Source organism: Amphiura filiformis, chromosome 2 (assembly GCF_039555335.1).
Source record: "Amphiura filiformis chromosome 2, Afil_fr2py, whole genome shotgun sequence".
In the NCBI taxonomy this organism is placed as follows: domain Eukaryota; kingdom Metazoa; phylum Echinodermata; class Ophiuroidea; order Amphilepidida; family Amphiuridae; genus Amphiura; species Amphiura filiformis.
In genome coordinates this window covers 47,678,305-47,750,393 of record NC_092629.1, presented here as the reverse complement: position 1 = coordinate 47,750,393, position 72,089 = coordinate 47,678,305, and the positions used below count along the sequence as shown (strand labels likewise).

Below are 72,089 nucleotides of genomic sequence, written 5' to 3'. Positions count from 1 at the left end.
TAAGTAAGCATACAAACAGTTACTAGGACCTATGTAGTTAAATCTGGCCTAGCCTAAAATGCACCACAATTAGCAGGTTAGGTAAGCTTAGGTGATTAGGGCCAAGGATCGGACCTAGCCTAAAATACACTACAATAAGGTATTCTTCAAAACAGTGACCATTAGCATTACCATGACATCATGTCCACCAGTACATCAATTTATCAGTTTATGTCTATCTTCTTGGACACTAAATATTTAGAGAATAAATAGGAATTTTTGTTTTACTATTCTCTACCGTGTGATAGAAGACAGGCAGACTTAGAGATGTCGAATTTAGAAAGAACATCAGTCCTGCGTGACTGGAGACCCCGGAGGGACTGATAAAAGCCCAACATAGGATGATTTTACGTGTTTAATTTGTATAAACACCCAGGGTGTGTACCTAAAGCAGGCCTGGATACGCCGGTGTGGGGTGCCTTGTTACAAAAAACTGGAAGATCCTTTTATTCTCCACTCAGTTTGTTAGTAAGAAATCAATGCATGCCCTAATAAAGCAACAGTGCGGCGTGAAAATTTGCTACGTGTGAGATATCGCCCGTATTAAAATTATGAAATTCTATGGACGATTTCTATCACACAGTTAATGCATGGATTCACCAGCGAAGTGGTTACATAACTCCTTGGTAACTGGATCACGCGCCATTTGGAATTGGTAGTACATGCCATAGACTTTATACTATTGGTAAATTGTGTTTTCAATAATTTACTAACGACTTTGTGTTGCGATCATTTTGATTGTGGTGCAGAACTCAAAAGCGTGATCCAGTTGACATAGTGATATTATCAGATTACACGTAACACTTCGCTGGCGAATTATTTTTATTATTATTTATTAATTAATCTATTCATTAGCAAACATGAAGTTTGAAATTATTTATTTATTTATTTATTTATTTTGGCCACTTAATTATTAATTTGCAGTAATACATACTATAAAGTAGGATTTAGCAATTATAATAAAACAAAGATTCAGATAGTAAACTTACCAGTTAATCTTTCATTCTGCTCGACCTTTTCGGTTTTGTCCCAGTTTCAGAGTTTTAGATTTTGTACCGTAAACACGACAACAGGAAATGAGGTTTCCACATAAAGTCCAACTCCTTAGCTAAGAATTTGAATTTCTGCCCCCGCTTTTTTCTCGTTTCTAAATCCCTCTTGGGAAATTACCATTATAGAGTATTTGCGACAACGTTTTGGATTTGATCACCCTCTGATATTGGGCATAAAACAAAAGTTCAGCATCCAATTGAAGCAAATTGAATAAGCAAAACCAATGAAATAAGTAGCGTATCGGAATTTTATTTCAGGATTTCGTCAGACAAGCAACATGTCCAGACCAATTCTAGATGTGTAATGGGAGCCAGCATCAACCCCGCTAATGGGAGTGTGCTTGGTATAATTATCCTGATCATAAAGGAAAAATCTGAATAGTAGAAAACACTTAGTGCAAGATGAAATCGTATTCATCCGTTTGTTCGATATTCAACTTGTTCGACGCGCAGTCAACAACAAAGACCAGAGTACTTATGACTATCATAGGATTAGAGTTAGGAAAGTAAGCGTAGGGTCTACCGTAGACTATGCCATAGTCGATTTTTGATAAATAAAAATGTTATTAATCATGATGAACGCATTCAGTTGAACTCGAAATTATACTGATATTTAGTAGGCCTACATCAAAATACTAGTATAAAATGGTTATGAAAAAGTTTAGGTTATATAATTATATTTGTGACAGTAAAAGTAAAGTATAGGCCCTACGTAGGCTTATATTATTTAATGCAACATATCATAATGGCATAAATTATAATGACACTTCAATACTGAACAATTCTAATTTTAGAATCTGCCAGTTTATTATCCGAAAAACCGACTATGGACTTTCACTTTTAAGCAGAACTTTACCCCGGGACTCACACACTGTCAATCATACTTGTTTATCAATAAAATCTAACCACAAGACTAAGCATGGTGGTACAATACGCGCTAGATGCATACGTTCATCCACCAGCACAAAAGCGCCGCATTCCCTAGATAGTTGTGTACCATGTATAGTTATAATGGTACCAGTACGCGTCGGGAGGATTTAAACAATAACGAGATCTGGGCGACCAATCACAAGCCAGATTCATTTTTAAAGATGCATTACATCATCACCAATTTTAGTTAGGCCAGAAATTGGCCTAACTCTCAATGCAAAGTCAGTAGTCCACTTGGGAAGCTAACAAACAGAGGGCGTACGGTGACTGAAAAGATCAGTTGTGAAAATCTATCAATTGTGCACTCATTAATTAAATCAGAGTTTTAAGCTTAAATGTAATAGCCAGAGTAGTGCACAATTGGCAAGTGGACTACGGAGAAGTCTAGGTCTACCGTGTCGAATACTTTAAGTGTCGAAAAATTGGAGGGCGTCTATGTACGAGGTACGCAGTAGAGCAATAGAAATCTGTGTTACTGACGTAGTCAAAATGCATAATGGGGGAGAAAAGAGGTTTGGGCTCTCTACATTTTTCTATGTTAAAAGAAAAAATATAGACTTTCAACAAGCCTCGAGTGTGAGCCCTGGATAGCAGCGCCCTCTCTCTTATTGTGTTAATAAGGCTTTGCGTGTTCGCCGGTCACCGTCTTAGGTATGGATCGCTAGTGTCTTCGACAAAGACTAGGAAAATCAGCACATCATGCAGTTATTGTTAACTACATGTATGCACACAACACAGGGGCACTCACAATAGGCAATTGAACCCTACTGGTAGTGCTGTGTTGTAGCTATAGGGGATGAACTAGTTATGATTATAAATGCTATGATTTTAGTACTTGCTCTATGTTTCAATTACTCATTCTTTTCCAAATATCTGAATCTTCAACCCGGTACAAGCTTTAATAACGGGGGAACATACATTTTTATTAAAAAGAAATCTTACCATCTATCCAAGCTCGTCGTGTTATTCCAATGCACATTTTGTTTCACCGGGCAGCCCTTTTGTTTGGTCGTATTTGGAAGATTGGTGTCATAAAATCGTCATAGGTACAAATTTAGTACTTTCTGTCAATCAATTATGGCTTATTCTCTACATGTCAATCTTTAAATAATTGGCATTGTCCTTATAATAACGGTGGTCCGCCTTGATGAGTAAATGACAGCAAACAGCTGCAAACCAGTGAAAAATACCTCAAAACTCGGTCAGTGGAGCTCCGCTCATACATGTCAATTGCGTCATTATCGATTGGATTAGTCGTCCGTAGCAGACAATTCGGTCGCTCATTGGATCAATATTATCAGGTGGTAATAAATTTGCATTGGACAATAGATTACTATATAATGGTTTAGTACTTCATATATCGGTTTAATCTTCAATAAGCGGGTTTATGGCTGGAAAGGTCACGGTGAATTTGCCGTGGACGACACAGCACTATGATTGCAATTTGTACTGTATTCTAGACAAGAATTGTCTTTAAAAAGCCCCTGTATATCTATTTAGAAATTAAAGTGTATTTATATTTCTTATATAATATCCCTATAGTTTCTCCAAAAGGATGTGCGCTTGTAATATTTAATGTATCGAAGTGATCACATATGCAGTGCATGTGAAATGTGACCCTAGAACTACTTGTTCATCCCCACACGACCTAAGCTCGTAAGCTAATCGCAGATCCATCATTTGCGCTCATTTTAGTAATAGAGTTTTACCCCAGCACCTTACCCGGGGGCTAGGACCAAACATGAAGGATGACCATAGGGGTGTTGGTGAGGCCCACCATTTGTTTCAACAATATTTTGTTCTTGCAAAATTATACCAAGAGCTACTGACTTTTTACTTGTTAGTTATGTTGAAATAGTCATTACCTTTAATAATATTTAGGAGCAAATTCGAAAATCACCATTTTTGTAAAATTTTTAGCCGAAAATCAAATTTGCCAATATTTTTTTACATAGCCAGATTTCACATTTCGCAAGTCATTTCACAATGTTGGCAATGCCATTTCCGGCTGAGGAAGGACCCATGTTTCAAACAACCAAGCGCAGGTTTCGATCACACTCAATGAGGATAGGAGTAGGTATGTCACAGTGGCTGCACAATAATTCTGCTACACTGTGCATGCAAGCATTACAGTGAATTGAAAAGCGCGCGCTTCAAAGTTGGCCAATTTTAGAAAACATCCATGTCGATAAATGAATTTCTTCATATGCTTCATTTATCCAAATTGTTTGAATTTTTAATATATGGTGTGTGAAGCCTCCCGAGGCTACCATCGGGTCCCCAAAATTAAAAATTGTTTTGTTTAAGAGCTACTGCCTGTTTTTATGGATTTTTGAAGATCGCTCATAAATCAGTAAATATAGGCCTATTGAAATAAAGGGACCTACCACCATTTAGCTGAAATACTAATCTTTCCGTCGACAACGAATGAAACACTTCGAGAAAACTAGTTGAAACAAAACATTATATCAAAGATATTTTTAGGGAGTAATTTTCCAAACCTCAATAGCTCTAAGCCATTGTGTGTGTCCAAGGCCATACTATTTTTGTATACGCGGTACAGTCGGAATGGCTTTTCCGTTTACCATTTGTCATCCCATGTTAATCCAGATAACAAAATGTTCATTTAAAGTCTCATTGCAAATGAATTATGATTTTTACTTTTCGGATTTGGCTTTGAGCAATGGTGACACATACCATGTTTACAGAAAAAATTAAAATTCTATTCCAGACATCGTCAAAATGTCAAACTTTGTATGTTTTGTATTATATTGTAATTAAATGCAGTTTCTTTATTCAACATCATAACAGGTTCATACTTTAAATATTTATGGTGAATGAATAGACTTTCATTAAATATTGAAAAAACCCACAATTTAATTGAATTAAACCCCCTAATTTACATAAAAATATCATGAATACATAATTACCTGTAATTAGCTAATTTGCATAATTAATTACTTTTTGTGTATTTTTTGTTATCAATTGAAATAACTTTGTATACATATGTGTGCAAAAAAAAACGCACCCTGATATCATGTACGGTTTTCTATTGGCATCAATTTTGCATATTAATTAGCCTTTAATTTGTCTGCAGATTGGCTGAATTTGCTAAAATAGTATATTTGGTTAATTTATTATAATTATTCAATGATAGATTTTTTAATGTATACCTAATAGGAGCGTGGAAATAATGAGCTCTCTCTCTCTATTGCTATTTTATTCGCTAACTTGTGAACACTATTGTTTACAAATATTATTTTCAAAATATTAAGAATAATTTTATTGTATGATAAATTCGTTATTGATTTTCTTGCATGCATAGCACCGGGGCATAGCATTTTCCACATTTACAGATAAAAATATGACGGTGGTGGCGTCAACATTAAATTACACGGCATTAACTTATGAAAGCCATGGGAATACTTTTATACATGATCTATTTCTCACAACATAATACCTAATTACTAATAATTACTATCCAAGGACTTAATTTGTTTAAAAGGAACACCAAACATAAAGTAAGAGTATAATTACAACAATCCCATAACATAATATTCATGATCGCGTATACTGCTTCGCTTCGCAAAATCACATTTTATGACAAAATCTAAGAATCTGATAACGTCAGCACAATTCAATACAAAATACAATGTAGATGTTTTACCATTAGTTACATTTAACATTATTTTTTTAAATATTATATTATAACATTAACATCAATCTGGTTATATACATTTATTCTTCCACATGCTATAAAGGTTCATATTCATATATATATATATAAAACCTCATTATGACGTTGTTTCGACGTCAAGTTGTGAACGTATAATTCATACGTCACAAGAACCTGTGCTTCAGAGTACAAAATTACCTTTGCTCACTCATTCACGTTTGTTTCATGTAATCCTTTATGAATGTTTCTATAAATGTTTCTAACAAAACGTTTCATTATTTCTAATTATAGCCTTTTTTACTCTACCAACAGCTTCTTTAGTTTATCAAATGTTTATCCTTTTCTGCCTGTCTGCTATTCTATACAGATTGTATTTGTGTGCGAATTTAGGGCGCTTTTTACATATATTTCAAATTTAATTTAGCCCAATAATATGAGTTATTGCTTTCATTTCATGATAAGAAGTAGTTTGAAAATTCCCTTGCTATATGTTTACTCATTTTTATGATGTCTTAATTACATTATAAAAGCGTCTACCCTTTGTAAAGATATAATCAAGATTTAATATAAATAGCGCCATCAGTGTTCATCGGTGTTGCTTAAAAACGAATACAGTTCTATATACATACCATCAAAAAACCGTGTATGTGATAATACAATTACTTCAGAGTTTAAACTATAATTCTTGCTACCAAAAACGAGGTTCTCCTTAAAATGCATGCGCAAAAGGTGCATTTTTGTTTTACACGCATCTTTAGCAATGCTCCCGATAGCTTTAGAAAAGCAAACGCGTTAGTTAACACATGCGTATGTAAGGCGTAAGCGCAAATAACACGCGCTTTGCGGATATAACCTTGTGTTTTGATGACCGTTCAAAGGCTCAATAAACTACAGCAATATAAACATAGTGCGACATATATCTTAGAGTACAATTGTATAATGAAGCACATTTGTTTTAAGAATATAAAGTGATATAATAACTCAATCATATACCATTGAATAAAGGTGAGATTAGCGGCAAGTGCATGCAAACTTCGCAAGGATAATTTAATGTAAGCTGCTACAAAAACCTGTTATGAAAAAGTAAAATATTTCACAATTTCTAAGCTATCCAATGTAATCAGAGCATGGCTCAGAGTATCTTCACTGGACACCACAAGTTAAATAATTATATTAATATATGAATTATATGAATTATATGAATAATTCATATGAAGATGACAATTGACAATAATGTATACAGAACATCAGTTTATATACATTCATAAATACTTAAATTATTCTATTCCAACTGTTATCATTATGAGATAAACGATCCTGAAAAACTAAATAAACTCAGTGTTTGCTTAAAGCCATAATGTACGATTTTATAATAATTATGAAATTAGTTCATTTCTTTCAAACCTGATTCGTTGGCATATTTGTAATGTTTACACATGTCCCAACTTACACCTAAATGGAATCGGTCAAATTTGTTGTATTAGGTCAACGGAGCAATTTTGACACAGAATCATAATTATGACTTAATGTCTGCTATAGAACTTCATGTGAAACGACCAAAATATTAAGTGGGGTATCTTACACTTCCCCTTGTTATTTAAGCTTAACATGGACAGTAAGCCTTCCCAACAGTTATTACTAATTTTATTTCAGCATTTTGGGTAAATAATAACAAAATTAAAATTTGACGGAAATCGTACATTATGGCTTTAATAGAAATCAACCATTGTTAAACCTCCACAGAGATAAAGGACTACACAATCTAGAATAACTTGCTAACCAAAACCTTGGTATAAGAGGAGGTCTCTGCTAAAATGGCCAAAATCTGAATGGACTAGAGCATGAGCAACATTTTTGATAGATATGCGGCCCATAAACGTTCGATTTGATTGATCAATATCAATAGCAGGATTGGATACAAAACAATTTTTCCTTCAATATTAGTGAAGAGGTCTCATCTAAATTTAGTTTGATTTTATTGACGGTTGGACAATAAAATCATTATTGATGTTCGTGTGGATAGTGCACAATGACAGATTTTGTATCCAGATTTTGTATTTAGGGTCTTTAATATTGATCAATCATATTTATCGTGGATAGGCCGCATAATTTCTATGTATGTCTTCAACAAACAAAGCGTTGCTAACGATGTACCTGCTCTTTACGATCAATTTGATTGATCAATATCAATATAAGACCCCGGATACAAGAGTGGATACAAAATTTACCATTGTGCACTGTACACACGAACATAATAGTGATTTTATTGTCCAACCGTCAATAAAATCAAACTAGATTAGATTTCTTCAATAATATTTAAGAGAAATATTATTCTATATCCAGTCCTGCATCTAGGGTCCCCAATATTGATCAATCAAATTGATCATGTATGGGCCGCATTAGACTCAGCCACATTTGATGTACCGGGATGTTTGTTCTTACTAGACATGTCCGTGCTGCATATTAGTGGTTTCAAGCTTACAAATGCCACTTTCATACTTAAACACCTGTCTGTGTGTGGTTTCTTTCTACATTAACTTTCAAGCGATAAGATTTGACACTGTTTACAACAGTGACACTCGTAATGGCGTAAAGATATTGTTTGATCGCAGAATAATGGGTAAATGGGGAGGGACTATGTTTTTGGCAATGAAGGAATATTGCTTGGGTCCAGTTGTTTTATTTATCCCTATGTATTGTAGTGTATAATACGTAACGTACATTAGGGCTTACTGTCATAAGTTATGCTTGTATGTAGTCCTGCAGTCCATGATATTGACGAAACGTGTATACACGTTAGATTTGTTATTATAGTTACATGTTTGTCTCCATATGTGTCTCCATTTGGACATTTCTGTCATCTATACTATTTGTTGGCTGATTGCCAGAGACGGACGGTAATTGACTCCCTTGAGTATTATGAGACTGCTTTTGCGTTGTCCCTTTGCAATTTACAGCAGGCTCGAGGTTTGCCTGTTTACGTCGATTACGAATAATATCCACGATTGTGTAAAGATATGGATTAATTGCTGAATTTATGGGTAGAATAACTGTCACGGTCCACGCGAATACAGAAGGGGGTAAGGTCAGTACACCAACTTGCACCAAAATCCCAAATACAATAATCGGCGCCCAACAAAAGAAATCTGTCAGAACTATGGCTGCAACTTTGGTGTTCATTCTGTTATTCTCTTCTTTGGCATTTTTGTTCCGTCCAACGCGTTTCGATGACTTGTAGACCGATCTAACAATTTCCACATAGCAGAGCAATATGACAAAGTAACAGATACCATTAAGACCAAGAAACATGACTGATGAATAATATAAACCGGGAACGTGACCGAGAGATTTGGACTTGACCACAAACTTCACATAGCCGAAACCACTGTCTTCCAGAATAACAGCTTCCGCTGAAATGTTTTTATAGAACAACTCGTGTCGAGCCAGAGGAAAGCCAATGCACACGTGAGAGATATCATAAAATTTATAACTTGCTTCCGCTAATACAGACGGTATAATTGCTAATGACAGAGACACCAGCCATATTAATGTAACTATTACAGCCGATGCTTTTTTTGTCAACTTGCATCGAGAAAATGGGAATCGAATGTTAACGAATCTGTCAATGCTTATCATTGTAACAAAGAACACCGAAGCTTCACTCGATAGTATGGACATTGCACCAGCAATTCTGCATGTCATACCAGATCTCCAGGTCTCAGCTTGCATCGGAAAATGTTCACCAAAGTAAATATCAGCAGATCCAATGATCAGCATATAAATGCCCATGAGTAAATCAGACATTGCCAGATTGCTCATCAGGAAGGGTTGAACTTTGTTCTTTTCAGATTTTGATTTCAAAACAAACAGGTTCCCACCCAAAGCATTCAAACCTATAATCCAAATCATGACCAATAACACCTTATCTGACATTAACCTATCGCATGTCAAATACTTAGATCTCACATCTAGAGCACTACAATTAGGCCTAATATCACTCGGTATATAACATTCACAGATTTCTGTTTGGCTTACAACTATTTCAATCTGCTTTGGGAGGCCAATAAATGTACGCTTATCTATCATAGTCAGTCTGTTTTCTCGTAAATCGATAAATGCAAGTTCATTTAGGTTGTTGATATTTGGAATGTTTGTTAATTTGTTTCCAGACAAGTCTAGAAAACGGAGGTTTGTCGTGTCTTTAAATATGTGTAGATTTAACGCATGAAGTTGATTAAAATCCAGATGTATCGATTGCAAGTTCTTCAGTCCTTCAAATATTCTGCGACTTAACTGTTTAAAATAGTTCAAACCTAAGTTCCGAAATGTTAAATTCCTCGTTTTCCAAAATAAATCATGACTTATAGTTGCCAACTTATTTACGCTCATATCTAGTGCCTGTAAATCGGTGAGTGTGCGAAATAATTGACTCGGTAGATGCTGCAACAAATTCTCAGACAGAAAAAGATGGGTCAGTTTACTGGTTTCTGTTAACAAATTCAAATCCAATGCGGTAAGCTGGTTCTTTTGCAGATACAGGTAGGTCAGCATACTGGTTTCCTTCAACAAATTCGCATCGAAAGAGGTAAGCTGGTTGTTTTGCAGATACAGAGTAGTAAGCTGACTGGTTTCCTTCAATAAATTTGTATCTAATGATATAAGCTGGTTGTTACCCAGATTCAGGTAAGTCAGCTTACTGGTTTCCTTCAACAAATTCGCATCTAATGACGTAAGCTGGTTGTTATGCAAATTCAGGAGAGTCAATTCACTGGTTGTGTTCAATAAATTCGCATCTAATGACGTAAGCTGGTTGTTATACAGATACAGGGTAGTCAGCTTGCTGCTTTCCTTCAAGAAATTCGCATCCAATGAAGTTATCTGGTTGTTAGCCAGACTGAGGTAAGTCAGCTCAGTGGTTTCCTTCAACAAATTAGCATCTAATGAAGTAAGCTGGTTATCATCCAGACGGAGGTAAGTCAGCTTCCTGGTTTGTTTAAACAGATTTGCATCTAGTGAAGTAAGCTGGTTTCTACCTAGATGCAGGCGAGACAGCTTACTTGTTTCCTTAAACAAATTCACATTCAATGAAGTAAGCTGGTTGTTGTACAGATACAGAAGCGTCAGCTCACTTGTTTCTTTCAACAAATTCGCATATATTGAGGTAAGCTGGTTGTTACCCAGATACAGGGTAGTCAGCTTACTGGTTTCCTTCAACAAATTCGCATCTAATGAAGTAAACTGATTGTAACTCAGATCCAGGTGCCACAGCTCACTGGTTTCCTTCAACAAATTCGCATCTAATGACGTAAGCTGGTTGTTTCCTAGATCCAGGATAGTCAGCTTACTAGTTGAATTCAAGAAATGCGCATCTATTGACGTGATCAGGTTGGTACGGAGACCCAGACCAGTTAACTCACTGGTTTCTTTCAACAAATTCGTATCTAATAAAGTTATCTGGTTTCCATCAAGCTTCAATGTTTTAAGGTTTCCAAAACTACTAAACAAGTCATTTGGCAAAATTGCCAACTTATTGAAACGAAGATCTAAGTAATGTAAACCAGCTAAATCCTGAAACACGTGAGGAACAAGTGTTTTTAACTGATTACCATACAAGTACAATACTTTTAGATTTTTCAAACCTGTAAACGCATTAGAATGTAATATAGACAACATGTTATCATGAATATCAAGCTCATCTAAAAGTTCCAGACTAACAAAGGCATCCTCAGCTATCTCTACTATGTTCTGCCGTGAGAGATCCAACGTAATAATATCATTGGGATAGATTATCAGAGATGTATGGCTTGATTGGAAAGTGTCATCATGACATTTGAAATCTACATATCCTTTCCCAATGATGGCATTACAGCTGCTTGGAAACTGCTCAAATGAACAGATGTGATCAGGTAATAGGTTACAGGAAATAGTGTGATTGAATTCATTCGTACGACAACGGTTTATCTCACTTACTTCGGAAACTGATTGTGGTTGTTCGTCATGTGAATTTCCTTGGCATTTGGACAGAGCCTGGTTTGATGATGTACCGCTCATAAAGATACTAATATTGCCTTGGAGAAATAGCTGGAGCTTTGCGTGTGAGAACACAATGAAGCAAAATCCGTCTGATTCAATAACCACATATCTATTTTGACAAGGCAGAAGATCACCTTGTTTATCTATGTACAGAAATACACTAGTAGCCATTGCTTCGGGTATTTGTATCATTATATCGAACCCGGGAGATGTTTTTAATTGGACACTGCAAGTCTCACCACCGGGATTACCGGTTAGAGTGAACGAGTTATTGTGCCCATCTCTGCCGCCGATATTAGCAAGAAGGCATGATTCTGAGCTGTTTTGAGTAGTATTAGCATTCCAATGAGGAACAACTTCTAACTCTGCATTGACATGCAATTCCAGATTACGTGAGATGAATGAAAATACCGAAACAATAGCGACAAGCTTGTAAATACGTTCCATATTTTCTATATATCTTGGCCTTTTGTTTTTAAGAATATTAATGTTTTGTGTAGAAACTATTTTTCTCTATATTACAATTATTACAACAATTACTCACTTGATCTATAAATACTTAAACCATATAAGATATTTATATATACATATATTTTAGCATCGGGCAAACATGCGTGATTGTGGTATTCGAGTCCATCTTTTGTTCATATAATGTCAACCTGAACACTATAGAAGGAAGTGAGTAAGCGGTCCCGTGTACCATAAATAATGAAACACATACAAAGCCATTTAATGAATGTACTCGCTCACATACTGGAGTTTAACATCTTTATACTGACAGATGAAGATGTCGTAGATGGGAGTAAATTCTCGTCCTACTCATATGTTGGTCAATGACAAAAGGCGATGTTGATTACAACAAAGTTCACACGTCCCTGATACCGTCTGTCGAGAAAAAAAATGCAAGAAAAAATAACACAAATTAGTGAGAAACACCGTATTGTCGTATTTAAATTGTGACAAAATGGATGACGAAGAAGCAGTTAATGATAAAGAACAAAGTCATTCCCGGTCAGGGTAACGCATAGCTGTTCATACATCTTGTCCTGGGTATCGTATGAGAACAGTACACGAGACTGAATATTAATTAGATAGTGACTAAAATTGTTTAATCCCTTTAGTCAAAGAATTGATTTTGATCGAAAGTAATTTTGTGATTTATTTTAAAATGGTTTATGTTCCCCGCTCATGTTTTCCAAAGATAAAATAATAAACAATCTTTATCAGTATGAATATGATCATACTGCAGTTACTGTCCGTTTTCCTATACACAATACACAGTGCTCTCACCATTGACGCGTGACCCCTACAAATGATGTATGTTGGGAGAATGGACACTTGCCTAGTTAACATCACTGTGTGAAAAATAACCAGCCAATATTTTATTTATTCTCCAAAACTTCTAGCAAATATATTTCTCTAACATGACCTAAAATTACAGCTAGGTTAGATGTTCAGAAATGGTCGCACTTTTGTAAAATATGAGTGAGGGCAAGGCATAGGTAGCCAACTCCCCGTGTTATTTGAATGGAGATTTGACCGAAAATATTGGTATCGGACCGCTCACTTCTGGAGGATGCCACACAAAAACCGGTAAAAGCTACATTTAAATTATTCTAAATAGGTTCTAGAAAATAAAGTTTTGTAACATGTCCTAAATTTTTAGCTAATTTAGGTGTTTGGAGAGGGTCGTACTTTTGTGTTTTAGGAAGGACATGTAAACGACAGATAACACCAAAAATATGAAGAAATTATTTCTAAACCGTGTTAAGTCAAAAATCATTATGTTGCTCATTTTCAAGAATGCTGGTTTACAAAAAGCACGACATTGTCGGATTTCGTGAACAAAGCCACACATAACATTGTTTCCTTTCGTTTCCTTTATAATCGGTTACCCAACTGAAGCTATGAATACCAGCTTTATTGCGATATCGCACATGAAAACAGTCACTTGTGCACAACCAGAGAAGATCCGATTTAATCAGTGGAGCTGTTTCAATGAGTGTTATCTTGGTTTAATAGCTTTTAATGGGGTTAAGTCCTGCAAAGGTCGAGATGAATTCTACTGTAGACATGACTGCATCATGTACCGAAGAGAAAAAGAGAGGTAGATGGATATTTGGTATAAAACAAATTCATTAAAAAGAAATTTTATAGAAAAGACAGAAGTTATCAAATATAAAATACAAAAACGTTATTAAAACTGACATTTATATTACCTTAAAAGCAATGTTGATTAAAAACGGGTCAAGAGGGAAAGGGGCAAACAGTCTAGTAGGAAATAACCAATAACGTTTTATAGATAGAATAAAAAAATATTCGTGTCATTTAACCGTAAAAAATACATTTAAAAATATATAATTGAATCAATGTGCATCACGGAACAATATTTCTGATATACGGTTTTTAATAAACTCAGACATTTTTATTATTTCATTCTGAATTTTATTTCATTTTATATTAATTCCAATATTACATTTTTTCCAAATATATTCAGTCATGGAAAGAAAACAGACATTTCTTAATAAATCGATGCAATTTTTCCCGATATTATTTATTCACCCTTTTTGTAATTGTCTGTTAGGTTTCAACTCCGTATTCTAAAATCAACTGAATGGCAGGGACAGTGGTGTCAAGAAAAATATCGCACTACAATGCGCACAAGCAGTTGTGAGCACAATCAGTTGTATGCGTAAAAAGGGGTGGGGGAGGTTTCACGAACACAATTTTTGTCAATTAGTCGCGGGAATGCACCCAGTCGGGGGAAATACACCCAGCCGGGTAATTATTTATGGGACTACCATATAGTGGGTGGGTCCGGGGGTTAAGAGGTACCACAGGTACTACGGAGGTAGAGGGAAGTTGAACTGCTACCATAACTAGTAGATAACATCATGGCTACTACTAGTACTACGTAAATGTGTAATAGCAATTCAACCAGAGTAGGGGTTTTTTTGGAGAAAACGTTTGTTAAGGATCAAATTGCAAACTTGCTCAAATTGTATTTAAAATCATACCAATATTTTTATAGTCATAAGGATTCAGAAAAAGTAGTATAGTTTGACCTATTTAGTATGTACCGTTCCTGACGAAAAAACAACAACAATTGAAGTCAACAATTTACCATTTAAGTCGGGAAAAATATTTCCGCTTAGATATTATAACATATCCATAAAAAATAGAATCGCATTTTTGTTTTCACAAATGTTAGTTTACACTGTCAGATGTGTCCTCTTTTAGTTTTGGCCTAAACAGAAGAGGCAATATAAAATACATCGCTATTTAATACCAGCCAATGCGAGCCACTCCGTCGAACTCAATTCCGTTCTTTTGATATGTTATGACTGCCGCATGACATGTACGTACTGTGGTAAGAACATGCATCGCGTACGCGTTCGAATAATATTTCCATCGTAATAATTAAACGTCTTTGTCAGACTTTGACAAAACTTGACCAAGGTCAAGGTAAAACAGAATTTTGACAAATATTGAGGGCATCCTGACTATCATCCTCAGCAAATGTTACAATATGGTTTCAAGTCGTTAAGAAATACTTACGTCGGTTTTTTACACTTGCGCACGCCACTGCCCTCTTTTGTGATCCAAGAAAAGTACCAAATTTGTAATTCTATACCCCTGTTAAATTTATTCCGATTCGTCATCACTCACATTTTTAGGCTTTGGAGCCTTACTTTAGGCCGTGATTTTCATTAAATTCGTTTCGAGACGTGGTGCTGTTTTACTAAAATTTAAAAAATTGTTTGGTTTGCCATCTTTTTTTTAATTTGCTATATTCTTGAATATATTTTTTCAGACTTCTTTTTGTCAAGTTTGGTATAATTTGGGGGTATGTTTTCCGAAGGTCAACCACATATAGAAAGAAGTGGTGAGAATAAGTTGATAGATTGATCAATTTATGTATTGATTGTTTTTTGATTGATTGATAGATAGATAAATAGATTGATTGATTGATTGATTGATTGATTGATTGATTGATTGAAACGGGGGAAAACAAACAATCTAGGGATTAGAATTCGAATTAGAAACAAGAATTACAAACGCGAGAAAGGAGCAAGAGAGAGGGAGAGAGGGGGATGGGGGATGGGTAGAGATGGGTAGAGAGGGGAGATACAGAGAGGAGAATGAGAAAAAGTGTAAAAAGATATTCATTTCAATATAAAAAGCGGGAATAGTACAAGACAAAAGTAATTCACGCGTAAATGATTTGTATGAATAGAATTTATTGCATCCAAGAAATGTTATGAACTGATAAAGCTAGGCGACTTTAAAAGGATGATATTAAAAGGAATGTAACCTCTTTTGATCAAGTTTAACAATACCGTTTTATAGATTATTTTATGGACATATCCTTTGTTTATGTAAGATTTATTGTTTTTCCACATAGATTGAGTTGCGTATTGGCATTGATTTTGTGCATTCATTTTGTCATTAAAATAGTACTTCGCCCCCTTAAAATCATGAATGCGCTATATAATGTACTTTTTTATTAATATAAGTGCACCATTATGTGTATTAATTGCTGTCTGTTTTGTCTGTCCTTCATTTTTGTGTTTTTAGGGTGTCTGAAATGTTATGTGAATGGATTATGAGCTGCTGTATTAAGCAGTTTTAACTTATTTTAAGTTACTTGTTATTGCACTTTCTTAGTCAGTGGGAGTGGTCTAGTTCGTAGACACATTTCTGATTGGACAATCGCATGATTTCGGGTGCCGTCTATCAGGCCGTAGACGACCCCACGTCATCATGCGTCTTGATAATGCGTAACACGCTTGTAGAGGTGCGCGTATGTATCGCGCTGGATGCGTAGACTAGTGCGGAATACGCGAACTCGCTAGCAATACGCGCAACAGAATACGTGAAGTTGTAAAAAAGTTTTGTTCATTTTATAATGAGGGGAATTTTTATGACGGTAACTTAGTTTTTGCTTTAAAAATTTGTTTACAATTATTAAAATAATATTTAACTGACTAAGAATGAGAATAAACGATAGCAATTTTTATTTTGCCTATCCTCTACCTATGATAGACGACAGGCAGGTCCAATATTTTTATCATTACTCAAAATATTGGACCTGCCTGTCGTCTATTACGCGGTAGAGGATTATGAATGGCCAAGTGGACCAAAAAACGTGTAAGATTATACGTGTAACCTTACACGTGTAAGATGGCATCTTACACTTGTAAGATTGGATCTTATGCGTGTAAGATCGCATCTTATACGTTTTAGAATCAAGCGGGATGCTTAAATTGACGAATCATATATGAAGAATCCATATTTAAACCCCAAACAACCTATCATCTTACGCGTATTCATCGTCGACCAATGAAATCTCGCCATAGCATTTCTTATACGCGTAAGAATTGCCTATTAGGGATGGACGGTATTCCGATTTGACGAGTACGAGTGTCGAATAATCTCAACCTCGATATCGATCTGTACCGCGGTAGTTTTCGCAAACGTGATTATTTTACCATGACCTCTTAAAATTTAATTGATATGAGTATTAATTGACTCCAGATAAATGAAAAACGTAGCCAAAAGTGAAATAAATCGTGATGTGGCTATGACGGACTAACAGTCGGAATAATTCCTGACATAGATTCGTCATAAAATAAAGGACATTGTAGCACTTATAAAAATTAAGAAAATGCCTCGTTTACGATTTTGGCGACGAGCTCTCCTTACCCTCGTTACGTCGTCGCCACAGAGGAGTAAGATAAGACAGAGCGCGTACCACCAGTCAAAGTCTCCGCCTCATCCGATAATGAGGGCCTATTGTTCCATGAATTGCGACAGGCGAGACTGCTACGCAATTACCGCGTATTTTCATGGTCTATCGCGTAATCGCGAAAGCACGCAACGCTCTATCGCTTATACGCGAAGGCACGCAGCGCTGGCGTGATTGTTTGACACGGCACAATCGAACAATCGGCCCTCATGAATATGCGAGAACTGGTAGCATACAATACACGGGGACTTTGACTGGTGGTACGCGCTCTGTCTTATCTTACTCCCCTGTGGTCGTCGCCAATAATATCACGTATCGCCCATCACTGAAATCCAAATCTTACACGTATAAGAAGTCGTGGATGTTACTATATTGGTTGAAGTTAGCTACGCATGAGATGATTGGCTGTTTGTGATTTCTTACTCTGTGATTCGTCAATTTAAAAATCCCGCTTCATTCTTACACGTATAAGATGCAATCTTACACGTGTAAGATGCAATCTTACACGTGTAACCTTACACGTTTATCTTACGCGTTTTTTGGACCAACTTGGCCATTCATAGTATGAGGATAGGCAAAATAAAAATTCCTATCGTTTATTCTCTAAGTAGTTTGCTTTAATGGTGGGTGTATATAAAATACATTTGAAGAGTTTCTGTTAAACTCGTTTTTTGTAATTTTCCTTACCTTTTTATGCTTTGAACATAATCGATTTACTTAGGGAACAGGCCAACAGATCGAAGACGTCCTATAAACGAAACTTGTTTCGTTCGGGGGGGGTAAGTTTTCCACTATTCCTCATCAGTATGGTTTTTATTACAAAAGAAATGTTTTGCAATATTCAACATCTCCCCATGATTTGCATCAGTTGAATACATTTGACGCAAACAATTAAGGGCGCATGATATTAATTAATATATGCGACAAAGACTTCAGCTTAGTATATCACTCAAAACCTTTCACGGCATGCTCGTCGTACTCAGCTATCATGAAACCCTGTATCGGTTACTCGCCACTTGCATACTTAAATTTGAACTTGATAGCCAAGCGAAAACAATGACCCAGTTTTGGAAAGAGAAGGAACCGGAGTGTATCAAATAAAATACATAAACATGATAAAAGCCTACGCCAATAATAATTATTACCAACTCGCTCGTACTCAGTTTAGTAGAACTTCAGATTACATGTGCTGGGATTGGGCGATGTTCTTGAAGAACTTATACGTCTTCTGAATCCGTATGGTGAGAATAATAGAGTTGATCAACTTTGAAATTTCTCCCCCTGCAAAAGCGTAGATTAATGCAAATTATGCTTTTCTGATATGAATGGTGCTTAAATGAATTATGTTGCAATTAGTGGTGGGTTAAACCCCTTATTTATTCTTTTAAGATTTGTCTGTGCTACAAGTTAAAAGCAATATTGTGTTTTTCTGAGGTGAATTTTTATTTTGATTTATAATTGTTTGTTCATTTTCGTATTTAAGTGTTAAACCAGTGACAACATCAAACTATAGTCAACCTTGACCGGCCACCCGCTGGTTTTTCACTGAGAAGGAACCAAGCTTTTATCTGTACCGTAACAATAGCCAAATTAATATTCAATATGATTAAAGTTGCCTGAGATTAGCTTTGAGTCGTGCTTTGAACAGAAATTAATTTCAGATACATGTAATATAATGCAAAAATGCATACTTGCTTTTTAATAAACAGATAAAGAAGGCACCAAGCTTTTATCTGTAGCGTAACAATAGCAAAATTGCTTTTAATATTTTGGTTGCCTAAGATTAGCCTTGAGACGTGCTTTGAACTTAAATTAATTTCAGATACATGTAATACATGTATAAGGCTAAAGTGTATACTTGCTATTCTAATGAACAGATAAGAAGGACCAAATTCTAAGGCTTTTTATCTGTAGTGTAACAATAATAAAATTGATTCTTAATTTTATAGCTACATGAGATTAGCCTTGAGATATGCTCTGAGAAAATGTTAGAAAATCAGCGTATTTTTGTTTATTTACTATTTACCCACTCAAAACGGTACTAGGGATAACCATATGTCCAGTTTAATATACCCCGTTATGTTCAACATTTCAGAATTATGTTTCAGCCGAGAAACGAAACTAGTTACGTTTATATGACGTCATCGATCTTTTGGTTTGTTCCCTTAAACTACCTGATGACTGTATCATCCCGGTATACATAGTACTTTCTGTCATTTTAGTGAATTCTAGGCTGCTTTCAAAAAAAGCAGAAAATGATAAGTTTACAGGAATAAATTATTCATATTTCCTGACAGCAATCGTTATTTTTAGTCAAATCTACCTATTTGTATGTGTTATCTGCCTGCCAAATACTTTTCGGACTTCGAGGGATGTTTAAATATCAAAACATGCATTTCTTCAAACTTTGGGTGAAATGCATACTAACACTAGTTCAAACAATGCATATGTAATGAAAGTAACATGTTTATTTAAAATTTACCTGAATCTACTCGTCTGCTTCAGGACATGTCAGGAATGGTTTGCAAGTTTTGGCATTGCAAATCTGTAACGTTTTAGGAGGGGCACCACCATGAACAGAGACGACGGACAGTATCAACTCTCACACATCTTTGATGAGTTTCTAGAACTGGGTTCAAGAAAATCCCCAGATGGAAAATCAACTGGCAACACCAAGACCTACGCTGGAGATACATCTAGCGTCGGTTGCCAGTAGGAATCACTCATCATCAAGTGTTGACAAAGGCAACAGTGTTGCTGAAACGTACACAAAGTAAGTGCAATTTCTGGATCAGATATCAAGAACTTTGGTTACTGAGTTTACTCTACCGATCCTGATGAATTTATTCAACCATGTAACGTTTTAGTTCTAATCCTGTTTCAGGACTTTTCATGACATTTCATGAAAATTCATGACCTTTCTGATAATAACATATCCATCAGGATACTGGTTGTAGTAGTTAGTGTATTAAGTATTGTTTTGGTGTGGGTGTTGAAAACCTGACATTTCCTGCTTTGAAATTCAAATTGCGATTCATAAATTCATATCTACCACCTTATTCAAGAAAAATGTTTTTGTCACATAATCAAATTTGAAACTCGTGAATTGTATATAATTGCGTAATTATTATCATAACATCAATGACTGAGAGTTGATAGCCCTACTATTTTTGTACGATTCAGTAATAACATCCCAGCAAATACAAAACATTTCATTGAAAACGTTTAGAATTTTCGAGTTACTTACAGGGTACACAAAGGGTGTATGGAATAACAGTTTTAATAACATTCTTGTAAACATTTTTGAAATAAAAACTTGCTACAAAACATTCTAGCATAATTTTATTTAAGTGTTTACATTTTGACAATACATTGTTTTGTTGTTTTTTCATGACCTTTATTATATTACCGATATTTTAATAGTAAAATGTTTTGACACAAACAAAAGCACGCTTAGAACACTTTTATAATAACAATGTTTTGGAATGTTTGTTTGGATGGTATAGATATTATAGTAAACTTACCGACTAACTCTTATCCCTGCTCGTCTTCTGCCTTTGCTTACAACATCATAACAGAAAATTTTGATTTCAGTTGAAATGCACTACACATTCCTCAGCACAGTATCTGTATTTCTGTCCTCAATAGTAAAAACATTTTGTACTTGTTCAACCACCAATGGATGCAAATAAACAAAAACAATAACATATCAGGCGTATCGGATCGATACAAACAGCATAAGCAACTTGTCCAAACCAATTCGAAAATAGTAATGGGAGCAAAAAACAAACGCTATCGGCGGATGCTTGGTATAATAAGGATTGGCATAAAATAAAACATGAATATTAAGTAGAAAATAATGCAGAATGAAGTGTACGGGATAACATACATTAAAGTCATAATGTGTGGTTTGCTCCACAGCGACGCCCTCAACTTTTCTCGAATTTATACTTTTTTCATAATTGTCATGCCCAATGGTGTACTACAATACCAATGTGAAAGTGCTTTCATTACAAAAAACAAAACAAAAAAAAAGTTTTTATAATACAATTCCATTAGAGCTGCACAGTTTACCTCATAATTTTAGCTTAAAATGATCAGCATCCTTAAAGGGACCATTAACAGAAAATCATATTTGGTATCAAAATAAAGCTAATACGACGTAACATATAGAATCATAATCAACGCGATTGTCCTTCATTTTACCAGCAAATAAAGACAAAGCGCCCAATATTGCGTCTGTTCCGCCCAACTCAGTTCAGAGACACGTGGCAACAGGATATAAATCCTTACCTCTTTTCCTTACCTGACAAAATCATGTAATGTGCGAGATAAGGAAATAAATCCGTACACGCCCAAAAAAAAAGTCGAGGTACGGAAATAAATCCTTCCAAAATAATTTAATGTGCGAGGTAAGGAAATAAATCCTTACCTGACAAAATCATTTTTGTTCCAGGTAAGAAAAAACATCCTTACCTGCCAAATAATCGAGGTAAGAAATAAATCCTTACCTCATTTTTTACCTGACAAAATCATTTTTGTTCGAGGTATTAAAGAAAATGAATCTTTACTTCTTTTTCCTTATCTGACAAAATCATGGGCGATAGGGGGCGCAATGGTGGTAAGGAAACCAAATCCTTAGCTGTAATTCTTTACTTTTTGACCCTAAATCGTGACATAGCTGAATAACTGGCTTGATCACAAAACTGTTAATATGAGTATTACATCATCTAGTAGCCACCTTGATCACCAAACTGTTTATACAGGGTGTCCCAAAAAAACCAGGCCCCTCATTGCGCCCTCTTTGTCTCCTATTTCTGAAAAGTTGATCAAATGTATTTTGGTATTCAGCCATTGACAAGAAATATGAGTTTACATTTAAGCACCAGGGTTAAAGCCCCTGCTATGAAGTCTGGACCATCTCAGTCACCGTTAGACTATGCTAACATCAATGACGGTTTGATCTCAAAGCCAGTTGATACCATCCCTGGACGGACCAAACCTGATGCAGATAAGGATGGTCAAGACAAATTTGTACAAAGGAAAAAACCATTTACCATCAGCACTTTCAACATCAGAACTCTCAACTCACTAGCCAAAAAAGAAGAACTTGCTCATGAAGCCGCACATTATGGCATTGACATCATATGTCTGCAGGAACACCGGATTTGTCACAAGGACGCCCTCTTGCAGGAAGATCTGAATGGATACAGATTAGTCACCTCTTCAGCATGGAAGAACCAAAGGAATGCTGCCACTGGTGGAGTAGGCTTCTTAATCTCACCAAGAGCCATCAATTCCTGCATGTCCATTATTAGTCATAATGAACGGATTGTGGAAATTTCTCTGCTGGGCAATCCAACATCCACAGTTCTCTGCTGCTACAGTCCACATAACGAACAACCTGAAGAAGCTGTTATCTCCTTCTACCAAGAACTCTCTTCTACAGTTAATGCCATCCCAGCTCATAACTTACTTATAATTGGAGGAGACTTTAATGCTCAGCTTGGGCCATTGGATGCTCTCTTCACACCTGCTAAAGAAACCAATAGAAATGGCAACCACATGAAAGACTTCCTGCAGGAACATAACCTCATAGCCACAAACACAAGGTTTCAAAACCGCATCAACAGATTATGGACACATAGGCGTCCTAATGGCCAACTAGTTCAACTAGACTTTGTCCTGGTAAGAAAGAAGTGGATCAACTCAATCAAGAATTCACGTGCATACAGCTCCTTCGAGGGTGTGAACTCGGACCATAGGATTGTTTCATGCAAATGTCAAATCAGCTACCGGAAATGCAGAACTTCCATGAAAGACCCAATGAAACGTATTGACTGGAAGAAGGTTACCAGAGACACCATCCTGGGTGAGCAGTTTGTGGTAGCAGTCTATAACCGCTTCAGTTCTCTACACGATGAGCTACAAGAACCCAATATTAGCACCACTTATGATACCTTAGTTGCGGCTGATGAGGAAGTTGCACTGGAGATGCTCCCTAAAAAATCAAAGCAGTCCTACAACATTGCTGCATCAGACAAAGTCACTGAGGCAAGAGATGTCTTAAAGAGTGCATCTATGAAACACAATGCTAGATCCACCCGAGCCTCACAAAAGCTCCTCGAATCGGCCAAAGTTACTCTTGATAAAGCCTACACAGAAACTCTGGAGTCCTCTATTCAAAAGAAGACGGAGGAACTTGACAACCTCCATCATGAATATAAACATGCAGCTTCTTGGGAACTCCTCCGGGAGATAACTGACACCAAATCTGCTCCTGTGGTTAGAGTGAAAGGCAATACATCTGAAGAGCGTCGTGACAACTGGTTTCTACACTTTTCCAACTTACTAGGGAAACCAGAGCAAGACGTAAACCTTGAAGATACGTTCTTTAACAGCAATGTCTCTGACGATCTCCCAATACACACTGGTCCATTTACTATGGAGGAACTGCAAAAAGGTCTGAGCAAGCTCAACAAGTCAAAAACACCTGGTCCTGACAACATACCAGCCATTGTTTGGAAAAACCCACTCTTCCATCAGCAACTGCTTGATTTCTGTAATGAAACAATGAAGGGAAATAAGCCAAAAGCCTTGTCAAGATCCACAATTATACCTCTCCCGAAGAAAGGGGATCTTTCACAACCATCAAATTATAGAGGTATCACACTGTCAGCACTTGCTGCCAAGCTGTATAACACTATGCTGCTCAACAGGATTTCTCCTCATCTAGATCCTATTCTCAGACGTAACCAAAATGGTTTTCGCAAGGGTAGATCAACCACACCACAGATTCTAGCCCTTAGAAGGATAATAGAAGAGCTTAAAATCTCAAAGAAGCAGGCATATATTGTGTTTGTTGACTTCTCAAAAGCTTTCGACAGTGTTAACCGGAAGGCCATGCTGCATATTCTTCGTAATTATGGGATCCCTCAGGAGATTGTGAATGCTATTGCAATAATGTATGATAATCCTTCAAGTTTTGTACAAACAGGTGATGGACCAACTGAAGAGTTTCTCTCTACTGCTGGAATCCTGCAGGGCGACACCTTGGCCCCTTATCTCTTTGTGATAGTGGTAGACTATCTCCTCAGACAGTCGATAGACACTGACAAGTCCAAAGGGATTGACATCATGCCCAATAAGACGAGCAGAGAGAAGAACAAGTATTTAACCGATCTTGACTACGCAGACGACATCGCTTTAACAGCTACGTTATCACAAGATGCCCAAGATCTTCTGTCATCTTTAGAAGATGCTTCCGCCAAAGTTGGCCTCTTTCTCAATTCCAAGAAGACAGAATATATGTGACCGTACAGCACGAATGAGCCGTAAATGTCCTCAATTGTATTCTGAGTTACAGTGTAAAATGGGCATGAAGGTCGTATTCATAGGTACCTCAATTTGGTGCTACGTGTACCTCATTTAATGAGATACACGTAGCACCAAATTGAAATACCTATGAATATGACCTTCATGCCCATTTTACACTGTAACTCAGAATACAATTGAGGACATTTACGGCTCATTCGTGCTGTACGGTCACATATGTGTATTAATGGAGATAAGAACCCAACTCCAATCCTTTCTCGGGATGGCACACAACTCAAGGAGGTGTCGGACTTTAAATATCTTGGTTCATTTGTTGCCGACAGCAAGAAAGACTTTCTGACTCGCAAAGCTCAAGCATGGAAAGCTTGCAACAAACTGCACACCATCTGGCAGTCCAACATATCAAGAAATACCAAGCTTGCCTTCTTTAGAGCCTGCATAGAGAGTATCCTCTTATATGGAAGTGAGACCTGGACAATGAAGAAAGATCTTCAGGACCGTCTTGATGGTACCTACACCCGGCTGTTGATGAGGGTTCGAAATATATCCTGGCGTGAACATAAAACCAAAGCAGAGATCTATGATGGTGTTCCACAGGTGTCCTCCATCGTTGCTCAACGGCGAGCCAGATTTGCAGGCCACTGCTACCGTGCAAAAGACCAAATAATTTCAGATGTCATCTGTATGAGGCTTCCACGAAAATGTAGAGGAAGAAGACCATTCAACTACATCGACAGTGTGGCAAGGACCGTCAATCAAGAAATTAATGACCTCCCAAATCTGATGGCTGATAGAGATTCCTGGAAAAGAATTGTAAACTCTTTCTCGGATGCGTCCGCAAGATAGATAGATGTAAAGAAACCTTAAATCGTTAGCTTTAATAAACTAAAACAATTATTTCAATCGGCTCACAATTTTTGAAGATATATGCCCTCTTTAAGAAATGTACCCGTTTCTCACTCTGTCCACGGATGAGGTTTGGCTACCTCAAAGATTTAAACGAAACACAAGGTTAATGACATGGATGGATAATAGCATTAGGCTTGGGAAAGCATTCACTATAAGCAAGGATCACCAGCTAGCTTCAAACATCTTCGCAACCCCGTATTACTGCTGCATTCGCAAGTATCTGGCGCACAAGGATGGTACGCAACGCAATTGATGACGAGGGCTGAAACCTGTATTCGTCAAGGAGGCAACCAGATAGAGGGCAGAGCAGCACAGTAAACTCACTTCAAAAGAACCAAAGACAAACTAAACAGCCCCTTTCAGGGCTACCTCTTATTCCAAAAAGATAAATGACTTATGTTGTCAATAAAAAGAAAGCAAGAAACAATAAAGTAAGAAAGTAAGAAACAAAATAAAAAAAGGGCATAAAATAACCGAAGATAAAAAGTTATCATCGAGGAATGTTTTATATTCATTCATGGTATATGCACTTTTCAATCTTTGAAGTAGCCAAATCTCCTCCGTGGACAGAGTGAAAAATGGATACATTTCTTTAAAAGGGAATATCTTCAAAAGTTATTAGCCGATTGAAATAATTGTTTCGGTTTATTAAAGCTAACGGATAAAGGCTTCTTTACATGGCAACATATACTTTTCTGAAATAGGAGAAAAAGAGGACGCAATGAGGGGCCTCCTTTTTTGGGGACACTCTGTATATTGCGTCATCTAGTAGCCTTCCTGATCACCAAACTGTTGTTATACATGTATTTTATCATCTAATAGCCTACTTGATCACCTAACTGTTTATATATTGCATCATTTTGTAGCCTCCTTGATCACCAAACTGTTTATTTATTGCATCATTTGGCATAATTTGGTACACCTCAAGCTCAGTCGTAACGTATGTGCGTACTTCACTCGCTGCAGCATCGAATCGTGCGAGTAAAGTTAAACACGCTGAGTGTACAGTCTGTACACACACACGTACATGGGCGGTTTTCGGCAAGCTTACTATTGACGTCACCATGGTCACTAACGAACTTGAGCTGAACCAAATTATATGTTCCTTGATCACCAAACTGTTTGTATATTGCATCATAATAGCCTCCTGAATCACCCAATTGTTTACATATTGTATAATCTGCAGCCTCCTTGATCACCAAACTGTTTATATATTGCATCATCTATTAGCCCTCTTGATCATGAAACTGTTATAATATTACATCATAGTAGGCTCCTTGATTACCAAACTGTTTATAAATTACATAATCTAGTAGCCTCCTTGATCACCAAACTGTTTATAGATTGCATCATTATATGGGTTGACTTTTCCAATGATTTCCGGGTACTTCCAACTGCTTCCATACATGCCTGGCCGTCATGTAGTTAGCGTTCTGAAATAAATTAGGATATTGAAAGAAAAAATATATTAATAGGCTTATATTTGGAACTCAATTTCAATCACATGTCTTCTCATTCGGCACAGAAACATTAAACAACCAAACAAACAATGAAAACACAAATAAACCTGACCAAGGAGCATCCAGTCAGGTTTGTTTATTTATTATGTTTTTTCTTTAATCAGTATCCATCTCTTGTCACATATCTTGACATTAAGGGGGTACTATACCCCAGGCCAATTGTGTGTCCCTTTTTTTAAATTTTTCTCAAAAATTATAGTGAATTGGTGACAAATAAGATATGTAAATTATAGGGGCAAGGACTACCACTACTGCACTGAAAATTCAGCAACTCAAGGCAAGTAGTTATTGATTTATTGATCAAATATTGGTTTCCCTCATTTTTGACTGTAACTCCACAACTGTTGTCTTAAAAACTGTGCTTAAATAAAATTTCCAGTGCAGTAGTTGTAGTCCTTGCCCCTATAATATACATATCTTTTGAGAAAAATAGGCAAAACATTGGCCAGGGATGTAGTACTCCCTTAAAGCAAACAAATACACATAAACAAATACCCCTACATACAAACAAACTTACGAGGCTGGAAAATCCATCTATATATAGGAATAATCCATAATCTGGCTTCCCCTGTCTTCCCATTTACACACACACAAACACTCATATAAACAAACAAAACCAGCAAACATCCAGACAAAGCAGAGTAAAACATTCACCTACGAATAGGTTTAATACAATCCCAACTATACAACTCTCACCTCACATACATGGAAAGTACTTTAATACGAAATGCACATTGGTATAGGGCTTACACTATCACAGTAAGGGCATTTTGTGAGAGCAAAATATTTAAAAAAAATATGGGTGAGATTTTTGCCATTCAGCAGAGCATAATGTCTCTCTTGGCTTTCTGGTTAAAATCGCCTGAAAAAACAGAAATATGAGGAATGAGTAATTTTGGAGTCTTTTAGAGCTGAAATGATCAAAATCAAGGGTGTTTTGGAGCTCTATTTTGGTCAAATATAGGGGGTCTTTCACAGCTTCGAAATCCAAAAAGTTGGGAGGTCTTTCCGGGGGAACATACCCGTATGGTCATTTCACTCATTTCGTTTCACTACCTGGAGAGAATTGATCAAAAATTGAATTCCCTCCTGAGGTTCGTATCTGTCAATGAGTTGACCACATCACAAGGATGTTATTATAGCTAGAGGCAGTATAACATGGGTCAATGAGTTACATAAAAATGTCCTTGTGCGGTATTTAGTTAGAAGTGAGTTTTGCCTGGGGCAATTTGTTGTTAAATGTTGATCCCTCACTACAGGAGTTATTACCGTCGATTTGGTTGAAAAAGGAGGTGAGACATGATCAAATCTCTCCAGGTAACAAAACGTAATGCGTGTTAAGTGCCCTGGGCATAATTTAGGGAGCGGGAGAGAGCCGATAAGAGCCACAGAAGCAGCGTACATTGAATTTCAGGTTCAAAATGGCTTCAAATTGCTTTATTTCAAAATAAGAAACAAAATCAGCGATGAATGAGAGTTGCTGTTCAAATTGAAAAATAAGGGCCTTTGGGTGACAGATCGAATGGAAAAGGGGGTCTTGGGTGACAGAGCATGTGTTCAGAAAATAAAATATGGTGTCTTTTGGGTGACAGCGATACTGAAAAGGGGGGTCTTAACAATCCTACTTATGGGTCAACTCCAGAATTTGAGTGCTCAGAGGCCTTCCCTTTGCCTTCTTGACAAATAAAACAAACTGTTGTTGGGCAGGAACAACCTCCCATATACGTGTTACCCTTGAAGATATTTACAAAAAAAACTGTCAAGAAGTTACATACATGGACGTAAAAGATAACAGACCGCGTACAAACAGTCAAAGTCTCAGCATCACCCGATAACATTGAAAATCAGGATTGTTCCAAGAAATGCGACAGGCAAAACTTCTACGCACTTACCGCGTATATTTATGGTCTATCGCGTAATCGCGAAGACACGCAACATTTGCGTGATTGTTAGACATGTGACGATCAAACAATGAATATGCGAGAATTCACAGCATACACTGCACGGGGACTTAACATGGTCTGTAGTAGTATGTGGTTAAATAAGAGGTTTTATTTTGCTTTAAACATATTCAAAGGCCAACGACACATAGGAGGTTTCCCCAAGGGGTTTTCCTGCCCAATAATTTGACAAACCTCCTATGTACCTGTGGCACTTGACCATGTTTAAAAAACCTGCTATGAGGTTACATAATGTTTTAAGCATATTCGGGAGCCAATAACACGTCCCAGTAACAGATAGGATGTTTTTAATGCCCAACGAATTGAAAAACCTCATGATGTACTGCCCTTGAACATGTTTAAAATAATACTGGCTAAAAGGTTACATAGGAGGTTCCCAGCCAACACAATACGTTTTCACGACGTTCGCTGTACAACGTAGATAACTTTTATACGACGTTGTAACAAAGTAAAATTGTTGGCCGGGCTATGCTTTTAAAAGGTCAAACCAACCTGATTAGGGTGGACTCCATCAACAGGTTCAAACAACTGCCATCCTTCCCCGCCCATATCCTCCCATTCTTTGATGACTGAAGAAACAATAGCAAGAAAAATAATCATTAAAGCACTGATTCATACTGTCACTGGGATAGGACTATATTAGCACAGTGAGCTAATTCATTTATAACCCACACCTTGAAGATTTTGGAATTCCAACCGAATTCACCAGTTTTATATTATTCCAGATCTAACTATTCTCATCTCTAACCAGTTGAAACAGGTGCGAAAGTGTGTTTCGTTTTGAGCCAAATTGTCACATTTGACTGGATTTGATAAATTTCAACAAGTTCAAACTGAATTTGACATAAAATTGACACAAATGTCCAGCCGGATTGAACATAAGGCACAATGGGATTGAGATGGCAGTGAAATCTTGCACATGCGTGTGTGGATTTTTATATGGAATAGCATAACTTCTTCCCTTCTTCCTCTATTTTCCTGCCTATCCTTAACCCATACTACTTACCGTTATTCTTAGCATTTTATTATTTGTATTTGAAAATTGTTGTGAGGTTCAGGTAAATTACAGTGTATATTGGGCTATTCCAGTTGAAATCCACACTACCCCTGTGGAAGATTTTGGAGTTTTTCAAATGTAAATGGCCAGGGTTAATCAATTTGACACTCATACTCCCGATGTATTATGGCTTTACACATATCTTCCACAACTGGAGTGAGTATTTTAAATGGAAGTTACCCAATTGTCTATTCTATTCAAAACTTATACTCCGTCTGTAGAAGACTTTAGCTAAATCTTCCATAGGGGTAGTTTGGATTTTAAATGGAACAGCCCATTCTGAGCAGTAAACGTCTTCACGCAACATTATTGGTTTTTGTACTTTATATTTTACTCTAACTTGGTGGATTCAGGTTTTCAAGAGGGTTGGCCCCACTCAAGAAATTTTTCTCGTTTACTTCGATCATCCAAATTAATTGTTGTGTTATAAGTTGCAAAGACTGGATAGAATAGTTTATGTGACTGGACGCGGCGAATCAGCCGTAAAGTCGGCCCCTGTCAATTTTGTTTTATTTCGTGTTTAGAAAATATATACCATAAGCTTTAAAATGGTATATCATTTGACTTCAAACGATATCCAAAAGCGGGGTTATGATTTGTTGAACTTTGTTCCTTCGGCAAAATTGGTTTTTTTTTTATCGGCTCTTCATGTGTCTCTTTTTCTACATTTCTGGTAGTAAATATCCAACAGTCATAACTGGCGGTCATTTGAAATCATCCCCAAGTCAACGAGGTTCAGAAATATCCTCTCATTGTTCATTGTTGATTATACATACCTAGACAAAATACAATGCTTTGTTATCTACCACTTGAATAGGATTTAGCCAAAGCAAACAAAGACAAGAACTATTCAATATAAATAGGTAGAAGCTTATTATCCTCTTCAGCAGTAGTATTATTGATTGATTTAAACAGTGTTTGATAAGATACTTGTCGCAACGAATTGATACACCTATGAATACGACCTTCACATACATTTTACACTTTAACTCAGAATACAATTTGCCGAGTTTACGGCTGATTCGCCGCGTCCACTCACATATGGAGTATGTTGGGCTACCTGATCTGATATTATAGTAGTCTATTACCTACTTGTTCTCAGTATTATTCTCAGTGGACAACCTACCTGCTCTGAAGTCATAGTCTATATAATAAGGCTTGACGATAAAGTGTTATCCTCAGTGACAACCTACCTGTTCTGATGTCATAGTCTATATAATAAGGCTTGAAGTTGATGTATTATTCGCAGTGGACATCCTACCTGCGCCGAAGTCATAGTCCATATAATAAGGCTTGAAGGTCATGAATGTGTTATTCTGGACAACTTCCTGTAGTGCTTTGCTTAGGTTGGAAGCACGCTGAAAAGACAAATCAACACATGAAATATTCAAAAATCATACCAAGCACAAAACGCCTGACAGAAAATGTTGACATGTTGGGTTATAAAAAAAACAGATATACACAAGTAGACAATTGTATAGACCACTTGACATCACTTTTTATCAACAAAGGCGAGGGACTCGTCTATCGATATGCTCGAACGAGCCGCTACACTGTTCAATGGCTTTCCTGTACTATATGAAATGTGGCGGGCGAATTAAAATGCACGTGCCCTTAGCAGACTACGATGCGTACGCACACTGCAGGGCAAAGAACAATTGAAATTGCCATAATGCGCGCGCATACTGCCGGGCAATGACGTCACATGCCAAGTGGTCTATACATGATAACAATTCATATACATGCATATAAGTGATTGGTAAAAAGAATGGCTATATTTTTGCCAGCATTCATACAAGAAATGCCTTTTAAAAGGACCTCATAGTAATACTAGTTTTCACTTACCTCCCATGTAGAATTCCTTAGAGTCTCATTTGAAGACATCCATCCAATGCAAGGAGACACTTGAAGACATAATAGCAAATCATATACATGCTTGTATGTGACGTCTTGATTGTATTGGCCTAGGGGGTGAATACGATTCGCCATCAGTTCATACAAGACACGGCCGTCAGCCATGCCTGTTACGATCACAAAGCTTCCTTTAGGTAATCTAGTATCCTGTAATTTAAAAGTAAAAACAAAGCAAACAAAATATAATTTGAGGAAAAGGTCTTGATTTTAACATGGCTGTGCACTTTCAAAAATGTATTTTTAAAATTAAAATTGCTGTAACATCTTAATTATTCATACAAGATATTAAAAGTATATAGATTTGTAATGAAAATCACAAAATTTGGAGTTAAAGCACATATTTTTTGTGTGCTCTGAACTCCATAAAACAACATAATTTGAATAATTTAACAAACATGTCTGAATGTCTTTTAAGTTATCTGCTATTTCAGAGGATTCTGAGGGGATTCAAAGCTTACCAGATATTTCAATGTGCTTAGACTGTAAGCTTTCATCTGCTCTGGTGTGGTCATGTGTGCAATGGTGTCAGGATGCTGTCAAACACCTCCACTGTGTATCAAAAAGTCTGCAATCATCTATATCAAAAGTCTATCAAATTTTTAGCTGGCTGACCAGACCTCTCACCTATCAAAAGTCTATCAAACATTGTCCACTGGATAACGATCCTAAAATAAAACATTAAAGACTGCTAACAATGGGTGTTATGTGTTACAGGTACAGGTTGAAGAACCAGCAACATTCAGGAGGTCCAAATAGCTAGATTACTATATAGTGCGCAAATCCCTTACTTTGGATTCGGAGGTGGGGTTACAAGCCTATCAGTGATGATAGCTGGTCGGCCAAAGGATGTAGCCAGTGGGGTGGGGGATTGGTGTTGACAATGCGTCTCTAAAAATGTCAATCTGAAAAATACACTTTTAGATGAAATAAAGATGAAAATCAGACCTTTTCTAAGGGAAACCTCTCAAAAGGCCACTTTCTAGCTCCCTCCACTAGCCCCCACCCACCTCCAGTCACTCACCCCCCAAATAAATCCTAGCTATAGACCTGGATGTCTAACATCAGTTCACCAAATCCATGACAAAACACAGTGGCGTAGATTATGTTTTGACATGGGGATGGTGTTGAAAAAAATCAGCTTGGGATGATTGTAATGGACCACCCCCTAGCAAAATATTAGAGGGGATTTATCCTCAAACCCACCCCCAGCCCCCACATCTGTATGACAAAATAACTCACCCATTACAGACATCATTAGCATTAAGTGAATACATCACAATCGCTGGATGGTCTGTGTTTGGATCACGAGACATGCTGTCAAAAGAACAAGAACAAACACGTTTTATTGAATATATATAATGACGAAAGATGCTGGATTCACTATACTTCAAGAAATTTTTTCCAACCCCATGCATCCCCCTCGATGTCAAAAAGAAATCTACGCCACTGGTTCAAATGTGCTTCCTTTTGAAGCACAATGACGACTAACACATAGAGAATTTACAAACACTCAAGATATTCTGCAAAGAGCACACTAAAGCCTACCTTTTTATACTCCTAAAAACATGATCTAATAAAAGACCATTCTGTCATATGTGACGTGTCATGTCAAAAGCAGACACTTTTGGGCAGGATCGTAAATGGAGAAATAGCCAAATATCTGCCTGGTGGTGATTTTTTCACAATTTGGGTTTGTTGCGAATTTTCGATGTTATTAATGTTAAAAATATTGTCTGATAGTTTCAGACCAGAATATAACTGGCATCTTGTATTTTTTGAGACATTTGTCAACATTGTCAATAATATTTTTAAAGGCCGATATCTCAATTTCCAATTTGACAATACCATAACTTACGAACTCAATATCTTCGCTTAGGAATGTCCAATTTCTTTGGAGAAAACGGCATTGTGGAGCAAAATATCTGTATATTTAAGATATGTAAAAACCTCAAAATTGATAACCTGCCCAAAAGTGTCTGCTTTTGACATGACACGTCACATATTACAACACTTCCTGTGGGTTTTCCCATGATGTCATATAAACTTTATATTTTGGGGGATTTCCCATCCATAAATAGTCCTAACTTAGTTTACAGTGATTACATCACAAAGGGGTTTCCCAAATATCCAAAAATAGAAATGATTCAACTTGTTTTTGATCAACTTGATGAATGAGAGGGGAATTCCCAAAATGTCATCACTCATGAAACATATCTTAATTTTGTATACGGAGATAAATAATTAAATTACATTACTCACATGGATGTAACCCATTCGAGCTCACACCTGGATAACCAATTTGTACTTGCTGTAAAATTGGGGCAAGCGAATTTTTTCTGGTCTTCCGTGTCTTCCATGTTTTCCATAGGGGGTGTATGTATTTCAACTTGAATTGCCCAATTATGTTACAGAGTATAGACATCAGGATTTAGTCACATCACCCCAGCAAACACAAAAACGTTTTAAAAACGTCTTAAATAAGTTATAATTTGGCTTTAGGTTTAGGTAAAAACGTTTTAATAACATTAACATGTCTGGCTATATAAAGGTCATGAAAGCGTTTTAAAACGTTTTGTATGATAACACTATACAATATTTTTTAAATGTTTTCAAAATGTCATTGTAAACTATTTTTGCAAACAATTTTTGCCAAATATTTTGTCAACACTTAAATATTAAGTTAAAATATTTGCACCCAGCAAACACAAAAATGTTCTTAAGATGTTTTTTCAAAACGTTTTAATAACATTTAAATGTCGGGTTATATAAAGGTCATGAAAACGTTTTTAAAACTTTATTGCAAATATGTTGGGCAAACATTTTTAAAACGTTTTTATACCCTTTATACCGGGTGTCACAAAGTAACTTAACATTGTGAATTTGCCATAACTTGCGTTGGGTTAATAGTGTTGTTACAAAAATTGCACAGTATGTGTAACAACACTATTTTGATATGGCAAATTCACAATGTTAAGTTACTTTTGGGACACGCTGTATAACCCGACATTTAAGCGTTTTCTGTAAAAAAACATTTTGTGTTTGCTGGGCAGAAGATTATCACAAAATGTTTTTTTATGTTATGATAACGTTTTATACCCTTAATATACACTTTATATAACCCGGCATTTAAACGTTATCTGCAAACATTTTGTGTTTGCTGGGCAGAAGATTATCAAAAAATGTTTGTTTATGTTATGAATACGTTTAACACCCTTAATATACCCTTAATATAACCCGACATTTAAATGTTTTCTGACAACCTTTTATAACCTTTTGCGAATGTCGAAAACGTTTTGTGTTTGCTGGCACACTTGCTTCCTTTACAAGTTGATGATTACGATAACTCAATTTTCAAAACTGCTTCCTTTGGGCTGTGATTGCATCGGATGTGTCATGTGATTTGATGATGATGTATTGTATTTTGTGTATGCCTATAATGAACAGATACGAAATGAAAAGGGCATATTCAACATGTTCAATGATTTCTGCAAAAGATGGCTGAAAAGGACCAGTCCCTTATCCATCTAGTGATACGCTACTGACCAACCCCTTACCTGTATTGGATAGAGTCATTCATGGTAGAAACCCGAGCACCTGAAATTAAGCATGATTTGTTTGTATGTTTGTATGTTAATTGCAATAAAAGTGACCAAATGATGTTGTTTTGGCATGATTTTGGGAACCCAAAATGCACACCATTGGCAATAACACTGATGATAACTACAAGTTACAAACTTGGAAAGTTCAACTTACGGTAATTATATCCAATCAATCAAAGAAGGAACTTTTACTCATGTATGTATATTTACATTAATACATCCAACAATATGAATGGACGTTATGGATTCTCGTGCACTGTACTTACAGTATGTCCAGCACCTCCTGGGAGATACTGAAGAGATGGTGCAGCCAAATAAAATTGTTTCGCTTGTCCAAGTTCGCAATAGTTCGGGAAAGCTTGTAATTGCCTGCTCTGCAGCCGACTGATGTTGGTGATAGCAAAAGGCCTTAACCCTAAAGGAACTACTACCCTTGTTACTGAGTTCCTGATTGGTTAATTACATGATATCATCATCTGGGAGTAGCCAATGAAAATAGTTAGCGATTTTAGATTAAAGCTTGTCCCCTTCTGAAGGCTTCAGCAGAGCTGACAACGCTCACACATTCTTTCTTAAGTCCTCACGCCAAGGTAGTAAAATCACACAGATTGTCAAAATATCATTTGGGCTATGGTAGTAAAAATCAGGGGTCAACCATTAAAAATGTTATGCTGCGAACAATATTTCTGTCCCGTTACGCCCCTGTCCGACAATCTATCATACTAAAGCAATTCTGAAAAATTGATAGCGCAGGGCTTCAGCCCTACTGACTATTCTTACCCTATCTCTGATTGGCTCAATACATGATAAATGCGCTGACAGTGAACATGGGGTTAAGGTACTCCTCCGTTTCATATTTAATCTTGGTATACAGAGAAGATATTTTACACTTCCCACAATGCATTTCTTCCATTTTAATTTTCTATATTGATTTGCTATCTAATGCAGCATAGGTCGATAGTCTCAACTAAAGGAGGATTTCGTGATCCTAGCATCTACTTTTTATGACATTTGTCAGTAGATATCCACGAAAAAAAAACGTATTCCCAAAATACCAGTTGATTCCGATTTTCCGTTTGTGAGTTATGCATGATTATGTGAATTCCACTTCTCCATAGGCCACTGTTGTAATTTCGTTCTGGTATAAATTCAAATTTGACGATATTTTTGCTAAAGGAATGAATCTGCAAGAAATATTTGGTAGATAAACATTATGTAGCCAGAGGTCTCCAGTGGTTTAAAAAAAGTGTGGGGTGGGTCACGAATTGCCCTTTTAACAGAGCACATCCAGATCTGGTAAAAGATGTTTATTTTTGACTATATCTACCCATTTAGCCAGTCTATTCTCAATATGACAAAGGGAACATGTAAAAAGTAATATGCGTGTCATTTGCTGTAATGAGGTGGTGCATCATGTTGCAAAGGATTCTGGGAAGGGCAAGATATCTTACCATTAACTCCGATATTCTGGAAATCTCTGTGATTACACCTGTTTCTCTGGACCAATTTATAATATAATGAGTCTGTTAATCCGCTGAAAATAAGACAAAAGTAGGTGAGTAATTTCACTATAGTGTCTAATAAGTATTAATACTTATATATTTTCTCAGGCATGAATCCTCTGGATCCTCGCATTTAATATTTTAATGTCTCATATTGACTGATGTCCTGCTAGGGCACAGCAGATAGGCCACCCTCTCTAGTAATAATAAAAAAAGTATTAATAATGTTATAAGGAGTCTTATTTAATTCGCTGAAAATAAGACAAATGGTGAGTAATTTCACTATTTGTGTAATAAATATTTGTAATATTATAGAGAGTCTGTTACGCCCAACCAGCAATTGAGGCATATGGTAGTACCATCAACCATGTCACAGACTTCAAGTACTTAGGTTCCAAGATGGGCTCTAGTGTTGGAGACCTAAAAGGAAGTAAAACACTAGCCTAGGCAGCTTTCTGGAAACTGGAATGCCTTTGGAGAAGCCCGTCCCTGCCAATTAAAACAAAAATCAAGCTGTTTGAGACAACGTGTGCTACTGTCTTTCTGTACGGGTGTGAGTCATGGGTAATCACCAAGGACATAGAAAACAAGATCAATGCCCTTGCGACATCTTGCTATAGAGTCATGTTAAACATCAAGCGTGTGGATCGGATTCGAAATGAAACCATCTACAATCTGACCAACACCACTCCACTGTTTGCCAGAGCCAAGATTCATCAACTAAAATTTCTCGGCCATATAGACCTACTGCGTCTTGAAAACGGCAAGCCTGTGAAAGAATAATTATGCCATTTATATTTCACCACATAGGAAGAGGAAACCGGGACGGCCGCGCACAATGTACTTACAGTATGTCCAGCTCCTCCTGGGAGATACTAAAGGGATGCTGCAATCAAACTAAATTGTTTCGCTTGCCCAAGATCGCAATAGTAAGAGAAAGCTTGTAGTCGCCTGCTCCGCAGCCGACTGATGATGATGATGAGATGAGTCTGTTAACCCGTTGAAAATAAGACAAAAGGTGAGTAATTTCACTATTAGTGTCTAATAAAGATTTGTAATAATAATTATAATGAGTCCGTTAGTCCACTGAAAATAAAACAAAAGATGAGAAAGTTCCCTATTAGTGTCTAGTAAAGATTTGCAATAATATAAGACAAAATATATATTGAATTTGAACACGTTCAGAAGATATGATCAGTTAAAGAACATGAAACAAAAGAAAGTACTTCCTTTGTTTGGCTATATCTCAAAATCAATATTTCTGACTTCAGACTGATTTTGCTTGATTACATCACCTATTTTCTTTCATATTTTTTATTTATTTATTTATTTTGGACTCAAGTGCCACTCAGCTTGCATTGGTGCGCCACAAGTGAAATTCTTGAGCTAATTATTGCCATTTTATTCGGTAGATTTGCTGATACAAATATATAAATAAACTTAACCTGGTCGATCTTTTTGTAGTGTTGAGTGGCAATGACTAACTAACATGCCTCGTGAAATAATCATGTGAATAAGCTTATCATTAGCTTCGGTTTTTTTAATGAAAGGGATTTAATCATGTTACAAGGGGATCATTAGAAATGAACAGCTCAGCAACTGATGCATGCGTCTGCATATTTTTATTTCACAATGTAAAAATATGCGGACAGGTAAAGAACAGATCTGATGAACAACTGTAAAATAATTGAATCCCTGCATCTTTTCTACTTACTGTACAATATCCCAAGTAGTATTCATGTAGCCTATAATCAAAGAAAGGTTGTAAACAAAAGTAAAATTAGACATTGTTACATGCAGAAATAAGAATTTTAACATTTGAGTTACACTTTTAATTACTTTACTAGTACTCCCTATTAGTAGAATAGCAATTATACCATTTGCTTCAGTAGATAGCAACAATTTACATGTTACAATTTGCTATCTTCAGTAGATAGCAAATACTCACGCGATACCATTTGCTACCTGCAGTAGATAGGAACTACTTACATATTACAGTTCGATATTATTAGTAGATAGTAACTACTCACATGTTACACTTTGCTATCTTCAGTAGATAGTAACTACTCACCACGATACCGTTTGCTATCTTCAGTAGATAGCAACTACTCACATGTTACACTTTGCTATCTTCAGTAGATAGTAACTACTCACCACGATACCGTTTGCTATCTTCAGTAGATAGCAACTACTCAAATGTTACAATTTGCTATCCTCAGTAGATAGCAACCACTCCATGTTACAATTTGCTATCTTCAGTAGATAGCAACTATTCGTGTTACAAATTGTTGTCTCCAGTAAATAACAACTACTCACATGTTACAATGTGCTATCTTCAGTAGCCTATATGTTACAATTTGCTATCTTCAGTAGATAGCAATTATTCATATGTTACAATTTGCTATCTTGTTTCTTCTCACATATTTTGATTTGCTATCTTCACTAAATGGCAAAATGTTACAATTTGCTGTCTTCAGAAGATAGCAACTACTCACGTGTTATAATTTGCTATCATCAGTAGATAACAACTATTCATATGCTACAATTTGCTATCTTTAGCAGATAGCAACTTACATGTTACAATTCGCTATCTTCAGAAGATAGCAACTACTTAAATGTTACAATTTGCTATCTTCAGTACATAGCAACTACTCACATGTTACAATTTACTATCTTCAATAGATAACAACTACTCACATGTTACAATTTGCTATCTTCAGTAGGTAACAACTACTCACATGTTACAATTTGCTATCTTCAGTAGATAGCAACTACTCACATGTTACAATTTGCTATCTTCAGTAGGTAACAACTACTCACATGTTACAATTTGCTATCTTCAATAGATAACAACTACTCACATGTTACAATTTGCTATCTTCAGTAGATAGCAACTACTCACATGTTACAATTTACTATCTTCAGTAGATAGCAACTACTCACATGTTACAATTTACTATCTTCAATAGATAACAACTACTCACATGTTACAATTTGCTATCTTCAGTAGATAGCAACTACTCACATGTTACAATTTACTATCTTCAGTAGATAACAACTACTCACATGTTACAATTTGCTATCTTCAGTAGATAGCAACTACTCACATGTTACAATTTACTATCTTCAATAGATAACAACTACTCACATGTTACAATTTGTTATCTTCAGTAGATAGCAACTACTCACATGTTACAATTTACTATCTTCAATAGATAACAACTACTCACATGTTACAATTTGCTATCTTCAGTAGGTAACAACTACTCACATGTTACAATTTGCTATCTTCAATAGATAACAACTACTCACATGTTACAATTTGCTATCTTCAGTAGATAGCAACTACTCACATGTTACAATTTACTATCTTCAGTAGATAGCAACTACTCACATGTTACAATTTACTATCTTCAATAGATAACAACTACTCACATGTTACAATTTGCTATCTTCAGTAGATAGCAACTACTCACATGTTACAATTTACTATCTTCAGTAGATAGCAACTACTCACATGTTACAATTTACTATCTTCAATAGATAACAACTACTCACATGTTACAATTTACTATCTTCAATAGATAACAACTACTCACATGTTACAATTTGCTATCTTCAGTAGATAGCAACTACTCACATGTTACAATTAACTATCTTCAGTAGATAGCAACTACTCACATGTTACAATTTACTATCTTCAATAGATAGCAACTACTCACATGTTACAATTTACTATCTTCAATAGATAACAACTACTCACATGTTACAATTTGCTATCTTCAGTAGATAGCAACTACTCACATGTTACAATTTACTATCTTCAGTAGATAGCAACTACTCACATGTTACAATTTACTATCTTCAATAGATAGCAACTACTCACATGTTACAATTTACTATCTTCAATAGATAGCAACTACTCACATGTTACAATTTACTATCTTCAATAGATAACAACTACTCACATGTTACAATTTACTATCTTCAGTAGATAGCAACTACTCACATGTTACAATTTACTATCTTCAATAGATAGCAACTACTCACATGTTACAATTTACTATCTTCAGTAGATAGCAACTACTCACATGTTACAATTTGCTATCTTCAGTAGATAGCAACTACTCACATGTTACAATTTACTATCTTCAATAGATAACAACTACTCACATGTTACAATTTGCTATCTTCAGTAGGTAACAACTACTTGTATGTTACAATTTGCTATCTTGTTTCTTCTCACCTGTTTTGATTTGCTATCTTCACTAAATGGCAACTACTCACATGTTAGAATATTGATATCTTCAGTAGATAGCAAATACATACATGTAGGCCTAACAGGTCATGCTGCTTACCTGTTGGCCATGACAGTTCTGGCCAATCAAACTCATCTTCTACCACCATTAAAACATGCTTGAAGACATCCTGAAATATACAAAAAAATGTATACAAAATAAGACTTCAGGCTAGAAATATATATTTTTGTCTCAGAGCTTGTGAAGAAATCCACCGCAGAATGTAAGACCCTGTCCCCTCTCAAACTCGAGTGGAGATACTTGAAACTCTCAGATTGTACATTCATATTCGCATAATGTAATATTTTCTCTAAATTTTTAAATTTAAAAGTGTTAATCACACAAGAAATACTTTAAAAACATTAAGATTTAATTTAAATCTGGTCAACCAGACATACCTATGTTTGACAGTCGAACCGACGTTGTGACTGAAACCTTCAGTCTTCAGCTGGGTTGTGATACAAATGCAAATGTACCGGACCCTTCCTTTATGACTCAGCTGTTTGTCTACACCGGAAAGCCAGCGGACACCATTTCGACCCCAAGGATATCCGTATTTTAGATCGTGAGCAGCGTTGGTTTGAGCGTGGCGTGAAAGAGGCTATTTAGGTGAGGGCGGAGCAACCATCCCTCAACCGTGGACATGGTGAGGCGTCCAGGCCAAACTGTCACACGGCTGGGACCGAATCATAAAGGACATTCCTCGCCGGTTGTCAACAATACCGGAAGTGTCTGGTACTCAAGGTCATTTGCATCACAACCCAGCTGAAGACTGAAGGTTTCAGTCGCAACGTCGGTTCGTCCATCAAAAATAGGTATATCTGGTTGACCAGATTTAAATTAAATCTTAGTTTCAACATACCCAGATGAAAGAGAGTCTACACAGTTTTCTTTTAAAACATATTTGTATCAAATATTTGTATAGAACACAGAATAGAGTATTCCAGTTGAAATCCATACACCCATGTAGAAGACGTGACCGCAATCTCATTATGGAATCACCCAGTCACTTAGGTAATCCCATTTGAAATTCACACTCCCTGTGTGGCAGATTCAGCCCATGGTCTTCTATAAGGGATGTTGGATATCAACTGGAATAGCCCAACTTGAATAATCACGCCTGATATAAATATCCACTAGTGGTTGAAACTTTTTTGTATGTTTTGTGAATAGCATTTCTTAGAATAGTTTTCAGAAAACAATACTCTTTTGCAAAATTTAGGAGGAGCATATGTACTCATCACCAACGCACTGAATGGTCTATTGTTCTATTGTGTCCGATTTGAGCGCTGACATATTGGAAAATGTTGCCAATCAATATTCATGAGAGTGTACATTCAACGTCCAATTTTCGAAATTGGGTGACTTGTGCTTGGCAGGTGTAAAATACATCTGACTGGGCGTTTTAAATACGTAACGCATAAAGGCATTGACATCATCGAATGGCTGCCTATAGTGCTGTTAGTGTTAGGCCTATGTGTGTTGGGGCACAGTGTCATCGACCCTATATCTTCATGGCATAAATCGCCATGGTAGGTTGAATCCACAGCCACGATTGGCCATTTGGTTCAGACCTTTGAAGCTCTTTGAGACGAAGAATTAGTCGAGGACATGACTAAGGCTACACACAATAGCCGGGTAATTGATCTTGGTTGTGCGTGAATAAGCTTGTATACCCCATTGAGGTCAATGGTCATCGACTTTTATACTGCCTAGTAGTGAGTGCAGCTGTACTACACGCTGTAGTACCACGCTACACGCTACAGGACCAACGCAATATAAAATTAGAGTTTTGGTCAAATTTTGAGTTCAAAGCGCACGGCCAATTTTCAAAGCGCACGCTAACGACTATCATATCTGTTCAACACGTATTTTCAAGTGTATGAGACCAAATCTGGTTTCTTGAGAAAAATCATTTACGGAGATATTCATCATTTTCTAACCCAGTATCCGAAGATTTTCGTCTGATATCAAAATCGTGCATAGCAATTCACGTGTATCGATCCCGTGTATTCATTTTAATGTCTCTGCTGCACCAAATAATTATTAGCCAGGCGATGTCGGTGTGTGGGGGATGGGTGGCTGTGTTTAGTTTCTATAATAATTATTATAAGGCCTACATTTATTTGTCATTCCTTTCTTTTCCTTTCTCTGTACTTATTCTTTCCTTGATAAAGTATCACTCCCTCTTCTTATCTCCCTTCCTTTCGCCATCCCCTCTTACGTTTTGTCCCCTCTCATTCCTATCATTGTCCTTACCTTTCTATTTATTTACGTCTATTTATTTATTTCTCTTTTATTTCTTCCTCTTTCTCTCTTCCTCCAGTCCCCTCTCATTCTTCATATCCCCTCCTCCACCCTCATCCCCTACCAAGACCTCTCACAGAAGAACTGCCCCCTTCAGTACGCCACTGTTTATGACATTCTCAGTCCTTCTTAAAATAAAATAAAATGTCAATTTGTGAAACAACTTTTATATAGGCCTATACCGGTATACTTATTATATGTTACATGTATAGGCCTACGTAGCTATTACCATTATACAATATACAGACATGCAGACATGGTGTAATCATCAGCAAGCGCATTCAATTTATTTAAATGAAGCACCTAATGTCAGTGGGGTGACAACGAACTATACATCAGCGGCTAATGTGTGCCTTTTGTGCTTACGGCTACTCAATCACACCCTTGTGTATTATGCTAACAAAAGGTACTTTTCGTTAAAGTAAGCGCTTTCACGCGACTTTCATTTGATCACTTATTGACAGTAGCCTGCTAGGTAAAGCGTTAATACACTGTCGGGTCAGCTTACCGATTTAATGGCGGAAGCCCATTGTCCCAAACAAAAGGTACCTTTCGATGAATAGCTTGTCAGATTTCAAATCGGCACAAGGTTTCAATGCGTTACGTAATCTATTTCATCTCCATGCTCATCACTGATAATTTTGATGCTATCATCCACTCTGCGTGAATATGGAAGTATGCTGGAATGTAACAAGCTCCTCTTCCCACACACCCCCCACCCCTTCACTAGCCCAATCCGCTAAACACTCACCACCTCTGCAGGAATAAGAAAGTGTGCTGTAATGTAACAAGCCCCACACCCACCCACCACAACAACCATTATATATATATTATATATTAGACTTTATTTCAAAACAGAAAGCCCAATTCAACAAAAGTTGTTCTTCCTTGGGGCCGTGTATAAACAAACATACATGTACAAAATAACAAACAATTGCAAAAGCTTATTATCTAGGTTTAAACATATTACAATAATTTAGATGATGTCATCCACTGCAGGAATAAGAAAGTGTGCTGGAATGTAACAGGCCCCACACCCACCCACACCAGCAACCCATTCCCGCCTCACTAGTCCTATCCACTAAACACTAATCACTGGTCATTTTGATGATGTCATACACTGCAGGAATATGACAAATGTACTGGAATCAGGGCCGTTCCTAGGGATTTTGCCGCCCTAGGCAAAGCCTCTCCCGACCGCCCCACCAAAGCACACCAAAAAAGTGTTAAGGGGGTCGTCCCCTTGAAAACTCATCAGTTTTGACCTATTTGTATACTGCTCGTTTAGTGGCGTAGATTTCTTTTTGACATTGGGGGATGGGGTACGAAAACATTTCTTGAAGTATACCACTCTAACCCGGATGTGAATTCAGCACCTTTTGACGACATAATAAGTTTATGGTACAAATGCGCGGGAAGCGCAGGATTTTTTTTGACATTTTGAAGCTTAACTGTTGAAATATGGTGCAGAATGGAATAAGTTTGCGCGAAGCGCGGAAAAATTGCACTTTTGGGACTAAAATGGCCAAACTTGAGGTTAATTAACAGGCGTCAATACTGGGGGGATGACTGTATGGACCAAAATATTGGGGGGAATTTATCCCCCCCCCCATCCCCCGGGATCTGCCCCTATGGTTTTCCTTCTTTTCTGTATTTTTTTATCCCACTTTTTGTTCTTCTTCGGCACTTTGCCGTTTCTTTTCTCCTCTCTTCTATTTTTTCTTCTGCTTTTATTTTTTCCTTCTGTTCTTTCACCACCCATTTTCATCTTCCTTTTCTCCGCCCGTTTCTTCTTTCTTTTTCTCCGCCCCTTTTCCTTTTCCGCCCTGTTTTCTGTTTCTCTTTCCCCCTTTTTATTGTTCCTTTTTTTTTTTCTTTTTATCCGCCCTTGTCTTTCTCCATTTCCGTTTTTTCTTTCTTCGCCCTTTAATTTGTTTTTGTGCCCTTCTGCCTGTGCCGCCCTAGGCGACCGCCTTACCTGGCCTAATGGTCGGATCGGCAATGACTGGAATGTAACAGGTGGTGGCGGATATGGAAGGCTAAAAACCTTCGTTTCGGCAAAAAACGTGTTTTCAATGGAAAAACTTGGATTTTCGAATTATCGCACATTACCCCTTCCATAGGTGGATGCGATATCACCATTTTTACGTCGCCATTGGATAAACACATAATCATGACATTATTTTCACAAACAATTTTAAATTTGTTACGTGGTGACAAAACAAATTTTTCTTGCTCTTAAACCGTTGGGGTATGACAAAGTACCCCACTGTATTATGTTGTTTTTCAATTTATAACTGCTAACCTGTCTATTTTGAAAGTCAGCCTTGTATTTTCGCCAGCCTTGGACGTCGCGTGTCCTATATCGCCTTGAATGTATCAAACCAACCAACCCACCTCAACCCACCCCCTATAATGTGTGCAGAAATGTAACAGACCCCCTTCCCCACTAGCCCAATTCAACTTACCATAGTCATCCACTCTGCATAAATATGAAAATGTGCTGGAATGTAACAAGCCTCCCCCTCCCAACAACCCATTTCCCTTCATCACTAGCCTTATCCACTCACCAGTGATAATTTTGACGCTGTCATCCACTCTGCAGGGATATGGAAGTGTGCTCCACCAGAATCACCAAGCAGCAACATACCGCGATGGTCACTGTTTGCGCAATAATCTTCTTCAAAAGTTTTCCCTGTTGCAGGATTTATTCCCTGTTCAAAACAAAATTTGATTAAGTAATAGCAATAATTCCCCTTTTTGCTAGATTATGGAATCCTTTAACCAAGAACATACCATATGTTGGTGCCAATTTGTCACTGTACTCAAATGACTAGTCAATGGTGTGCACTGACGATGTGCAGAGATGATTCAAATATAAAAATAATAAAACCCATTGCACTTTCATGACCTGCGACTAGAAATTGCTAGAAGCAAACTTGTTTCTTTTTTTGGCCTAATATATATACTCACATATATTCCGATACAATCTGAGTCTGTTTCTTCGTCATTGTTTTTAGGTCTGTACAGTTGGAATGAAAAAACAATGAATATTAAAAGGGCATTTCGTGATTTAGAGTTGATCCCGCCACTTTTCTCAAAAAAAGTTGAGATTTTTATATCACTGGAAACCTCTGGCTGTATAATGTTTATGTACAAACAATTTCTTGCAGATTTTAAATTCATTTAGCAAAGATATCATGAAATTTGACTTTCGTTCTGGTATACCAGAACGAAATTGAACAGAACAACACATTGTCTATGGAGCAGTGTAATTCATATATATATATATCTCAGAATCCCACAATGCAACATAATTATCACCATCCAAATGAAAACCAAAACCAAACATTGGGCTGTTCCAGTTGAAATCCATACACCCCCTATGGAAATTATTTTAAACATGACCTTGAATTTCAAATGAAGTTACCTAAATGATTACTCCATTTGAAATGTACACCTTTGTTTCCAATGGACATTTTATTGTGAAATTTCATTGTACAAGGAATACATTTAAAAAAATTCCACATAGCCCCCGCATGAAAAGTATTTAATTATCTTTGTAATCACTCAAAAAGCATTTTGTGTGAATTTTACATCCGAACTAGGTGCTATTAAATTTTTATAAGCCTTTTTATTTTACATGTAACGTCTATGGGAGTGACGATTAGAAATGGACGACAATATTGAAAAACCCTCATTTTGGGCCATTTTAGACACTAAAATGTCCATAAAAAAGAATAGCACAAACATAATTAAATACATTTCATTCGGGGCTATAGCAAAACAAAAAATGTCCTATACCTTAATGGTTATAGAACAAAGGTGCCCTGTATGGGAGATTAAGGGCATGTCTTTCATAGGGGTGTATGGACTTCAACTGGAATAGCCTAGTACCTAATGCCAACCTTCTTCCTGGGTAAACAGTTTTATCAAAATCATTACAATCCTTGCCTCGCCAATGGGATCCACGTAGAGTCTGAAAAAAAAATCACTGTACAAAATAAAATTACTGTATAAACACGTATAATCAAGATGGCGATTTCACTACAAAACTGGTGTATGGAATACAAATGGAGCTGTCTAATGAATTAATGTGTTCATACCATTTGCGATTAATACTCCCCCTGTCGAAGATTTTCCACAGGGGGTGTGGACTTCAACTGGAATATCCCATTATGCCCACTTATACCCATAGTAAAGTAATAATAGCCCATTGCCACTGCCCATTTCACATTTTGGGGATGTTGAACACGGTTTGATGTATATAGAATTGGCTTCATTATTAACTAAATGCAAACTATAGATGGCGCTATTTATCCTAAATCATATTTCTTATTTGCAAGGGGTAGGTGATTAATACTGCCATTAAAACACCTGAAATAGGTGCAACAAGCAACACTGAAATTTTATAAACATAATTGATTAAACAATAAAAGGAATTATTTGTACTAAAAGCTTGAAAAAGTAATTTCCAGTAACTAAATAGCGCCACCTATTTTGTCATTAATAGATATATTTTATATCCGAAAAAGCTTTAAAAATGATATAAAAGTGAATAATTTTGTAAAAGAGTAAAAAAACCATCTGTATACATTAGCATGATGTCACTTTTAGCTGTTTAAGCCTAAAATTTGGTTGTACATGATGTTATGTTTGAAAAATTAATAAATGGTCCCATCAAACAACCGTGATGAAGAAACACACAATTCGGATATTTGCGGCATTTCTAGTATAAAACAAATCACACACCAAAAATGTATCTCATTTCCCTACCTCTGTGATTCCAAATTTATCATTGTCTATGTCCGATACAGCCGTCTGATTGTTGATATGTCTGTATGGGGAAGTAAATAGAATCACAATTTAATTTTAGTAAACAAAGTCTAGATAATTAGTATCTTTACTTAGTACATGTAAGAACATAACAAAATAAAACAAGACAACAAAGTCATAGTCAAACAAAATAAATGTAGGGAACAGTACAGTAGGTATAGGGGAGATGAAAGAAGTAGTATAGGGGGAAGGGAGGGGCCAATCCCACCCCTGTGAGAAGTCTTGCCCCTATTTTGCTCCCTCCCTATGGCATGCTGCCCACCCTGGTTTTTAGGGTGCTGTGTACTTTTTAGCCCATTTTTGACATTTTGGGTCAAATTTTACCCCTTTGGGGCAATAGGATATGCCCTCGCGTTCCCTGTCTTATCCTCGGATTAGGGTAAGGCACAAAAACACCACCCTGTTTTACGGACGGACAGACTTTTCAAGATCGGTACTTACCCCTCCAACCATTCACATAATCCCTTCAGTCCCGGTAGAGAGTCACAAATATCCGATTTCAGACCAACACCCTGAAGAAAAACAGATAGGCCTATGCTAAATTGCCAGAACATGTGGTGTTTTTAAACCATGGTAGCTCATGGTTTAGGTGACAAGCCTACTAATGGTCTACAATTTGAATAACTTCTGTTGAAAATGAGTTTGCAAATATGTTGGAAAATTCACCTCTAACCCCCCCCCCCCCCCCCCAAATGTTTGATTATCCTCATCCGACCCACCCTAATCTTGATAATCTGAAGAAAATATTTTGTTTGATATATTACTGTAGGCCTACAAAAATAGCTGTTTTAAAACAAGAATGAAGTGGTATAATACTGAGAAATATCACAATGCAAACTCTCTTCCTCATCATCATATCAATGATTGTTCATCACTTGGATCATTTCATAACCGCATGAGAACTACCTGCCGATTGGCCAAAATGAATATTGTCTCCAATTTTGAACCAATCAAGAACTGAGGATATTAATAAGATCATCTGCAAATGCAAGTTTGACCATAAATTGTATAAAGCCTCGTCATAATTGACGATTGAAATGAGCATTTCAAGTTATCAACCAATCAGAAATGTTGTTAGATGACCAATAGTGTTCAGGTGGTTAAAACTCACCTAATGAATTAATATCGCTTACGGTTAAGTTCTTTTGTTTATTTGTTACATGTTTTCATGTATTTTTGTTTTTGTTTGGTTTCATTGCTCTTTGCTTGATATCTTCTTGTGACATGAGTGCTTTTAGTTGCCGATTTGTACACAATAGAAATGTACATTTATCTTTCATTTTTTATTATCGTTTATTAAGCTAATTAATATTACATGAAAAATGAAAAACAAAAAAATCTGACCGAATGACTCTAAGGGACATACCCCTTGTAGGGGATCTATGGACAATGTTTGGTCTGCCTCGTGCCATACACATTCTGAGCATACAGCCACTTCCATAGATCCAAGGATCTGGGGGGGGGGGTGTTGTGCACTTAACTTTAGAAGTAGTGAATATCACTTTGATAACGATGGGGAGTCAGAGCTAAAAATCATTACAAAAATGTTACAACAACAAGCGATGGTCCCACCTACTTACTTTCCCCATCATGATCAATTTGGTTTGCTTGCTGATTTCTTTGGATTGATACAAACTCTTAAGGACAGCCCGTATTCCACCTGACTTTATCTGTTGTTGGTTAGGGTAGAGAAGACATGCTTGTTGTCCAGGGTCCACATAGCAAAGTGTGAGGGCATGGCATGCTACATCTGCATTGTATTTCTCCAGGATTCTGAATGAATAAAAACAACAAACGAAAATGAATCAAAATTACTTTGAAAGATGTTAAATTGAAAGATAAACATATGGATGATATAGTAAGAGACCAGTGCTAATTTCTAGCGACCAACTCTTTGGAACAAAGGTATGAAAGTGTTTTTGGCTAGCCTTGATTCAAGGCTTCTGCATTTTTCTTCTTCTTTCTTCCTTTTTAAAAATCAAGAAAAATATTTGGGTGTAAAATTGTCCCTCCCCCCCGTTTCCCTACCGTAACGCTGTCACTGCGTGTAATGATATTGGAAACTGAATTTTGATTTGTATCGGCATCAGACTCATTTAGCTTGATTGCAAGTCGTTTCTTGTAATTTTGAGAACAAAGAACAAAACGTGGTTCAAGTATGCATCAGTTACGTAATCACTCTAATTATTTCGGATTATTCCCTTTCATTTGTATCATTATCATTTGTTCTTGTGCAAAGATTGGTGCATAAATATGTTTAAATGCATGCTTGAACCATATTTTGTACTTCTGATCACTCGCACCTGTAAGATAAGTATTATCTTTGATTGCAGATATACAGAGGTGCTGAGTGCAACCTGCTTGTAGAGTAGGGCGATATGGTCAAAACCAAGGAGTTTAGATAGAAAGGAGGGGAAATAGATTACGTAATGCTTTATTCCCGATTTGATTTTCCGCCAAGCTATTCATCGAAAAGTACTTTTTGTTCGGGACAAAGGTCTTCCGCCATTAAATCGGTAAGGTAACCAGATAGCGTATTAATGCTTTACCTAGGAGGCTAACTGTCAATAAGTGATTAAACGAAAGTCGCGTGAAAGCGCCTACTGGAACGAAAAGTACCTTTTGTTCCCATACAACCCAAGGGTGTGATTGAGTAGCCGTAAACACAAAAGGCACACAGCCGTCGATGTACAGTTCGTTATCACCCAATGACTTTAGGTGCTTCATTTAAATCAATTGAATGCGCTTGCTGATCGATTACACATCAGAATGTATTAAAAATACGAATAAATTTTGGGTTTTTTTTTAAATTTTATATAGCGCCTTACCACAGATCACGGAGTGTTCAAAACGCTGTAATTTCGCTGCATGGTGAATCATCACAATCAGATCGCATCAACTAGGCATTGTGCAGCCGGAATAGCGCAAACCTATCCGCACTTAGATTTTAATATCCACCATTTGTTATCTGTTATCTGTGCAGCTCCCCAAATTCCATTGGGTGAAAGAAGTTTTTGTTAACCAAACAACTAATCACCGAGATTTTTGGAAAGCAGGAGGAAACTGGAGATCCCGGAAAAAATCTGCGAGAGCGAGCAAGGAATCGGGATAAACCAAGTGCACTTGGGCCGCGCCGGGGCTTGAACCCGTGACCTTAGTGGTGCAAAGCGAGGGAACTACCTGGGGGCAGCTTTTCTGTGAGAGGTCTTGGGAGGGGATGAGGGGGGAAGAGGTGGAGGAGGAGATATGGAGAATGAGAGGGGGACTGGAGGAAGAGAGAAAGAGACAGAAATTAAGGGAAGTAATGAATAGAAGTAAATAAACAGAAAGGTAAGGAACAATGATAGGAATGAGAGTGAACAAAAAGTAAGAGGGGATGGAGAAGGGAAGGGAGAAAAGGAAAGGGAGTGATACTTTAGTAATGAAATGATAAGTACAGAGAAAGGACAAGAAAGGAATTCATGATAAATAAATGTAGGCCTTATAATAATGATTATAGAAACTAAACACAGGCCACACACACAAAGGTCTAACACTAACAGCACTATAGGTATCTATTTCGATGATGTTAAAGCCTTTATGCGTTACGTAATTAAAACGCCCAGTCAGATGTATTTCACACCTGCCTAGCACAAGTCACCCAATTTGGAAAATTGGACCTTGAATGTACACTCTCATGAATATTGATTGGCAACATTTTCCAATATGTCAGCGCTCAAATCGGACACAATCGAATAATAGACCATGCAGTGCTTTGGTCAAAACTGTATTCTATTGCCATGGTAGTTAATCCGATTTATAAAGTCACTTCGACAGCGAATATATTAAAGATCATAATATATATTGCTTGTACAACACAATATCATTGGCAAGCTAATATTATGAGGACAATGAAACTGACTCCTTTTTTGAGAAAATAAGACGTTTAAAATTGATAGTCCGCAAAAACCAACTTAAGCGATGAGTTCCTTCGAACGAGACAGATTTGACCTAGAAAAAGTTGACGTCATGAAATGAGACGTGCCTGCTTTGAGAGAAGGGACTATAAACATTCTCAATGCACAGAACGTATACTGTTGTTGTTCTCAGAACAAACCTCTGAATTAAGTATTACAAATTTAATGGTTTTTAAACATATGGATAAAATCAGCCGATTCTTTTTTTATATATTAGTAAATTGTGATATTACAATTCATATGTATATCAATATCATGAGAAATATTTGGACTAAAAAATCAAAAAAATATTTTGAGCTTAGAATTTCAGCGTGATCAATCTGAGACTAGTATATGAAGAGCTTATTTCCAAACCGTGTTAAGTCCACAAACTCATGTATCCGATTTCCCTGTGCGATATTGCAATGCTATAGGTATTATAGCTTCAGTTGGGTGAAATATTACAAAGCATACGCATAGTAACAATACTGTGCGAAGCTTTGTTTCCCAAATAAGAACAATAGTCTGCATAGTGTTATGCAGCATTGTTATGGTAAATAATAGTACAACTCATTGTTGCTAATGTCAAACTTGTCAAAGTGATTGTGATTGTATCACACAAGTAAATGAGAGCATGATAGTGTCCGCTTCATTTACTTACGTCATCAGCCCGCTGCCTTGAAAATTAATTTAGCTTCGAACGGGGGAAAACACGTACGAGCCCTAACTTTGCCAACACAATTTCTCTTTTTTCAGGAGAAATACGCATAAAAAATGTGTGTCAAAGAGTGTCAACTTGTAATGTAATAATTATTCTCTTCGAATGGAGATAAACTTGTTTTTGCAATAGATATGCCCTTTAACTTAATAATATATACATAGGCCTATCTACATGAAACTTACAAATCTAAGAGAATAGGCGTGGCAAAGTCCAGGAATCCTTTACACGCTGCCTGAAACTGATCTGTATACAAATAACAAGAAGAGTCAAATAGCAATGAAGGCAATACTTATGATACTGGTATTAAAGTTTTTCAAATCCTGTAACGACGGAGCATAAGCCTGTTGAACCAATAAGACAAACGTTTGTGCTGATTACAGTACGGGCGACAAACAAGATATTTAGCGGTCTGACTATAACCATACAGGGCTAACATGCATGTCGCTTAAAATTAATTGTATTTCAGAACTCCCAAATTATTTCTCCAACATATAAATATTTCGGGGCTCTTGCAATAGACGCATCAACATCTCAGTACAAGTGCATTATTTTGTCCAATTCTCGAGCAACAAGTGATACGCATTTATTAATTATAGGTTAACTAGCGGAATGCCCGCGCTCCGCTCGGGCCTCCGCTAGCTAAGTTAACGGGAGCGATTACTAAAACGGGAAGAATCACTGAACAGATTACATGATGATAGAGACTATTAAGGCATAGGGCCGAATTGCTATTACCTAAATACTGTACTAAAATGCTAAATAGGCCTACCCTAAACCATAACCCCTTTAGCTTGCTCGCTCTTTCTTTATTTTTCTTCTTTCTTTATTATTTTTGCTTCCTTCCTTCATCTCGTACCCTTACGATATTTAGTACGCCTAATCCCGTTATCCCATCCCGTATACCATAAACCGTACACACATTTTTTCCCGTATGCCTATTTATTTACGTCCGCCTCTCATAGCGTGTCTACGGTCATTCAACCGTAATATCAATAGGCCCTACGTGGCTGTGCGTCGTTTACGCGCGTGATGGCGTAGTGCTGCGTTACCCTCGCGGTATCGCTGTGCTATACGCGCGCGCCTCGGCGTTAGATACGCCCTTGCGATGCGCGTGGCTTGGCTAGCAGCTGAATATTTTTCTTTGTTTACCTAGGATAGCAACCGATCACATTTTCACTGATTTTGAGGCCAATTCTTGACCGTTTTCAACCAAATAAAGTTTAAACATATTTCCGTACATTCCCCGATCTCCCGTATGAATTTGGCGACATTTACATTGAAACTGACGGAGCTTTTACGTGGAACCCGCCACAAACTCACAACATTTCGCTTCGCGCGCGATGGCGTAGTGCTGCGTTACCCTCGCGGTATCGCTGCGCTATACGCGCGCGCCTCGGCGTTAGATACGCCCTCACGGTTGTTTGATGGGATCATTTATTAGTTTTTCAAACAAAACATCATGTACAACCAAATTTTAGGCTTAAACAGCTAAAAGTGATATCATGCTAATGCATAAAGATGGTTTTGAGTCATTCTCAACTTTAATTTCCCCTCTTTTACAAAATTATTCACTTTTATACTATTTTAAAAGCTTTTTCGGATATAAAAAGTATCTATTAATAACAAAATTGGTGGCGCTAGTTAGTTACTGGAAATTACTCTTTCAAGCTTTTAATACAAATAATTCCTTTTATTGTTTGATAAAATATGTTTATAAAATTTCCTTGTTGCTTGTTTCACCTATTCAAGCTGTTTTAATGGCAGTATTAATCACCTAACCCTTGCAAATAAAGAAATATGATTTAGGATAAATAGCGCCATCTATAGTTTGCATTAGTTAATAATGAAGCCAATTCTATATACATTAAACAGCCGTGCTCTTGCGACGCGCGTGGCTTGGCTAGCAACTGACTATTTTTCTTTGTTTACCTAGGATAGCAACCGATCACATTTTCACTGATTTTGAGGCCAATTCTTGACCGTTATCAACCAAATAAAGTTTAAACACGTTCCCGTATATTCCCCGATCTCCCGTATGAATTTGGCGACATTTAGATCGAAACTGACGGGGCTTTTACGTGGGACCCGCCACAAACTCACAACATTTCGCTATTTATAGTAAGACTAGCGGGACATCCCCGCTAGATGAGTAAATGGGAGCGTTCACTAAAACAGGAGGAATTACTGAACAGGTAGAATCATTGAAAAGGTAAATTTTATTTATCTGAACCTGACCCTCTTTAAGCCTACGTTTCCATTTTAACTTCTTTCTTTCTTTTAGTTTTTTCTACATGGGCCAATTTTGTTCCATTTAAAAAAATTCTGCTGCTAAGCTTCCGATTTTCCGTTACCATGTTTTTTTATTTATTCAACCCCGTTCCCGTTATTTTCTAAATCTGTCCTTTCTTACATTTCCATTTTAGCTTCTATTTTATTTGCTGCATAGCTTGTGATTTCCCGTTTTCATGTTATTTATTTAATTCTGTCCTCAGTTTAATAGCTTTTTTATTTAAACTTCCTGATTTTATTATAGCTTTTTTTCCCTTACATTTCCTGAAGAGTTTCTTTCTTTCCTTCTTTAGCCTATTTTATTCCCGGTTTCATTTTGTGACTAAGTATAACCCACATACTCGTACAGCCTGTTTGTCCTCATTTTGTTTTCTTTTTTATTTATATTAGGCCTACCTCTTCATGTTGTTTGTACTTTTTAACACACATCTGTTTCCCGTATTTATTACGCTATGGTCGTTCACCCGTAATATCACTCATTACGTGACTCTGCGTCGTTTACGCGTGCCATGGCGTAGTGCTGCGTTACCCGCGCGGTATCGCTGCGCTACGCGAGCGGCTTGGCATTAGATACGCCCGTGCGACGCGCAGGCCTAGCTTAGTAACTGACTCCTTTTTTTGTTTACCTTGGATAGCAACGGACCACATTTTCACTGATTTTGAGGCCAATTCTTGACCGTTTTCAGCCAAATTTTCGCATAAAAACCGTCTCGGAAAGTTCCTCGTATGAATTTGGTGACATTTGGATCGAAACTGACGGAGGCTTTATACACGATACATACATACATACATACAACATTCCCCTATTTATAGTAAGACTAGCGGGTCCCCGCTAGATGAGTAAACGAGAGCGTTCACTATAACAGGAAGAATTATAGAACAGGTAGAATCATTGAAAAGGTACATTTTATTTATCTAAATCTGTCTCTTCTTACATTTTCTTTCTTAGTTTCTTCTGCTTAGTTTGTGATTTCCCGTTTCCATGTTATTTATTTATTTCACCCCGTTCCCATTATTTTCTAAATCTGTTCTTTCTTACATTTCCCTTTTAGCTTTTTTTCCGTTTTCATGTTTTTTATTCAATTCTGTTCTTATTATTTTAACTTATTTTTTTCTTACATTTCCTGATTAGTTCCTTTCCTTCTTTGTTTCGTTCCCGTTACATTTAGTTACTTTAACCCGTTGGCCTATTACTCGTACCTTTTTTGTCCTCATTTTAATCTCATTTTTCTTTATAGTACCGCTTCATGTTGTTTAAAAACATACATCTTTTTCTCGTATTTTTATTACGTCCTCTCATAGCGTGTCAGCGGACGTGTTTACCCGTTATCATAATCCCTGGACCCGTCCATGTACCTTTTTATCCTTTATTTTTCCTTCTTTTATCATGTCCGTCCACTGGTCTCTGGCTCGCAAGTCCCGTGGCTCTGCGCCGTTTACGCGCGCATTGGCGTACTGCGTATTACGCACGCAGCGTCGACGCGCTGCCTGCCAGCTGCAGTGACGCGTAGGCTGGTAACCGATTTTCATAACAATAACACCGTTTTTACCCATATTTTCACTGTTTTTGCAGCCAGTTCTTGACCGTTTTCAACCAAATTTTCGCATAACCGTTTCGGTATATTTCTCGATCTCCCGTATGAATTTGGCGACATTTAGATCGAAACTGACGGAGCCTTTATACACGATACATACATATTCATATCTTTTATTGCATATAAAACCACAGTACAATACAATATATATAATACAAGCGGAGCATAGCAATGCAATAATTACGCAACAATGAAGAAGACATAAAATTGATGGAAACCAAAGATGGTTGGGACAATTGCCAGATATCTCAGCAAATCAGCAAGCCATTATCGTTGCAAAATAGTTCGAACGCGCTGCTTCCAGATAATATTTGAGCCAATGGCTGCGCTGATGCTGAGGTATCTAACGATCGCCTTACACCGCCTATTTGAAAACCAAGCATTTTAGCCCAGAAGTGACTTTGTTGTGTACACTTCCGAGGCTACCTATAATAATGACAATTGTTTTGCACGAATACGGCGTGTCCAGGGTGATGTGCTGATTGAGTGGTTGGTAAATGTTGAATTTGGTGTTATAACATGTGTTAACAAAAGCATCAAATGGGCATGATATTTCAACAATAAAAGCTTGCATGGTCTGATGATCACAAATAAGGAGATCGGGTTTTCTGTGACGGATGTATTGAAAATCGGATTGAGTACCAAGAAAGTCGTCTGTTATGGGTTGGTCACTAAAAATATCAAACTGGGGGTGTAGTTTCATGATTTCCTCCCTAATAAGAGCCACAATACGGTCGTGTCTAGCAACATAAATGTTTCTGAAATGCATACAACCATTCATGATGTGGGATACAGTATCAGCTGGATTGTTACAAATGCGACATGTTTTTGGGTACGTGTTGGGGTAGTATTTGTGCAGGAGAGAATTACACTCTAAAAGTTGTAGGCGTGATTTGAATATAAAACGAACAAGATTATCATCTAAAGCCAGATTTGACAGAAACTTTGAAGACAAAACCTTGTCGCACTTAGTTTTGAATATTCTGCCTTGTGACTCCAGGTTGCTAAGTCTGTTTATGCGTTTATTGGTATGAGTCTGTTTGAGGTGGGTGGAAAGAGCAGTATGTGATCGAAAAACTAATTGAACATCATCATGTTCAGAAACAAAAGCATACACATCATTATGAAACTCTAATTTCAGCTTCTCGCGCATGCATAGCTCATTTAACTCAACCCAAATGGATTTAGGCCAGTTGACCTTACCCCTTTTGACTACTCTGCCCTCTCCATCCACTTCACAATTCCCAAACAAAGCAACATCAGGATCATCCTCAGCATGAAAAACCGCTTTTCGTTTAGTCATATGCAGCTGAAAGGACGACCGAGCACTGTACTTTGTTTGGGGATCATCAGAATTTAGACATTGTAATAAAAAAGACACCTTTTTAGCAACATACATTGTAATAGGACTTAAGATTCCTATCCCCCCTTTGCAAGAAGGAATAAATATGATATCCCTACATACATACATACATACATACATACATACAACATTCCCCTATTTATAGTAAGATACATGCGTATCACTTGTTGGGGGCTCGTCTTCGGGGCACGTGCATTAGACGCATCAACATCTCAGTACGCGTGCATTATTTTGTACAATTTCACTCCAAACCTATAATTAATGCCTTTGTAACGGGATTTCCCTCCTCTATAAATAGCGTGTTTTGCACTATTTTACAAGTCAAATAATCACGTCTTTTGCGGCTACATCAAGGTATTTCTGTTGTGTACAACCCCTGCTCATGTACGGTACTTAAGTTGTTTTTGTAAGTTTTACATTGTATTCAGCGCGTACTATAACGTTAATCAGGAAGCGGCTTCGCCTTTGTAAGGATTTAGCAATCGAGCGCGCTGATTGGTTAAAAGTCAGCTGATCAAGATTTTAGCGTGGTTTTGAGGTGGGCGATTGGAGAAACTTGTCAGACCAAGACTGATTCATGATGACCAGGAGACCGACCCGTGATGTGAGACTGATTCCGGACGACCAACAAACCGAGAGACTGACGACGACCGTGTGCAGACCGTGTTACGTGATGGATAGGCGAGTAGAAAGCGACGAGAGAAGACAATTTCGACAAATGGACAGATATTATTATTTTTGTGTGTTTTTCTGGAGGAGTAAGACGAGAGTTTGGAAGAGATGGAGATTACCGTGACAATATTTTCGTGTGTAAAAGACCGAGCAAAATTGGCAGCAGCGAATGGACGATACAAATTTACCAAGTTTGACAAGTTGTAATTGTGACGACATTTTTACTTCCTAGTATGCTGAGAAATGGAGAAAGATTCACATTTTCCCTTTATATTTGAGTGGATATTATCGCCTGGATTGGAGTTATATCTTCAATGGAGTTTTGGCAGCTCATGACGTACGCAATGGACAATGGTATTTTAACGACGATTCAAGTGATTTAGCGAAGACGACATTTTCTTGCATCGCATGTATTTCTGCAAAGGACATTTCGCAATTAAAAAGCTGGCCAGCAAAATGTCGGATTTTAATTACTTCGATAAGTACACTTCGCGATATAACGACAGACAAGCATGATCGACAGGCGACGACATGGGACATTGTGTGTATAATTTTAATGAGAGTTTGTGATTTCATGATTTTGATATGCATATCTAAATGTAAACAAACAATTTGTGCTTCTTGAGGGGGGATGAGTGAAACAAAATGTTTGCCAAATTGGGATGTGTTTTGAGCAATGTTTGGGCTTGTATTTGTTTTGGACATTGTTTTGAGAGTCAAAATATCTGAAATTGGGTCAGAGTTCAAGTTCATGTCATTGTTTGGCAGGGATTGGTACAAAACCTTGTGGAGAGTAAATTGGGTTAAAATATTATGTTTTTGCAGAACAAGCGGCGCAGATGGTTGCAGATTGTCGTGATATTTTGTGTAAAGAGTGTCGGAATTTGTGTGGGTGGAGATTTTAAGCTATTTCATCATGTTGATTGACATGTAGCAAAAGTATGGTGCGCCAAAAGCGTCATAATTGTGATTGTGAGCATGGTTCAGATTTTGTGCACTTTGCTTGAAGTAGGCCAGCAGGTTGAAATAATGTGTGACTTTAAATAACATGTAGTTGCATAATTTACCAGATTTGTGCATGCTGATTGCGTAATCATATTTTTGGTTTAGGCTAAATGCTCTGTGTATTCATTTCATTCGGCTGCGAAGCAGGCGACTACAAAGTTTCTCCATGTACTACGATCTGAAGCCAAAGTGGGAATGGCATCTGGCAGTAGAAAGTTGTCGAAATCCCCCAACAGTTTTTGCACATAAGACAAGTAGGATGTTCTTTGCCTTCCAGGTCTTCTTTTACCATGTAATGGGGTGTAGAGAGCATATCTTCTGCATGGTTCATCTTCCTGCATCCTGCTCTGTGTATATTAAAGTATGTAGTGCACCATTTGATTCAAGATTTCCATAATCTATCAGTGTATATATTGGATATGTGATGGTGTCATATTTTAGGCCTTCCCTTACCTTAACCGGTTGTGGTGGAGACTCTTGTGCTTCTGGGTCTCTCTTGCTTTAATTAGTTGGAAAGTACAGTAAATTTGTCAACTTCATGTCTTCTTGCTTTCACTAGCCGGTAGTTATACCTTTAAGCCCAGTAAAGCACCCCTTAATATCCAATTGTATTTCTGTGTGCATTTTGTGAATTAAAGTCCTTGGTTTATGTAAAATGCTCAATTTGTAAAATGTATAGTAAGCTGTTTTTATCAAGATGTGTATTTCTAAACAAAGTATGGCAAGCCATTGTTGACAAAATTAGCATTGAAATTGATGATTGTTGTGTGACAAAAATAGATTATTTTACATTATGTAATAAGTGATGCAGTTACTGTTGAAACCTTGTACTTTGTGTGTGTTGAAATCTGTCAAATTGAGTATTGGATAAAATTACACGGGATTTGTGTACCAACTCAAAAATGTGTGTTGATGAGTAAGCAGGTTGTGTTTCATTAAAGACACGCAGAGGACAGAAGAAACCCGAAGTAGTAGTGACACTGACGAGTAGCTACGGCGTATTACTGCTATACCGGAAGTTTCACTGACTTCTATTTAAGGCAATGCAGACTCCTCGTGCACTTCGAAGTCTGTAGTGGCCCTAATGTGTCATTGTATAAAAAGCTTGTTTTTATAATATAAAAAGATTGTCTTTCAAGTGGAAATCTGCGCAGTGGTGCAGAATGAGTTGATGTGGCTCCCAGCATCAGCTCCCGAAGGTTGTGCGCAACACATTCGTATTTAAATGTGTATTCAGTGTGTAGGCGTAATACAAACTGCAGTTACTGTCCGTTTTCCTATACACAATACACAGTGCTCTCACCATTGACGCGCGACCTTTACAAATAGTGTATGTTAGAAGTATATTGCATTTGCCTAGTTAACATCACTGTGTGAAAAATAACCGGCCAATATTTAAACTATTCTCCAAACTTCTAGCAAATATATTTCTCTAACATGACCTCAAATTACAGCTAGGTTAGATGTTCAGAAATAGTCGCACTTTCGTAGAATATGAGTGAGGGCAAAGCATAGCTAGCTCATAGCTAGCCAACTCCCCGTGTTAATTGAATGGAGATTTGACCGAAAATATTGAGCTATATTGGTAACGGACCGCTCCGTTCTGAAGGATGCCACAAAAACACGGTACAAGCTACATTTAAACTATTCTCTGAAATTCTAGAAAATATAGTTTTGTAACATGTCCTAAATTTTTAGCTAATTTAGGTGTTTGGAGAGAGTCGCACTTTTGTGTTTTAGGAAGGATATGTAAACGACAGATAACACCAAAAATATGAAGAAATTATTTCCAAACCGTGTTAAGTCAACAATCATTATGTTGCTCATTTTCAAGAATGCTGGTTAACAAAAAGCAGGCCATTGTCTCATTTCGTGAACAAAGGTCCACATACCATTGTTTCCTTGCGTTTCCTTTATAATCGGTTACCCAACTGAAGCTATAATACCAGCTTTATTGCGATATCGCACATGTAAAACAGACACATGTGCACAACCAGAGAAGATCCGATTTAATCAGTTGAGCTGTTTCAATGAGTGTTATCTTGGTTTAATAGCTTTTAATGGGGTTTAAGTCCTGCAAAGGTCGAGATGAATTCTACTGTAGACATGACTGCATCATGATGGTTTCAAAACTAATGGTTTCAAAAGTGTGCATTCATAATGTCATTTTTGTGAAATAATTGCAAAATGTAATATTAATGTTGGCAATTGCGCTTTTGTGATTTATGCATTAAGGAGTTGCAGATTAGGCGAGTTGTGAGAGAGCTTTAGTGAGAGTTTAGAAACGCGAGGGTTTGAGGCGCTCAAATTGCGAGTTAACATTTGTGTACAATGATAGAGTCGTGTATTGCATGGGATTGTGCGGGATTAAAACAGTTATCGCGGGTAGGGATTTAATAATGGAAAATGGTTTGATTCATGTGTTTGGCAGACTTTCGGGTCATGTGACCATTAAAATGATTCAACCTACGTGTTTTAATTAACTTTCAGGTGTGACATTAAACATGGTTCGACCCACGCATTTTTGCCAACTTCCGGGTGAGATCATTAAAATAGTTTAGGCCCAGGTGTTGCGGGTACAATTATTAAAGGAAAGAAAGGTGATGAAGTTTCGAAACAAGGGTTTCGGGCGAGAACATTGGGAAACGAGAAGTACAGTTGTAGTAGAGACATTAAGGTTCAGGAGTAAGGTAAAAATTAATGGTTGTGAGGTTTGGCATTTCAAATAGTTGTGCACGAAGTTAATAGTGCAGTGACCTTTTGTTTATGTATTTACTTGTGTCAGGTGCTTTGATGAATCTAAACAAAGGTACCATGTACTGTAACTTGTCATTGTGTAGGATGCTTTGATGAACCCTATAAAAAGTATTCTTTATAATGTAAATTGTAAAACTTTATGTAAAATGTAATGTGTTAAACAACATAAAGTATGGCAGGCCACTTGTGTCATAACATAGATAAAAACACACTGTTGCTAATTGATTAATTAAACAGTTGTGCATTGTAAATTAAATCATTTCTTTCAGCCAGGTATGGTAAGCCATTTGTGACATAAACTATTATTCATGTAGTAGATTAAGATGTATTTTGTAGAGTAAGAACTTTCAATAAAACTTGTTAACAAATAATAATGTTCATTGTTATTGTGTTTTAAGCCTGACCGGGATTCCTTTGACGGATACCTCGGTGTGTTCTGCCACACCAACTTACCCTGATGGTGGCAATATTTCTGTTCGCATAAATCTGCGCTTTTAGAAACCAGCCTTCGCTACTTTTATTATTTTCTCTTAAAAGGAGGGGTGGGGCTGCTCCAATTATTGTGGCAAATCCGCTCGGCCATTCAACAAAATGGGCCAGCCAGCGCACACCCTGCGTTCCTTTCACACCTTGATATGTCTTGACATAAAAATATCAATCTTTACTAACCTGGTAGATATCCACACAATCTTGTCAATGCATCTACTGCTGATTCATTGTTCATTTCAGCTACCTGGTCAACCAATGGCAAGATGATGGTGCAACCTATATCCCCGTATACCCCACACCTATTACTAACCTGGTAGATATCCACACAATCTTGTCAATGCATCAACTGCTGATTCATTGTTCATTTCAGCTACCTGGTCAACCAATGACAAGATGATGGTGCAACCTATATCCCTGTATACCCCAAACCTATTACTAACCTGGTAGATATCCACACAATCTTGTCAATGCATCTACTGCTGATTCATTGTTCATTTCAGCCACCTGGTCAACCAATGACAAGATGACGGTGCAAGCTACAGGGTGAAAAAAAATTAATTTCAGTTTGTCTTATGCTGGGTGGAGGAGAGGGATATACGGATATTTCACTTTTTATTTTTCCGCTGATGGTAAGGTGGTTGAAAATTTATTTTGTTTTCGGGGTTTGGTTTAATTAGAGGGTTGCATTTTTGTTGTTGTTGTTTTGTTTTTTGTTGTTGTTGTACTTTGTTGTTTTGTTTTGTGTTTGTTTTGTTTTGTTTTGTTTTGTTTTGTTTTGTTTTGTTTTGTTTTGTTTTGTTTTGTTTTGTTTCGTTTTGTTTGTTTGTTCTTCAATTCAACTATATGTGCCCTCAGGAATGAGAGTCGATTCGGACTATTGTCAAGAAGCATTTAAATCAGGATGTGACACTTTGTAATTTGCATATGTCGTGTCCAATTCATAATATTAATAGCATATTGTTATTAAAATGATGGTCTGACCTGGTTGGAGGGCCATTTTTGTAATAAAAGAAATGTAACTGTTCAATTTATTGCGTGTAAACGTCAAGTTTGTACGTGAATTTTTAGCAGCTAAAGTGCCGAGCTCGGGTGAAATCTAGCCAAATCTAGTAATGTCAAATTCGGCTGCATCGCCCCATCTGGATGATAGAATTCTATCAAAATAATATTGAATTCTAACAGATCAAATCCAGTAAACCAGGATTTATCAGCAGTTTAAAGAGATGTTAACTGAACAAGATAAACACATCGAGTACACACATGACAATTAACTACAGCTACATGGAAACCAGCTGCCAATCTTAAAATTGGCGTTTTTACACCTAAACATCTCTAAAAAAGTAATTAACCCCCCTTAAATAATGGTCATTATTCAAAAAGGGGCTATTGTATTATATTTTTTTGACACCTCATTTGATACGATAGCCCAGACAATAATAAAACACAGGTCAATTTAATGTAGCGAGGTCCCGATTTGAAAGTTGCACTTACATACAAATTTTTACAATACAAAAACACTCAGATATCATTACACAGATTTCCTTCCATTACACTGAATGCAAAACCAATAGAATTTACTGCAACTATCAAATCTTGGGCTACATTGATTTAATTGTACGCTTTGACGTCAATATTTAGTCAATTGCTACTAATGAGGTGTTAAAATGTGCAGAAATAAATTCTGCTTCCAACGCATTTTACAGATTTGTAATACAATCATCCGTTTTTGAATAATGGTCATTATTTAAGGGGGGTTAGTTACTTTTTTGAGATGTTTATTTCAATTTAGTGGTGTACTCCCTTCAAGGGGCTATGCGTAAAATCAGGCTCATGAGCGATTTGGCCAAAATTGAAGTTAGCTTTTGATTAAATTGCACTTTTTTCGATTTTAATAGATATATAGTTTTTATGTTAGTGAATATATATAATGCGTTTTAGATGCTTTTAGAAGTTTATTCCTTCTAGACCAACCTTAAACTACAATCCCGGACAAAAGTAGTTCGAACACTTGTGTCAAAGTAGGACTGTTTGAGACCGTATTTTTGATATACTTGACATATTAAAATTTTTCTTTCTTTGACGTGAAGTCTTAACCATTTCCTACTACTACAACCCTCCCCTGCCCCACCAATCAATGTTGGATGTTTCTAGGGGTTCATGACCAAAAAAACAACCAACAACATTGATCGGGGGAATGGGGCCATATTTGAAGTACCCATGTTAAAGTGTTCGAACAATTATGACCGGGATTGTAGTATTGTGCAATATGGCTTGCATGCAAAATGATGATGATAATCAGCATGATCAGTGGTTATTCTTATAGTCTGAATTTATAATAATCATTATGAATATAAACGTTAAAGTTCGTGTTTTCATATATTTTTGATAACCTTGTTCATATTGTTATCATTAAATATACAAGCTACAAGCAGTACCGTACTTATACAATACGAGGGTCATTCAAAAGGTTCTACCGCCATCTCTGTTATCTTACCTGCCAAGATATTGAAATTACGCATGGATATACTCTTTAATATTGGCTACAAAATAAAGGTTAATTAAAATGTGATTTTTTATATTTTTGTTCAGATAATTTAATCAATATCTAATGCTTGCAAATAGTAGAGTTTTACTGGGTATCGTGAAGTTTGCACAACGAAACCGATGTTCAGAATAGCCATCGTATTCACCCTTTTCCATAGCTTGTTTTTGTTTATTTCTGAAACATTACGCATCGCTAGTGAGACCAATTTGGACTGAAGAGTGAGAATTAATACACCATGAAGCAAATAGCGTTCAACTTGATTTAGTTCAAACTTCAGGAAGTTTCTTTATATGAAAACGCGGTGTCATTTTACAAAAAAAATCGTTAATTTATGAATAAATTATGCATATTTTTCATATTCTCTCATGATTTTCCCAAAAATATTTTTTTCGTAAATATCAGATACTAAATTTAAAAAACCGCAATGATTTATAGTGCACTACGCACAAGCACAACGCCTAGACGTTGATCCACAAGCCTCCGCACACTTTACATGTTGTCGATGATCAATACGGCCCCACATCATTCCATAAAGCATTTAACAACCACACACGGACTTAACAGCTTCAAGAGCGCACACCCTAGATATTCCACATGTGACTATCGCAACCAGGATCAGCTCCCCGAGTTTCGTACGGGTTACAACGAGACAATTAGCAGCAGGTTCCTTGTCCAGGGGAATTACAAACTCAATTTTTCACGAGAGTATACTATACCACCACGAGAGCATACTATACCACTGCCAGGGTTTGAACCGCAACCTCTCGCACCATAGTCGAAAGCCTTATCAATTGAGCTAACTTGACTGCTTAATGAAAGAATCAGAATGGTAAAATTTGCTTCTAATTTTCAGATACAACTATTATATTTTGTCCTAAAATTAGCACGATTTTATGTTTCAGAATACTTTGGACTTCTATCTTCCATTATTTACCAGAAAATCTACCCAACTTTCCAGTTGAGTGCATTACAGCTTATGTTCTGCCGCCATATAATGAATTCCTACCTGCACATGTAGTACCACCATTGACATCTGCAGTTGATGGTACCGGCAACTGAGCGACCAACAAACAAACAAATAACCCTACAGAGCCTATAGGCAACAGAAGCTTTCTTTCCATACTTGGAGGTCTGCACACATATATTTTACTTCAAGTTCGCTCGGCAAGACTGATTTTCAGTTTGTTCTCAGTTGTTCCCCTAACGGTGCACTAGTTCGTGTGGCACTGACCACTAGCACCAAGCTACACAGATATAGGCTATATTTGGACTTTGCCCAACTATCATATGATTGTATTTTGTTTGTGAATTGTTTGATACAATTTTTACGGAAACGTAAAGTGCCACGACTTGGCAAGATAAGTGTCTTGCTATGTCGATATATTATCAGCATTATGTCAACATGACGATATAATTTATCTCGCCATGACAATTTACCAAAAGATGTAAGTCAACATGGCAAGATAAATTATCATGCCAAGTCGACATACCAAAAAATGGATGTCGTCTTTGCGAAACAAATTATCATGCCAAGTCAACTTAATAAAAAAATATTGCCTACATGGCAGGATAATTTGTCACGCCAAGTTGACTTAACAAATATAATTCAACATGCCAAGATCAATTATCATACCAAGGAAGAGTATCTTGACACCATAGAATTTAAATTTAAGTTAAAGCATCCCGATGGTGTGGAGGAGTTGGCCGGAAATTAAAGGCAAAATTAGAACCACAAACAGCAAAACACCTCCAACAACCGCTGCTCAATATGGATGTGCAACTAGATTGCCCGCAGGGCTACAAAGAACAACAAACCGCGAACTTTGGATATCCAACTAGGTTACCCCGCAGACCTACAAAGAACCACAAACCGCGAAATATGGATATCCAACAAATTACAACCACAAACAGGGAAAGACCGCCAACAACCGCCGCTCAATATGGATATCCAACTACACCAGGCACAAAAAGAAACTCGTCAGTCATATTCATCCTTGCTGTTCTATAACTTGATAATTTTGGATTATTCTGAAATATACATTTTGTTAATTGGACTTTGCTTTCTCATTTGACACCCTGTTCGTGAAAAACGAACAAGTATTGACCAAGATATGCGCCTCCAAAGCCTCAAACCCCAAAATCAATTTTCAATGGGAACGCATCGTTGTATTGCACACAAGCATCACGGGCCAATCAATAAAGCATACAGTGTAACAGGCACAATTGAATCGTTAAAATTGCAACTTTTCATTTTGGGGTTTGAAAGTTTGGAGGCGCATATCTTGATCAATTCTTGCTCAATGTTCACGAACAGGGTGTCAAATGAGAAAGAAAAGTCCAATGGACAAAATATATATTTCAGAATAATCCAAAATTATCAAGTTATTGAACAGCAAGGATGAATATAACTGACGAGTTTCTTTTTGTGCCTGGTGTATATCGCCCCGTAGGGCTACAAAGAACCACAAGCGAAATTTGGATATCCAACTAGATTGCGCCGCTGTGCTACAAAGAATCACAAACTGCAAAACATGGATATCCAACAAATTAAAAGCACAAACCGCAAAAGACCGCGAACAACTGCCGCGCAATAGGGATATCCAACTAGAAATTGCCCCGCAGGGCTACAAAGAATCACAAACCGCTAAATTTGAATATCCAACTAGATTGCCCCACATGGCTACAAAGAACCACAAACCGCGAAGTATGGATATCCGACAAGCTTAAACTACAAATTAGTCAATGCTTGAAGAATGAGGGAAATTAAAACCACAAACCGCGAAAGAATGGCTACAACCGCGGCTCAATAGGGCTATCCAACTAGATTGGCCCGCAGGGCTACAAAGAACCACAAACCGCGAAATTTGGATATCTAACTAGATTGCCCTTCAGGCCTGCAAATAACAAAAAACGCAAAATTAGGATTTCCAACAAATCACAAACCGCGAAAGACCGCCAACAACTGCCGCTCCATATCAATTTGTAAGCGCTCTTTTTTAAAAGTCATAGTTCAACCGTATGACAAAACAGGCGAAAATAGTAACTTTTTGCACAAGATTTGCAATTTAAAGAAAATTGACCATTGCTCATTCTAGGGACTCTAATATATAGACAATATAAGTGTGCTTTTTCATTTAATGACGTAAAATTTGAAAAAATATTGTAAAGAATACTTGAGGTTTTGACTTTTAAAACCTACATTTTGGTCAAAAAATGTGCTTGGATAGGTAGTTTTCAACAGATTTTGCACATTCGCCTTGCTATAACATTGAATAGTGTTATCAGTTGACCTAGTGACTAAAAGTGTTTTAGGGGGAAGTGTTAGCTTTCGTTTACTATAAAAAAATTCTGATTGGATGAAGGGATAGGGAACACTTGAGGTTTCGATAAAAACCAATCTAAGAGGCCCATGATGGTTTACAAGAGAATCGTTTTTGTATAGAAACCTTTCCATATGAATAGGGATATCCAACTAGATTGCCCCGCAGAGCTACAAAGAACCAGGGGGGCCGGCCAAGATTGACTGAATTTTGACGTCGTCATTGGTTTTACACGTAAACACAAAAATGTCTCAAATTATTCCAAAAATGTACGCATGTTATTAAGTACTTTTTTATCAGTCTAAATCCGTTGAGGTTCGACAGTGAACCTCATTGTAAGTACTGAGAAATATATTTTGTGCATTTTTTTTCTGTAACGGGGCCAATAGAGCTAAAAACACAACTCGGCACGGGGCGTCCAATGTCCAGGCAGTGTTGCCGTCATATTGTCTGTTTTGTTTACGATATTGGCTGTTGCCACATGAATAATGTCGTCCACCATCGTCTGAAAGAACCACACATTGCTAAATATGGTTATCAAACAAGCTTAGGGTATAAATTAGCCCCCGATATAAAGGCAGGGCATGGCTTGAAGAATGAGGGAAATTAAAATCACAAACCGCAAAAGACCACCAACAACCGCCGTTCAATAGGGACATCCAACAAGAATCCAAATTTCGCGGTTTGAACCACATTTTTGGATATGTAACTAGATTGCCCCGCAGGGCTACAAAGAACAACAAACATTAAAACATAATTATCTTGCCAAGTCGTGACACTTCGACACTTCCGTAGTATAAGCCTAGCTACATACGTGTGTTTTACAGTTCCAACTTGAAGTAAACCTGAGGTCCTGCGTTCGTTTCCCACTTTCCCACCACGGGATCACTTTTTCTACTTGTCTCCCTCATTATTTGCGACGGCGAACCTGGTGAAAAATTCTGTTTATTTAAATCTGACTAACTCTGTGTCTCTCTGGCATTGTCAACATTGGGTATGTGTTGTTCATATTTACATTTTCTTAGTTGCCTTGAATAATTGAAGTATAATAGAATCAACATCAGTTGCTACTTCCGGTCAGATGACCCAATCTCCCGCTACCAACAAAACCAACATCAGTCGGCATTGAAGACCAGTGGATGCTGGTCGCAGGCCATCAACCTCCACAATGTATGCTGTGAGAACTTTCTCGATATATTAGAATGTATATTGATCATAATTTCGAACATCAATTTTTCGTTTTATTCGTTTTATGGAGTACTTCGTAACCTGATAAAAAGAAAGCAAATCTATCAAAAACGTTGACAACATAAAGAAAGCATCAAGTTTAAAAAGCCCCCACCTCGGCTCACTTTTTGAAACTTGAGTCCCATTTTGAATATCAACAGCAAATCGGTGTTTTTATTTTATTTTCAACAAAATACAGTGTTTCCAACAAGATATAATAATAATAATAATAATAATAGCTTTATTTATACACGGTAAAAACATGTTCAATACAGTATTGTTCTTCCACATGTCCGTGTGGATATTAAAAATATTACTAACAAACACAAGTTAATTTAAAATATAATATATTAGTGTACATAGACTAAAAACTAAAATTAATACGATCTTTTACTAAAAGACAAATATTATAATAAATAAAATAGTAACCCTGCATTCTTCCTCATACAGTGTACAAGTTATATTTAAATTATTAAAACACATCCTCAAGACCACTATTGCACAAAAACATACAAAATGATAAATTATTCAAAAATATTTTTAGGAAATGAATTATTAAACACATCGTGATAATTTGCAGGCCCACTATTGCACAAATACAGAAATTTCATATTAATATAAAATACTATAAAAGTAGCACCTACGTTCATCTTCATACAAGCACACACATTCCCACCATGAAACAACATACACTCCACTCACCCCTCACTTACATACACGCACACCCAACTCACCCCACCCTTTCATCCCCTCAACACGCATCTTCCATACCCAAGATCCATACATCATATACGATTTATATACAAATTAAATTTAACTTATTAAAACACATCAAGATCACTATTACATAAATAATACAGATATTAAACAATATAAAATATACAAAATATAACGTTTTAACAATAGCATCACTGCCATTGCATGGCTACTTGTTATTCGTTTAATTCAATCATTAATCAGGAAATTAATATTATAATACAAAAAATATATATGGGATATTAGCTTACCATGCAAGAACAAGATAATAACCTTTCTGCAGGGCCGGATTAACCTTTTTGCGGGCCCTGGGCCAGGCCAAAATTTGGAGGCCCCCAACGCACCGTGAGGAAGGCATGTGCACTCAAGTGGCCAAGTTTTGAGATTTTACTAGGACACTTGGACGAAGCGCGCAAAAAAATTTCACTTTTAGACTATTTTAGCCCAAATTAAATCTGAATTTTGCTATATAATGGGCCAGTGCGCGCGAAGCGTGCAAAATTTTGCAATTTGTGTACCCTATTTTGGCCCAAAACATGACGTTTTTCGGCTAAATGTAAGCTAATAAATGTAGGGGTCCAAAATGATCAAAACCTTTATTTACAATTTCGGCATTTATGGTTTTGGGGCATAAACGGTGGTATGAGTAATACTGATACCACTTAACTTTAAAAAAATATGCTTGCATGTAGTTTTAC

The 72,089-nt window shown here is 36.9% G+C and overlaps 2 protein-coding genes across 2 annotated transcripts; one reads left to right on the top strand and one right to left on the bottom strand.

Moving 5' to 3' along the window:
• Positions 1-22,345: 22,345 nt before the first annotated feature.
• Positions 22,346-26,918, top strand: LOC140141109 (craniofacial development protein 2-like). The gene is made up of 2 exons (XM_072162897.1): positions 22,346-23,533; positions 26,910-26,918. Exons 1-2 carry the CDS (start codon positions 22,346-22,348, stop codon positions 26,916-26,918), a joined length of 1,197 nt encoding a protein of 398 aa, XP_072018998.1.
• Positions 26,919-27,075: 157 nt separating this feature from the next.
• LOC140141100 (acyloxyacyl hydrolase-like) lies at positions 27,076-52,498 on the bottom strand. Its single transcript, XM_072162886.1, is given in 17 exon segments — positions 27,076-27,156; positions 29,697-29,773; positions 31,523-31,619; positions 32,107-32,322; positions 32,634-32,708; positions 33,411-33,489; positions 35,730-35,769; positions 37,226-37,308; positions 38,991-39,021; positions 41,635-41,704; positions 46,452-46,595; positions 46,855-46,903; positions 47,790-47,860; positions 48,658-48,718; positions 49,159-49,229; positions 50,298-50,490; positions 52,446-52,498. Coding segments are annotated over 17 exon segments (1,491 nt in total).
• Positions 52,499-72,089: the final 19,591 nt, after the last annotated feature.

What these genes read in the sequence shown, in the direction of transcription:
- LOC140141109 (XM_072162897.1), top strand. Translation starts at nt 22,346, where the DNA reads ATGAGTTTACATTTAAGCACCAGGGTTAAAGCCCCTGCTATGAAGTCT.